The 72,089-nt window shown below is 32.8% G+C and overlaps 2 long non-coding RNA genes across 2 annotated transcripts; one reads left to right on the forward strand and one right to left on the reverse strand.

Moving 5' to 3' along the window:
• The first annotated feature begins 6,552 nt into the window (after positions 1 to 6,552).
• Positions 6,553 to 7,828, forward strand: LOC124532558. Its single transcript, XR_006966648.1, has 2 exons — positions 6,553 to 6,648; positions 7,548 to 7,828. It is a non-coding gene; the product is annotated as an uncharacterized LOC124532558 (long non-coding RNA).
• Positions 7,829 to 10,969: 3,141 nt separating this feature from the next.
• On the reverse strand, positions 10,970 to 11,673 carry LOC124532229. The gene is made up of 2 exons (XR_006966631.1): positions 11,533 to 11,673; positions 10,970 to 11,175 (listed from the first exon to the last, which is right to left on the reverse strand). It is a non-coding gene; the product is annotated as an uncharacterized LOC124532229 (long non-coding RNA).
• Between the last annotated feature and the right edge of the window lie 60,416 nt (positions 11,674 to 72,089).

Below are 72,089 nucleotides of genomic sequence, written 5' to 3' on the forward strand. Positions count from 1 at the left end.
TTATTTCAATAAATATATGTATGTATGATTCAAAGCAACTATTCCATGAGTCATTTAAACTACTATAATACGGTCACATGCAAATGTCGTCTAAAACTAAAGGCGCTATTTGAAGCTTAGTTAATTTTAATAGCAATTAGTTCAAGATTTGCAAATTATAATATGTACAGCTATATGGACCCTTCTTATCATACTGCAACAAATACCTTTGCTATGAAACACTCGTTCCAACTTATCTGTAGTCGCCAAGACGTCATATATATCGCAATAAACGTCTTAAAGATTGGTCGGAGTTACAGCGTTTGTATGAGCTTAGCGTTTTTATCTTATTTTAAATTTCGAATTTAATTAATATAATAATAATACTTATAATTGATGACTTAAGTTGACGAACACAAGTAGTGTGATCCAGGTCAGCTAGGTAGTGTAGTAGTGATCTAGGCCAAGTACATATAAAGATAAAACTTCAGTGACAAGAAATCATAATCGCACTGGAATTATATATACATATGTATAAAGATTTTTACAATTAGTATTTATATTAATGATAATAATACCATGTTAAAAATATATATACCAAATATCACCTTAAATCTTTTTGGTTTTGTTGTGTAGATAATTGGGTCCTGGTAACAAGTCAAAGACGAGAACGTCAATTTAGTATTAATTTTAAAAAGATATATTTACAAGGTAAAGGTAAAAATATGTATATAACAGTTACAAAACAGCTTATATCTCGACTTTATTAAGTATAGTATAGTATTCTTACGACGGCATTATTACCTTACACATAAATAAACATTCTCTATATTCGATAGACATGAGCAACGTAAGAAATATTAATCATTCCTTATATCACATACGCGCAATCACTGTATTAATAGCACACACACACTCACACACACGTAATCGAAACACACCATTATAAATTAATCAGTCAAATTACATTAATGTAAAAACGACATATCGCCATAAATTGTTTATATAATACTAGTAGTCGCTCGTGACTTCGCTTGCATTATAGGCTGTTGGTTGTCAAGAGTCAGGCAAAAAAGTGTCCTTTTTTGGAGTTCAAGTTTTTTTCAAACCAAATTTCATAAAATTATTTTTAACGGTTTAGTCGTGAAAGAGCATCAAACAGAGAGACAAACAGAGTGACTTTCACATTTATAATATAAATATTGATTTTTAAATATTGCTTCCACTGGGACAGGAGGGCTGCTTCGTTTTTTGCCCAGAGAATCGGAATAGCGTTTCAACGGGGAAATGCTGCTAGCATTCTTGCCACCATTCCACGCGGTCAAGATTTATACAGTAACTTGTTTTAGTTCATATTCGTATATATATATTTAAGCATTTAATGTTTTTAAATATTAATTAATTATATAGTAGCATGTGTCACTTACGCCACACCAAGTTCCAACTAAGATTCGACAGTACGCGGACGGGGTGAGGCAATGAAGCAAATGCTAAAGATTATTGTTTGGAGTTAGCGAGGTGTAATTTAATTCAAAGACGTCCTACCTCTCTCTTAACGATACTTGATTTAGTGACGCGCATCATTAAAAATGTATTATATCGATAAAAAATTATAAAAAAGTTTGAGAAATATTATTATTTCGTTCTTATGTTAAATAAAACAATAGCAATCTATGTATTTATTGCTACTTTCATATTTCGAAAGTTCCCTTCTAATGTATATATTTTGTTTCGTAGAACTTACACTCATAAATTTCCTTTTCAACATATTATCAGTAGTTTTATTTTTTCAATTAAATTTTCATTCATTTAAATGTGACAACCTTGTGAACTAAAACATGATGTCCCTTGTGCCTGTAAATAATTAGACTCAGTCACTCTTGAACCAGTACAGTAGAGTGGTAGTAGAGTAACCTACTAAGTATTGCTGTTTGGCGGTAAAATATGACGTGTTGTGTGGTTGGCCCATATCAAAATGTAAGCACAATTGATTAATAAAAAAATAAAAAGAAATAGTAATTCTACTTTTAAAAACGAAAATAAATAATATCGATATAATGTCCCGTCACTATAAAGGTGGTGTTTATTAACTGTATATGTTAAGATTTTAATTGCGGGCATCAAGTGGCTTTTGTGAATTGTGTATGAGCTGGGGTCTTTGTTTTATCTCGCGCCTCGAGGTAATGAGGTGAGGGTGTACCGGAATACGGGGACGCTGGTGTGTTTCCTATCAGAATAAGACTTCTATGATCTTGACTTAAAAAATAGTATTAGACTGCTTAAAACTGATGAAAAGAAATTCTTATAAGATCACTTTAATTTACGTATGTTATGTTTTCTTTATGTACATCTGTTGGACTAAAGTACATACTCGCTGTTATTCCCCTATGTGGTAAAATATGTAAGACACGTCGGTAGTTTTTATTTTGACAATTAATTAATAGTAATACTTCTTATATTGAGTTTTAAATTTATTTAAAGTTTTTATTTAGTTCATAATATAAAATATGCAATATTATTAATTTATTGTACACAATCAAAAACGAGCAAAAGCAGGACAAAGTTATGTTATAGAATGCAGGCATATATAAAAATCTTTTTCAGATAACTTTTAAGTACTGGATGATATAATAATAATAATTTTATAATAAAATATTAGGAACAAAAGGCAGCTAGACATAAAATAAATAAAGTATGTCGATGATGACAATTCGTTTTGTACTTTTATTATTCGTAAAAGTGTGCCAATGTATGTCTTAAAAGTATAAATAAGTCAGTCACAGAAGGTACTGTATTTTGTGTACGTGATTGTACACAAAATACAGTACCTATTAGTATTCGCTAATTTTTGGAGATTATTTGTAGCAATTGTGTTTTTTGAATCAAAACAATTTTGGTCTAAAAAAATTGTAGTTTATATGTATACTTTTCGAACGCTTCATAACATGGGTCCTTAAGAAAACAACTACGGTAAAAAAACTCAAGGAATATCTATCAAAACCAACGCCCTATATCCCATCACCACCCCATATCATTAATAATAGCGAAGCGCCATAAAGCCGTCACTTGTAATACACCTTGGTTATATACCTTTAAGATTGCCAGATAAAAAAATAAGATGATTTATGTCAAGTTTTTTCGATAAATAGTTGTCTTAGAGGTCGAAGGGCGGGTAACACTCATATTTCGAAGGTACGGTTTTGCTGATAAAGGAATGACGAATGAACCTCCCTTATTTTTAACCATGTAAATAGAGTATTATATGAAGTATTTTCCGTGATATATTTAAGTAGAAGTGCTTATTATATTTTTGTTATTAATGTCTATTTAAATAGTATATTTATATAAGTTTATAAAGCTGCAAATTAAAAGGAATTTTTTTATGGTATAGGTTGGCGGACGAGCATTTGGGCCATCTGATGGTAAGTGGTCAACATCACCCATAGATAATGACGCTGTAAGAAATATTAACTATTCCGAACATCGTCAATGTGCCACCAACCTTGGGAACTAAGATGTTATGTCCCTTGTTCCTGTAGTTACACTGGCTCACTCACCCTTCAAACCGGAACACAACAATATTGAGTACTGTTATTTGGCGGTAGAATAACTGATGGTACCTACCCAGATGGGCTTGTACAAAGCCCTACCACCAAGTAAAACATCGATTCAAGTCCCAGACTAACACAACCAAGCATTAAAACTTGAGCTTTTCAGTCAGTAAATGCTTAATATTTAGAATTGTTGTAATGTGGTTTGGAGGCTCAGTATAGAAGTTCAACTGCAGGCACAAGATATATCACATCCTAGATCCCTAGTTGGCTCATTGGTGTTGTATGGTATGGTTAATATATCTTACAACCACAATGGCCACAGAGTTGTGGTGAGTACTTAGGTACTAACCAGTGGTCTGTTGGTTTGCCCCAATTTATTAAAAAAAATAAAAGATATAACTAGCTTTTTAAATTGTTCATGTGTTAAATAATATATATGGGATAAATGATTGATTAATAAATATAATTACGGAAACTTAGAATAATTTAAATATATATATATATATAGAGGTCGTTAAAAAGTTATGTGGTTCGAGTTTCCTGACGCTTACACAATGGAGAGGTGAGAGGTTTCATATACATGGTGATCTGTTTAGTAATTATTATCATCAACTCATACAAGATCGTGTAAGAAGCACTTGAGCTATACAAATATTTGGTCAGATAGGAAATCAACGTCAACCGTTCCGGGTCAATTATCATCACATTTATAAAAATTCTGTACACTCACAAAGGTTCCTCTGTGCTTAATTATCGGCGGCCATTTAGGTATTTAGTCTAATTTGGATATTTCAAAAGAGTGTACTTGTGTTTTTGCACATATTTGTGTGTTATAAAATATCCTGCGTTGCTGGCTGGCTTATCCGGCGGCCAGCGAGCGGACATCATCAGCTATAACTATGAATATTTTAATATACTATATCTTCATTTCATTATCAGGTGTTTTTGTAATGTCTCATTATATTTGTTGTCGTAAAATAGTCGATTTTTTTTAATATGAATTATAATTACATCAATAATTGTCAATATGATACTCTACCTTTTAATAAGTTATGTTTAAATTTTATCATATTACCTTACCTTATACAACTGATAAATAAATATGTAAACACCCTGTATAAGAAAAAGGTAAGTTCCAGTAAGCTTGTTTTGTCTCGCGGCCAAATCGCGTTGATCTCATCCCCCTTGTCACGCGCTACATCAAATACTTCCGAAACTTGCCATTGTTAAATTTCACTTATAACGATGAAGTTAGCTTACGGATTACGCTTGAAGTTATTTAAGATTAAGTCATCATTTGTGTATGTTTTCATGTAGATATCGTTACGTTCTTATGTGGGTTTACATGAGCTATGATATACATATGCAGCTCAGGTTTAGTACAATCGTATTCATAATTAAAGACGGGAGATTCAATATCAATAGAATCATCATCCTCCTGCCCTTATCCCAATGTTATTTGGGGTCGGCGCAGCATGTCTTCTCCTCCCATACTTCTCTGTCAGACGTCATCTCACAAGTAACATTATTTCTAACCATATCCTCTTTCACAGAATCCATCGTTTCCGTAGTCGTCCTCTACCTCTATATCCGTCCACATCCATGCTCAAGAATAGTGACGAATAATATAATCATCATCATTATCATCATTACATAGTATAAAACAAAGTCGCTTTCCGCTGTCTGTCCCTATGTATGCTTACATCATTAAAATTACACAACGGATTTCGATGCGATGTTTTTCGATGTTTGAGATTGATTCAAGAGGAACGTTTTTGTATATAATACATGGATAATATAATAAAGAAACACTGATAGTTTTAGGAGTTTCAAATATGATGTCGTAAATAAACAAATTCTGTAAAATATTTAGTATCAGTATTGCACCCGTGCGAGTGCGAGCCGGGGCGAGTCGTTAGTATAGATATATAATTGTATGGTCAATTTGCAGTGCAGCTGTAGAATTAGAATTGTACCTTTCTTGAAAGAAATCTAATTTTAAAGAAGTGTGATATTTTAGATAATGATGCGTCCTAATTAAACTAAGTCTACAAATAGCTGATTTCTATAAAACATATTCTTAAGTGTTGTTTAATTTTTATAAGCGGAACTTTTTTAATAATTAAATGTAATATATAACTATAAATATGAGACAACATCACATACATTACTCTGATCACAATGTAAATAGCTAAAACACTTGTGTTATGGAAAATCAGAAGCAACGACGGTACCACAAATATCGAGACCCAAGACAACATAGAAACCTAATGATAATCTACATCGACTCGGCCGGGTATCGAGCCCGGGACCTCGGTGGTGCACCCATGAAAACCGGTGCAAACACCACTCGACCACGGAGGTCTTCAATATAATAAAATATGAACTTTGAACTGTAATAAAGCCAGCATGTGTAACACAAAATATTCGTTGATTATAGTAATAATGCTCTGATTATTTCACAATCGGTTTTAAAATGTAATACACTTATTTTTAATACAATTTGACACGCTTGCAGTTCTGAGACGTAATCTACATATACAAAGACACGTATAAACACATGTTCAAAATCATAAAATTAATTTTATACTTACTGTTTCGTAATTTTTTATCTTTTGCCAGCAATACTCATAATATTAATAAGCGGTTACTTTAATATGAACAGACACTTCAATTTTGTTATATGAATATAAATGCGAAACTAACTTTGTCTCTCTATTGCTTTCACTCAACCAAAATTATTGTAACTTACTAAGTAGGAAGCTTGAACTTCTAGAAAGGTCATCTTATGCCAAACACCTGTCCAAACCTTTAAAACACGAGCAAAGCCTCAGGCGTCAACTAGCCTATATCAAAAGTGAGTAATTTATTTTCATACTAATTGTATTTAAAATAAATAATTACTATTCACTGTATCTAATTGTGGAAATAATACATTTTTCACAATTAGCTATTCATACATTAATGTGTTTCGAATCTTAGTATAAATACTCCGCTTTCACAATTAAAAATAATTGGTTGCAATTAACGATAACGACGATGTATGCTGCGATTTGTTTACTTGTGTTTCTCTGTGCTAATGGCTTAGACGCATATCCTGGCTATGACGCTCAAGGTAAGACTGTTTACTTATTATTTGTGCCTCGTCTAGGTAGGTTATCTATCTACTGACAGCTGATATTCTCATATTCTACCGCGAAACACCAGTAGCTAGTATTGTTGTGTTCCGATATGAAGGAAATGAGCTCATTTGCTCTTACAACTACCAATATCATAAATAAATACTTCTTTTTATATATTAAACTGTTCGTCTGTGTGTAACTGAGTCTTTCTAATCAGATGAAAAAGAACAACTAGGGGTAGAATCTACTTTCTGAACCGGTGGTAGCTTCACTTAATAGTTTGTTAAATGACAATTCAAAAGTCCTTGTAAAAGCCTATTTGAATAAAGTATATTATGATTGATTGATTGAATTGGAATGATTTAGATCGTTTTAGTGGCTCTTTAAATCCAGATCCACGATTCAGAGAACGGAAGTGTTAGCCAGTAATTAAATTTATGTGTTATTTTAATTTAGATTTTCTCGAAATTCGTACAAATATAAATGTACACATGTCATGTGAATATTTTATAAAACTAATCTAACATTACAAATCATAATTATATTAACATTTCATTGTACGATGTAAGTTTATAAGAACATTTTTAGAAAAATGTGTTATATGTTCACCATCGCCCAAAGACAATGGCTGTGGAATTAAAAAGTTATTTCTCATGTGCCTGTAGTTACACTGGCTCATTGGCTCACTTAACACGACCACAACAACAATACAAGTACTGCTGTTTGACGGTAGAATATCTGAAGAGTGGTACCCACTCAGATGGGTTAACATAAAGCTATTCCACCAATATATAATATATCTGTTTAAATTAAACAGGGATCTTTAGTGGTGTAATTATATATGACCTGTACTCTTTTCGCGAGTTTCTCATTTAATCAAATAACATTTCAGATTATATATTTTGCAAGGATAATGCGGAATGCACTGTACTTTGTACGTGGATAAACCACGCGGAAACAACAGGAGAATGTATTAGAAATAATTGTATCTGTGAGAAGACGCCACCGCCAGCACTCATCAATAATCCTCCCCACCGGAGAATGAATTCGGAACCGAATTCAAGATGCGGGAAAACTTGGGAAGATTGAAAATGAGTGAAATTAAAAATAGAAATGTTACATTGTCAATGAAACGTATATCTTATTTGGTTAATTATAACAACTTATTTATTACCTACAGATTTTTATATTTGAATAGAATTATAAAATAAAATGTTCTTACTAGCTAAATTTGTGTGAGTGTGAATTGTCCTAAGAATATAACATATTATATAAAATTCATAAATAAAATGGAAACTCTAATGAGCATAATAACCAAAAAATAACTATTCTATATTATCTATGTGTAACTCTGTAGATTGTCAAATAACAATTTTAACGGGAAAAGTCACAGAGAGGCTGAAAAGAAAAAAAAATGGGTTACAGTATACAAGAAAAACTCAGTATATTATTATCAGGTAGGAAAATTATAGAAGATAAACGTTCCGCCATTATTGTGATGGCACGGCAGCCAAACTACGGTATTTCAGATGTTCTTTAATTAGATATACACTTATGTAAAAATGACAATCAGTAACAACCAAAGATTTAAATCGTTAGATGCGCCCCTGCCATAGTATAACCGCTATAAAATGTGTCAATCCTCAAATGAGTGAGCTTACTCATTCGCTACCAGTGTTCATTTATACGCAGTGACAGTCAGACGTCATCCATTGTAATTAATGCGCTAATTATAATCCAAAAAAAATCGCAAAATGCCGTCATGTGCCTTTCGAAAGTGCAATCACAACTCAAGAAATACTAATAAAGCCTAGGGTGAAACATTTCACTCATAACTATTTATATTTATTTTAATATTGAATTTATTTTATTCCGATGTCTGTAAAGACCACGAAATGAAAAAAATTGTGCGACAGAGAAAGTAGTATGGCATAATTTATGTAATTAACAGAGATGAAACTATTGTCTCAGTACCATTCTATTAACTAATATAACTAGATACACGGAAGTACTACGAATGTGGTTTGGAAAGGGATCATCTATAAATGGCCATTAACAGCGGCAATCCTGTGGTAGCGTCGGCATATTATGTTTTTTAAATATTATATTAAAAAAAATGTTTTAAATTGCATTGTAATATTTTTGTAATATTAGTCCGTCAAAGTATATTTTTGCTCTTAGAAATCTAATCTGGTGCTGGAATAAAATTTAAATAATTGAAAATACCTTTCTTAAATTACGTTTTTATTATTTAGATTTCCGCAAGACACACGTTGGAAAGAATAGTGGATAAAGGTAATACAGCGAGACCAGGGAGATGAGGCGTGGTTACCTACGAAATTTAGTCGAGTTTGTCCTGCCTAGAACAAACAACAACTTGGATCCATAAAATACAATTAAGTTCGTAATTAAATGCTACGCTGATGTACGCCTTCATCATATTCATAAACATGTTCAGAGAACAAACAGGCAAAAGTATAATAAATTGATTTTATTTCGTGGAGAATAAATATTATGTAATAACGTGTATGTAATAACAAAAAAAAATAATAATAATATTTTTTATAATACAATATTTTTTTTTGTTAAAATTAAAATTTATTATTAATAACGTGTATTTATTTTTGCAATTATAACAAATAATTAAAACAACCTAATTTCTTACATTTTACAATTTGATGAATTTGTTGACCGTATTTCGCATGCATCTGTGTGAGCGCGTAAGCGACTTGTCAACACACGCATTTTAAAAAATATTCCACAGTTTTTGAAGGTGAGGGCGCATCTAACGATTTAAATCTTTGGTTTTGGTAACAACCACAAAACGTAATACCTAGAATTAACAGCATACTCACACACATAAACAACGATACACACACACCGAAAAAGCACTTCCAAATTGTAAAATTAGTGATAGCAGTAGATATAACTTTTAATCATATACTTGGGTTAACCACTTATAAGAGGAATACAAATTGAATTTGATTAAGGAATAAATATGTTAACGTAACGTATGGATACAAGAATTGTACGATTCCAGACAGAAGAGGAAACTAGTACTTGGATCTTTTAACACCTTATTCGTTTAACCACACATCTAAATTTGTTTGTAATTTATACTTGATCTTTTCTGTTCTATTACTGTATGAATAAGATGGAATCCATTCTTGACATAAGTACTCCTGCATGATCCTAAAACGTTTGACACAGATGTATATTATTTTTTACTTTTATATGACAACTGAACACGTAATGTCAAAGATAAATGATATAATTTTTAACAACAAAGTTCTGTCTGAGCCTATTACTAATTAACGAATCTTATATTTTTGTGAGCAATTAATGACAATCGAGTTTCGAATACACGGCCCCGGCCACGGAGTAAAACATGAGAAATTATAATTATAATATGATTGTTAAATAAGAAATAAAAGGCATAGGTTATTCTTGTTTGATCATTAAGAACAGTGAAATAACTGATCACTGATATTTTTGTCGAAAAGAATATTAAAAATTTGGAGACTGTTTAGACAAATTCATTTACTAGTTACCTATGGACGCAATGTATTAAAATAATAATTAATGTCATAAATGAAAAATCTAACGTTACCGTTAGATATTCACTTTTGTACAAATTTAGAAAAAAAAAATACGAAATAACGCTTAAACAGCTTAGTCCATCGCCAAACGACAGTTTCTTCAGAATATTCATATATTGAAATCATTCATAGTATTTTTAATGAGAAAATCTAGACACGGTAGAGTCTCAACCAAGTTCAGATAACAGAACTTGCGAGCAGCACTGTGTGTAATATTACACGATCCATTTGGAGCCGAGATGGTCCAGTGGTTAGAACGCTTGCATCTTAACCGATTATCACGGTTTAAAAACCCAGGCAGGCAGGCAACCACTGAATATATGTGCTTAATTTGTGTTTATAATTAATCTCGTACTCGAATATGATTCATAGAAATTCTGCCACATTTGTATTCCAACAACCCGCATTGGAACAGCGTAGTGGAATATGTCACGTGAAGAGAAAGGAGGCCTTAACCCAGCAATGGGAAAGTTATATAATTTGTAGGCTGCTGTTGTTGGAGCCACTTTGACCCCTTCATAGCTCAAAAACTATCTGGCGAAATACGATATAATGAAATTTGGAGAACATAAGCTCAAAACTCCATAATATTATGCCATAATATTTGCGCTTGTTTCTTTCACCTCATGTCTTTTTTTAAAGATGAAAATTTCTTAATTGTTAAATAAAGCGGATTGAGTTTTCTCTTAATGCTACGGAGTATTTAAAAACAAAATTACTGCATAATTAAATTTATTCAAAAATTAATAGAATGTGACATTAATAGTGGTTATTTATGGAAATAATCGATCCGAATGTTTGATTGGGTTTTGTAACTTCAGGATAGAGCACAGTAACAACTCTTCATATAGCACATCGGCGATGTTTTCACTATACAGCCATTGTTGCAAGGCGCTATGCAATCGTCGTTGAAATCGCATTCTGTAAAAATAGACAAGATGATAAATTAATATATTGATATGTCACGCGAATAATACTGGCCCGTTCGTCGTCGTTCGTTCACAATAGAGTTGAGATGAGCAACGCACTAAAATCAAGATATACTTTATTCAAAATTTATACAAGCACTTTTAAATCTTCATTTAACAAACTCTTAAATGAATCTACCACCAGTTCGGAACATACCATTTGGAATGGCAACGGGTGTGTTACATAAAATCAATTCCCCAGCCTCTCCGATCTTCAAAGGCCATCACAATTATTTAAAAAAAAAATGAAAAAGATAATTAAAAATGAAAAGAATATTTTTTGTGAACAAAAAAAAAAGTTGTTTCTTACGGTTACTTTGACCCCAGACGCTCACGGCGAAGCTTGCAATAACAACAAAAAGTACAGCCAGTATGAACTTCATTTTGAGTAAAGGTGGTACTAGAATTGTATATCTCAGTACGTATCTCCGAATATATATGTTTTATTTCCACCGTGGAAAATTCACTAATTCTATGAAACGCCGACTACATGATTGAATTAAATGCATTATTAAAGTACAATAATATAATATTAATCATTTTAACAATCACTCAATTATTGTTTTAATATAGAAATAATTAAAATTACTTGTTATACTATTACTTCAATTTGTTACAACGATAAAAAATCTTATGGTTTTAATTTTAAATATTATATTTAATAAAATGTCCACACATGTATATTTCTATATATCTATAAAGCAGACATCCAATATCTTCATAATTAAATGCGGTCAAAAAGGCTATTTCAAATAATTGTTATTAATAGATTTTTGTAATTTTGTAGTATCCTTAAAAAATAATCAATTGAAAATACTTTTTACTGCACATCAATAAACACATACATATGTATCTATATCACATTATGATACATGCAAGAGGCGGCCTTATCGTTAAATCATCTATCTCTTCCAGGCAACCTGGATAGACACAGAGGTAAAGTCAAAAAGGCTTATGAAGTAATATCAAATTTATAATTGTAGCATATTAAATATGTATTTAGATTTTATTCGTTAAATGCACTTATCATGATAATTTTTGTGACTGAAAAGAGAAAAAATAATTATAAGCATTTAAGGACATTCAATATCTCATTGTTGCTCATGAGGATCTGAATGTAAAAATAAAATAATAAAAACAGCCTGTAAATTTCCCACTGTTGGACTAAGGCCTCCTCTCCCTTTCAGGAGAAGGTTCTTTACATATTCATGTTGTCAAATGTTCCAATGCCGGTTGGTAGAATACACTTGTGTCAGAATTTTATGAAACTAGACATGCAGGGAAACCTACATGTCTAATTTCATCACGATGTTTCCCTTCACCGCCGAGCACTACATGAATTATAAACACAAATTAAGCATATGAACAATCAACGGCGTTTGTTTGGGTTTGAACCCGTAATCATCGGTTAAGATGAGCGCGTTCTAACCACTGGGTCATCTCGACTAAATTTTAAGTACTTACCTTGATTACTCATGATTTCGAATAGATTATTCTTAAATGAAAGTAGATGCCAAACTCGCGCTTTGCATAAAAAACAAATAAATCAATAATTCTAAATGGGTGTTAATGCACGAAGCGTGTAAATGATATTTTGTAATTCGTTGTTAATTTGAAATAATGAAATACTATAAATACTAGGTTTTTCCTTTCTGTGGAGGCAAGTTACCTGAAGGCTGCTACAGAAATGAAGCTAACGTTGAATCTGTCAACTTTGGTCGTAATCATGGCCGCCGTTTTTTCGGTTTGTGTCAACACTGCATCTGGTGAGTTCATATAATATCATATTGAAATAGCTGTGTACCTGATAGGATATCCCATTAAAAGAGATTTTTCATGTTTCCGGGACACATTCATGAAAAAATATTAATACTAATACTCAATTCCTTTGCAATTTTTGTCCTTACGATTTAGGCTGTACGTCGTGCCAGTGGATCATATATATATAATGTTATTGTATTTTAATCTGTAATCTTATTATATATTTTTAATACCCATCCATTATCAAATTAATGTTCTGTCTTGGGAGCAAAAAATACACATTGTTTTCGTTTTTACAATAGATTAGGAAATTGGCAAATAGGTCATCTGAGAGTAACTAACCACTTACTCTCATGCGCATTGTAACCACCATCAGTCATATACATAGACATCTGCATTGTAAGAAATATTAAACATTCCTTAAGCCACCAATCTACGAACGACTTAGGGAACTATGGTCCCTTATTAGGCCGTAGTTAAAATGTGTATTAAGAAAACAATTGTTTCGTAGAATATGTAGTGAAGAATGGGCGTTATGAACCCAGTCCGGCTTGCACACGGTGCTACCACCTAGTTAAATATTTTATTATATTGTATTTATTAATATTCACTTTTGTTTATTTATTAGCTGGATATTGCTACACCAAGTACGATTGCCTGGCATCGTGTTTAAGCATTTGTCCTGCCTATGTAGATGCGATGTGCTACAACAATCAATGTTGCTGTCAAATAAAATCCCGACAAGCACCAGAACGATTACCTCAAAGATGTTATTGATGATTTATATGTCTACTGTTTAATTAAAACTGTTTTCTTCCATACTTTTTTGGTTGTATAATTTTATGATATTATTTTATATTATACAAATTTGGGTGTTTAATTTGAACTTCATTGAAGAAAATCACTGCATGCTCTTAAATATATAATTAATTATGTAATTTTGAAAATCTATACAATAAAGTAAATTGCAATATTATTCGATTTTTTATACCTTCACCTGAAATACTATACTGAACTATTTACACTAAATAATAGAGATTATATTTTGGCATATTTTCAGATATTTGTTTAGTTTTTAAACCAATAACCCAATTCCCTTGGCTAGAATATTTCTTTAGCAGGTAATACATTGTCCACCTTAGAATTTTCCTAATACTTGCAAAAAAATGCAGATATTTTTGTCTGATCAAATTCATTGTATAAAATTTGCTTGAAGTTTAACTGTATTTGAAAACTATTGTGAATAAATGATTGATTGACAAGTGACATGATTTAGCTTTGAGAATTTTCATGACCTTTTCATTGCTACGTACTCTATTAGTGATAGTGACAATTTGTTAAAATCAGGCAAAACCTTAGCAGGTACCTGAAAAAACGCGCATAGTGTATTTTCTGTCACTTGTTTATCCATCAACATGCAATGGAGTAGCGTCGTGGAATATGCTCCAAATTTTTCCCTCAAAGTTAGGCTTTGGTCCAACAGGTAAATTTACAAGATATCTTGTAAATATATGATATAATTGTCATTAGGACATAATACAATCAAGAAAGGTTAGAGCAAGAACTGATCCCTAGGAGATCTCACTTTCAAGAGTCTCTCGAGAATTCTCAGGTAAATCATTAAGTATCTTGTGACTCCTCTGAGATCTCAATAATATTTTCAAGTGTCGATCAGCCTAAAAATATAGTTCCTTTGATAGAGATCTATAGTTCCATTGTTCTTAAGTACAGATAAAAAAAAATAGATGTAGGTATAACATTAATTATTCAATTTTAATTAAGGCTTCAAAACATTCACTCACACTTGACAAAAAAATAATAAGCTAATTTTCACACCTTGAGCGTAAAAATCAATTTTTCCTATCACTCGTAATTACAAACTATTGAATAATATAAATATCAGAAACTCTGTGAATGGATATTGCTAGCGTAATGAAGTGTACGGTTAATTTGTCAACATGGAATGTAATTATGGTCGCCGTCTTATCGCTGTGCGGCAGCATTCTTGCAGGTGAGAACAGGCTATTTATTGACTCAGATAGAGTAGTATCTAAGTGGATCTGATTGTGAAACCTCATATCGTCAAGCGCTACTGAACTTTAGAACTAAGATGTTATATCCGTTGCGCTTGGATGGAGTTCGGGCTCACTCATCCTTTAATCCGGAGCACCACATTGTTGATACCAACCCATCTTTTTTTTCACTGGAAAAACGCTTTACGCGCTTCCCCCACCTGATGAAAAGTGGGGGGGGGGGCTGGTACTCCCCGGATGCCGAGTGCGTCCAGGACCACCGGGTTTACCGACTAAAAGGCCAGCGGTACCCTCACCGTCTCTCGGTGGGCGCCACTATATTTGAAGTCCCAACCAAGCCAGATCACTTTATTCATAATCGATTGACAAACAACTAAACCAGAAGATTGAGATGGTACTTTTTAAAATTAGGCTTAAAGTTTACTTCTACTTTACTATCTTACCACTGACTTTTATGTTTCGTTCTTTATTTTTTGTAACTTTAATTAATTCTAATATTTTTCCGCAGAGTTTTGTGTTGTGGCTGAAAACTGTATTGAGGCTTGCAGAAGAATGTGCCCATCCTCTGCGTATACGATGTGCTACAACTCACAATGCTACTGCCAAGCTGTGTCAGGATTAGGATAGTACAAGCAATGCCCAACAATTTTACTTTTTTTCATTTAATTGAGTGTTTTACATATATTACACGATGTGTTAATATAAATAATTTGTATGTATCAATTTAACTTGTTCAATTTTTATTATTTTATTTGTTAATATGTTAATCAGACTGAATATTCTTACACACTAACTGTGTAATGATTCCAATCATCATTGACATGATAAATTAAAAGCCATAGTATATGCCATAGCCATAGCCATTGGCCTAGTATCTCCTCTTCTTGGAAAAGGTCCTTCCACAATTCGGATTGGTAAAGGCACTTTATAGTATTATTCAGCGCCGACCATAAAATTAGACTCTTCGAAGGACCCGCAATCTTTCATTACAATTCATTGTCCAACCACTGTGACCCAATCACAGCTCTAAAATTAGCGTTTTAATAAGAAATAAAATTAATGAAAACTTTGCTACACATAATATTTATAAGGATTACAAAGTGTGCAGAATAATAGTATTATTTTGCATTTAGTTATGTAATAACATAAGGGTAAAATTAAATAGCAAATTATAATTCAGAAATATTATTCCAATGTTGAAATTATTAATTCCATGTTAAATTTCACTGCGTGAAATATTTTGTATGCATCGTGAAGCGTTCATATTTAATGCTGTTGTTTTTTTTTCTTTTATAGCAGTGTTTGGCTAAATACTGTCATAATTATCAGGCCACTATTCTAATATTTAAAAAAAAAAAATAAAACAGTTCCAAATTCAAATTCGAGCCGTATTAAAAGTAAACTATCATTTCATTAACCTCTATCCACATTTCGAACGGGCTCCGCATTCATTGCACTTTTCCGATGGCCCTCCAAAGCGGCAGTGATCAAATCAAGCGTTTATTTGTACGGAACCACTCGGCCGTGCGGATTCGCGGATCATCCGCGTATATTTGCGGGCTTCGATTTAATCAGAGCATGGAAAAAGCAGGCTATTAAAATGAGCAAAGGCTTCAACGATAGGCCGCTTTGTGGTCAAGTTTTTGGCTTTGGAAATTGGATCCGGACATTGACTATTTGGTCATCCTTTGTATATATAAAGGTTTAACACTTTAGCAATAAAACAATCGTTTTCTTTTATTATATTCGTTTTAAATTTAACTACTTTTAAAATTAGCATTGTGCACATAAGTTTACTATCATGAACTTTCTTTCTAGCAAATTGTTTGAATCGGCCATTTTAATTTAACTTTATTATCCTATACATATCTTCTGTAAGTTTATTAAATTGAATTTGAGATCATCCATTGTAACTTAAGACCGCTTAATGTAAATAAAATGCCATCTGCAATTGCAAATAATTCAAATAAATAGCAGCGGATTATTTACTTTTATATTTGTCATAAATTTTCATGATATACGTTTGAAATGAATGCAGCCATATATGATATAATTAATTAGAATGTATTCGCTGTTAGAGAGTCGATACGTTGACAGTTCCCTGACGAATCATTTTCGCATTTACGCACGTGCTAATTATTCGATATTTCAGAATCGATATTATTCGATATCGTTGTAAAGTCCTGTATCAATTAACAGAGTGCATCATGGCGGTATTGACAAAGCGGTGTGTTTGCCCGCAATGAGCTCGGTAATTAGCGCCGAATGGAAGTGAGCCCACTGACAATCTGTTTGATCGAAATTGTGACACAGCTTAAATATATCAGTTAGATGTTACGCTCTATGATACAGTTAAAAAATGTATTAGTGATAATTATTTATATTTATTGTTCAATTTTAGTCATTATTATTACACTTGACGATTTAAAAAAAATATTGGTGATAACTATTTACATTTTTTATTCAATTTTAGTGTATCTTCAATATTACAACTTGATGATACTTAGTGGTGTGTAACATATATGTTTTTATACTATCAAACTTTCTGTGAATTTTGTCTTACTGGATTAACTATGAAAAATATAAAAATAATATAATTACAAGAAAAAAACAAGCTTTACAGTATGCGCATATAATGTGTAATATCGTACCTTTACAGATCATCTTACCTTTAGTCAGTTACTTGTGACCATTTGACATCCAACACTGGCTCAAATATTATTTTAACATATTTGTCGATGTTTCTATAAATTAATATTATCATTGTAAAAGCTGCTTTTATATACTCTGTGGCCGCAGTCAGCTTGTTAAATCGCTTCACAAACAAATTGGTAGCTCATGTATTTCGTATCAACGTGATAGTGTTAACGCGATCTCATTTACGCGATAGGTGACAATTTGTTTCAGGAATTATGTAAAATAAGTATTAACCATAATTCCCATTTAAAATATAATAAAACTGTTTAAAGTTTGGGAAATATCACTGTTACTGTTCTAGAATAGCTTTAGTCCCTAATTCGAGTACTGTTATTCGTTCGTTGAAAAATACTACTGAGTTTCTTGTCGGTTCTTCTCGGTAGTATTTACTTTCCGAACCGGTTTTAGCTTCATTTAATATAATGAAAGTTGTTTGATAACGTTTCAAAAGTGCTTGTAAAAACCTACTTGAATAAAGTATATTTTGATTTTGATTTGATTTCGAAGCATTGCCAGTTCAAATCTGAGTGATGAAAATCGAGTACTCAGCGTCGAAGGAAAATATCGTGAGAATATCTGCATGTGTTGGATGTAATTCTGTTACGTGTGTCCCACCAACACGCAGTAGAGCGTCGGAGTGGATTAAGCTCCAAATCTTTGCTTGAGGTGGAGAGGAGGCCAACATTAATGCATTTTTTAACTTTTCATTTTTAATATAAATATTTATTTTAATATCAAAAACTAAATAATTAATTAATCTCATATTATAGGTCTCTATTGAGTGTATATAAAGCTGAAGGCAAAATTATCGAAAAGAGCCAGGTATCCAGAAATATGACCAAAATACTGCTCTCTAAATATAACCAAAATCCATAACAGTAATTTTTATCTTCTGTAGAAAACATTAAGATATAAAATAATGAACAATTATTTCTCACTCTGAACATCATAAAAGTATATAATATACTTTAAATGCATTATACAATATTCACCGCCCGCGAATAAAAATTTACTCATAATATCAAACTTCAAATATAACAAATATGTTCGAAACATTCAAGGTGAGGTAAATTTATAAAACTCTAAATCACTATAAAAGAAAAACGTTAATTTTATTGCATCCGGAAACCAGATATAAACATTAAATATTAGCCCGTGTATAATACAGCGAAATTCATTATTTTCGCGTTCATTAGGAAATGAATGATGTACGCGTGGGTGGGACATAAAATCGAGACTTATGTCAGATTAAAATACACAGAGACTACAGTTTGACTAAAACGCTAACATTGTATAGTAAGACACAACTTGGACGTAGCATCGGCAAAATTCGTAAAACCGATCACTTCCGAATTAAGTACGCTATCCCAAATTATCAATGTTTACTTCTTATGTGAATATGATCTTTACACAAACATAATAACTTGTAATATTACATGCTTTCTTGGGTTGAACAGACGCGAGAATCTATAGCGTCGAATAGCGTCAATGTCGCGATAGGGAGCTATTGCTATTGGTTGAATAAATTGGCAGTAATCGGTTTTATTGAAAATGTCAATACTACATCTAAGTTTTGTCGTACTATATGATAAGAAAGTCAAAGTCAAAAATCTTTATCAAAATAGAAGTGATTACACTTTCTTATTGATAGTCAAAAAATCTACCACAGGTTCGAAATATAACACCTCAGACCTGAGAAGAACCGGCGAAGGAAACTCAGCGGGATCCATTTTTTTTAAGAGTCAATATATCAATAATATTGCTATGTTCCGGTTTGAAGGGTGAGCTGAATATAACTACAGGCATAAAAGGCAAAACATCTCAGTTCCCAAGGTGAATTAGCAATATAGGGTATGGTTAATATTTCTTACAGCGAATAATCCGCAGGGCTATTACGGTTACAGCATGGCCACTATTGTTATTAAATATTTGTTGCAAATTGGCAAATTTTGCAGTTGATAAATTAATCAGATTAATAATAATAATAAATAAATTCTTTATTCACGATTAAGAAAGATGCACTAGAAGCGGCCTTAAATAAACAGATATATTAAGTGGTAGGGGTGTACATAACAGATATAAACATAATACATACAGTGAAATATTAATATATTTAAAATTAAAATAAAATAATGTACAGAACTTGATATCTAAAATGCATACACATATGTATGTGGTTTGAACCCGCAATCATTGGTTAAGATGCACGCGTTCTAACCACTGCGCCATCTCGATTCAGACATATGTATTTATTTAATTAGATATATGTGATATATAAAATTAAATTCTCGAGAAAAAAAAGTAGTATAATAAATGCTAAGTCCATAATACTAATTTATATATTTTTTTTTATTTGATTTGGCATCAATCCGAAACAAATATTTAATAGCAGCAGTTGCTATGCTATAAAGGTAAGATAAAACAATGTATTTATTATGAAAAACAATAACTAAAAAAGTATTTTATCTGAGGTAAAGGACAGATTATAAAAATATATTAGTGTATCACGACATTGACAACGATGTTTGCGGTCTTTAATTAAAAAAAATAATAAGTTTGAAAATGGAATACATTCCACCAAAACCAAACAGATATGTTATTAACGCGCAAAAAGTGAAGACTAGAAAACGTCCTAATTGGGACGTTTGCCTTTAGTAATAATACATCATAATTACGTAGTAATCCGTTTTGCGTAATTAAAACATCTAGTTATACCTGTTACTAATTGTTTTTATCAAGCTATCCTTTTTAATTTGAACGATATGTAAAAGAAACTAAAATAAACGGTCCCCGGCGCGGCATATTCTTTTCTGTTGTTTAGTATGGATATAACATATCTGTTTATTAGAATATCATTGATCAAAAGCATCAGACGTAGTAGTATCCATTTATTTTGTTTCTAATTCAGAGAGCGATTAACGATAACGCGAACCGTTTTATAGAAGGTTTTATAGGATAATGGGTGGCACAGAGTGGTTTCGCGTGTAACCTCGGCGGGGAACTAAGCCCCTTCCTTTAGTTTTTTACGCCGACTTCTAGGTGAGTACATTGTATTGCTTCCATTGTTCAGCTCAAATCCGACAGTCGGGGCTCTTATATAACTCTCTTTATTTCTATATGGATGATTATTTTAAGATGTTTTGTATAGCGGCTGCTGTATCTGTGCTAAAAGTTCAAAATAAAATTTTATAAAGATTATTATTGTAACCTTATAATGTAAATTATAACACGAATATATCGCATAAATCTTAACACGAATTAACTGAAATTGTTACTATATTTTTTCTTTAAAATTAAAAGGAAGCATACGAGAAGTATACTTCTCTAAACATAAAAATTCATAAATAACGGAGCTTTGTTAACTTCCTTTTGTAAAGTCGGTTAAGAATTAGCATAGATAAACGACAATAACGTGTAATCCTTTGCGATATATTCCAATGTGTGTGTGTTTGTATACTATAAGACATGATTGAAGCAGATTATATTGATTTTAATAAAAACTCAAAAAATTATAATTGTGTGGGAATATCACATTCTTTTTTTTAATAGATTTTTCGTCTTGTATAATTTTTCCGCAAGTAATAGTAATAATTCTAATTTTTTTTTTATAAAAAAATTAATATTGGATAGAAAAAATCACATGTCGTTTAGGATAGAGCTAGAACAGGTAACTAAGGAGATTTTTTTTATTTCCTTGTTCTTGAGAGAAATTTAATATACATATTATACATTAATATATATGTGATACGATAAAGCAACAACTGACCTTGTATCTAATTATGACGTTTAAGATGAAAGCGACAAAAAAACTTTACGAATTAACGTGACGAATTATCGTCGTAAAGGAATCAGGTCAGGAAATAATGTGGCTTTTACTATTTTAGTGGGAGCATTGTTTATATATCATTCTATTTTCAAATTTAATTTTTAATCTGTAACGAACTGAAGAAAATATGAATCGATATAATTAGTAACATTTAAAAAACACATCGCGCAAAATATATTTACTAGCAATGTGAGAGTATACTTTTTTTGGTCGTTTAACATAAATTTTCAAGAACAAAATGGTGAACTATAAATTAATGTCTTAAGCGGTTCGACGCTGCAAGGGACTGCATTATGGTGTACTTTGATAATTTATATGAATATTTCATAGATTTACGACTCTACTGGAGATTGGGTAAAGGTTTTAAGAAATATTGTAAACGTTGTGTTGTGTGTTATGTATGAATATTGAATGGCTTGAACTTGATTAACTTTTAAAAATTTGAATTGATAAAAAAGTTACCATGACAAAAATTTGAATATTGTGCGTCATTATAAAAGTTTTTAATGTTATCTAAATTTTGTAAGTTCTATTGTTGGTAGGTGTACATTATTAAAAATAGTCATTTTTATAATATTTATATTATTATGTACGAGCTGACTAACTTAGCCGTGAAATTAGTTTAATATGAAAAACTAGAGAGAAATGTAAAACGTAGAATGAAAACATTATTAATAAAAAATAATTCAGTCCACCTTCTATATCACATATAATATATAATGAAAAAAAAAGAATGAGATTTACAGCCTAGCACTCAGTCATGTTCATTCTGGCTCGAATTTTGGAATGGAATCCATAGACGATATTATTTTTTATGCAATTATCATTGCACAATAGCTTTATTTCAATTGTCTTATTTCGATTTAAATAGAAAACCAATTTTAAAAATGGAATATCGAAAATGGTGACTATTTTATGAGACTAAAAAGTTAAAAGAATTAATGAACTGGTATAAACAATCAACCGGACGACTTATTCCATAGTTGGCGCATAGACGATAAGAGGGGACTTTATTTAGACGAAGGTGATTTACATAGTGCCTAATTGCTTAACAACCTATCAAAAATAAAAATAATAATAGATCATGACTTTTTTACTATAAATAAGGCAAAGGTTAAAAATAGTTTTCTCAGACAGTTAATAAAAATTGGATCAAAAGCGAGTGACTGTCGGAGCTCTTTAAAATATTTATTGCCGACGATTCTTCAAACTTTATAACATCGTTAGTCGTTAATAATGGCTGGGATTTCTTGATATATAATTTATTTTGACTTAAATAATGGATTATTTTATTTAGAGAATCGAGCGAATACATTATTATTCGAATATTGGACTATTCGTTTTTATTCACATCATAAACTAACTCTAATTGGAGTAATAACAATTACACTTACTATTTTCTTCTGAATTAAAAAATAAAATACAGTAAAGCAACGACATTAACAATGACATCAAATTAAAATTTTTAAGGAAATATTTAAGACTTATGACGGGGTTTCCCAAATATTGTATCGTTGTATACAAGTTACTTTAAAGAAGCCACCCAGACAGGTTTGCGAAATAAATAAATAAATAAATATTGGACAACATCAGCTAAAGCACTTGCGTTATGGAAAATCAGGAAGAACGACGGTACCACAAACACCCAGATCCCAGACAACATAGAAAACTAATGAACATTTTCTACATAGCGATTCAACTCCGTACCCATGAAAACCGGTGAACACACTATTCAAGATCGAGGAGGTTGTCATCCGAAAATCTAACCATTAAAAATAATGTAACATATTTTTACACAAATTGCACAGTAAATTAATATGTTAAAGGCTACGGATGCGGCTGGTCGCTCTCTATTGTCGTTTAGTTAATTTTATTTCGTTTTAAATTGCACAAACATCTATAATACATTTTGGACGTTAACAGCGTTTCCATATATTCCTAGCCACATATAGAAAAAAAAAAACATTCTAATTTTGAATTTAGAACAAAAATCACTATAAACGTATACGATAATGTCGTGAACACACTCGTCTCGGCCGAGTTACTCAATTAGACGGCGCATTAGCAGCGTGGCCCTTAATGAACTTCCTAGGTGCAAACGCTAAATTTAATAATTGCTCGGACGTATGTCCTACTCTTAGCACGTATAGCATGGAAACGGCTATTTTATATCTTGATTTAAAATTTAAATAAATCAATTGAAGTAGCCCTTTAAAGCAATGTTCATATATATGTTATAATTAATTTAAAAAAGGGGTTGCTTTGATTGCTGTATATGCCTATCTTGTGCCCTCAAATTTTCTATTCGTATATTTATATAGTTCTGCATTATAAATTGTTATTTCTTGAACAAACACAAACGATGACTATTAAGCGTTTCAAATAAGCTTTAAGTATAATAAAAATAAGTATCATAGATAATTAATCCATAGTTTTTGAACGATGTATGAAATTTATTGTATAAACTGGAGTCGAGTTGCGAATTTGGCGCCAGTTTCAACAGGAAGATGGCATTGTACGCACACATTTGTATCGTCCGCCCGTCACGTGCTCCAACATTTATTTGCGTCTTTTCCACAACACACAAGCATATTAAGTCAGGATGGTCCAGTGAATACAAGACTGTCTTATCTTCAAAACTGGGCAAACGGATTTTTTTTTCATTAGTAAATAGTTGTATTCTCTGTGATGAAAGAAAATACGTAGCTTTCGATGCCTAAGGTCTACTATTGAGACATTTTTATAAACCTATATAAATACTATGCATTATTTCCTACTGCTGGGTTAAGGCCTCCTCACCCTTTGATGAGAAGGTGACAGACACGTGGCAGAATTTCCTTGAAATTAGACACATACAGGTTTCCTCACGATGTTTTCCTTAGCCGCTGAGCTCGAGATGAGTTATAAATACAAATTAAGTGCATGAATATTCAGTAGTGCTAGCCTGGGTTTGAACCCGCAATCATCGCTTAAGATGCACGCGTTCTAACCACTGGGCTATATTGTGTAACGATTCTTAGTACAATATTCGTTATAGCTTAATACCTTTTTAAAGCGTGAAAATAGTAAATAAAGTCGCGGGAAATATGAAGTTAATATTTAGATCATTATTAAAATGTAATATGTTTCCCGTTACCTTTGCGCGGCCCATTCGGTACATTCGCACGTTATGACCTCGCATTAAACGCAATACGCACCGCTTCGAAATGTGCTTATGTAATGGATTTATTTATATACATATGTATATAATATAATTGTCTGTAATTTATTATTTTAGTGTTGAATTATTTTTTATGATTATTAATAAGTTGTTAGTTGTTTTTCGTCATATTAGATCAATTATTCAGCATATGTGAATACTCATTCGTGCTTATCCAGATTTTAAGCAACAATCATCGTCAAGAGGACCTAGGTCTAATTTGTGACATGATTGGTTATCATTATGCCCAGAAGATTCGTATGCGATACAACGAGGCAATGCTGCTAGCATTCTTCAATCCACGCAGTTATGATTAGTATTATTAATTTATTTTAAATTTTATTTACGTATAATTAAGGCTAAGAGTCGAGATGGCCCAGTGGTTTGAACGCGTGCATCTTAACCGATGATTGCGGGTTCAAACCCAGGCAAGCACCGCTGTTTCATGTGCTTAATTTGTCTTTATAATTCATCTCGTGCTCAGCGGTGAAGGAAAACATCGTGAGGAAACCTGCATGTGACAGATTTCATAGAAATTCTGCCACATGTGTATACCACCAACCCGCATTGGAACAGCATGGTGGAGTGTGTTCCAAACCTTCTCCTCAAAGGGAGAGGAGGCCTTTAGCCCAGCAGTGGGAATGTACAGGCTGTGGTTGTAAGGCATTAATGTAAATAAATCTAATGTGCATATTTCTTCTAAAATTTTGAACGCACCTTCAACCTTAGGAACTGCCATGTTACGTCCCTTGTGAGTGTGAGTACGCTGTCGCCCTTCAAATAGTAACAAATAATACGAAGTATTAGGTACTGTTTGGCGGTAGAATAAAATAGAAGTGGGTGTAACTACCCAAACGAGCTTGCACTAAACCCTACCACCAAGTATTAGTACTTGTAACAAATAAGGAGGGTTATTTTCACATTTTATAAATAGCTAAATGTACCAGACTTGGATACCGTAATAGAATAATATTATTATCACGGAAATTCCATTTTAAAATAAGACACAGACGACACTGTGCACAAATCGTCACATCTAACCATATACATTAGCACCTGTTTAGCAGATCAGTTGGAAAACGATGTAGATCTCGTACGTTATTTGTATACTGACAAGCTAAGCCGAGGACAACACTATTAGTAACTATTAGTGAGGAGCCGCTCTAATCTCGTGTAATGAAGACTAAGTGAGAATTAATTCAACAGGTTAAAGGATCGATATTTTAATTATAGTGCCTAAGTTTATATTCATCTTGTGTGTAAGTTACAGCACTCACGTTTGTTATGGAAATTGTTTTCTATTTCAATATGAAATGAGTCATATGTTAGTGTAAATTTTATGTCTTTTATTGTAAGTATTTAGTCTAACATAAATGTTCGTATTAGGTGGTGGATCTAATAACAATTTATGAATTTATGAACGGTAAAGGTTTAAAGGTCTAAGTGATATTTTTTGTCATCGAGTGTTACTAAGTAAAAAAAAAGAGAAATCCTTTATATAACTTAGATTGCGTTATTTGTATCACCGGTAATACACTTGTGAAACAAATTAAGCGATGGAAATCATGCAAACAAAATAATAGCAAGAGTGATACTCAATAGTAATTCGTTTAAAAGAAATTAGCAATACTTTTAAAAATTCTCCCTTATTTCTAACTACTCGTCCACTTTAAAAAATACTTCCCTTATTTCTATCTACTCGTCCACTTTTCAAAATATGCTCAGATCCTGTTTTCTACGTATTTTACTGTATCTTTGATCTAGAATCTAGACATAAGGCCGCAGATTCTGAGGTCTTGGGTTCAAATCATCTGCGGGCCGGTAAAGAGCTCCTAAGTTTTAGTGTCAAAATTTTCCAGCTCGATTCTGGAAGATGGAGCGTGTATACTACTGTTCTTCTGAAATCTACATCTTATATATCAGATTCAGTTTTATCTTATCACTATGAATAATTAAACAAAATTATATTATTCATACTGACACAAATTTGTGTCAAATTCTCTTCGTTTTTATCACTGTTCTTTCTGCTAAAGTTTCATTCATTTTGGCAATCTACGAAAATCTAATGACATTGCTTTTCAAATAATATACTTCCCACTTTATCCTCACGTTCTACACCCTTAAGGGAAATTACAAAGATATCTCAACAGAAATAATAAACCGCGTCTTGTCACCTTAAGATAAAAGGGATTAACTGAGTCGTGAAACAGGTTGACTTCAAACAACACACAATAATACTATTCCCACTCTTATGTTGTTAGGAATAAGAGTTATAATCATTTATAAGAAAGATAACGAGCATTTGAAGAAAATTAACAGTATGTTATTGCAAGTGTGGAGGTGGATTGTTGTATAATTTCATTTGTGACAACCCTAATGCTTTAGTGACGTACGATTTATCGATATATTATCACCGTGTTTTAAAAATAATTTAGTATGACCTGTTGAATTTATTCTTTATTAGTGTTAACAACAAGGATTTTATTCACATCTTAGAAATAATAATATATAATAAGGGAATAGTATTAAGGGTAATTTTTTAGATTAAACAGGACTTAATTACAAGTAATTGTCAGCCATCATTATCCAGGTGGGCAGTTGCGTCAACGCTGCCTAACATATAGGCAATGTTAATGCAATACATACAATACAATAAAAACAGCAATCCTAAGGGTATTTTTTAAAATATTATTAAAATATTGTCATTTTGTTCAATTTCGACAATTAGTCGTGAGCTGATGGTTTAAAATATATGTAGTTTTTGCCGCCTCAGTGTCTATAGGCAGTGATTTACTTAGCTAACCAATTTGCCAGTCCGTCAATCTATTAGACATAAAAAACCTAGAGAACATCGAATAAAATAATTTGTAAAATTGAAATATAACAACATTTAACCGGTTATTGCACAATTTTACGATAAATATATTTCAATGAAATTGTATTTAAAAGGTATATCGATAAATTTGACATCCCCAGAGTGATTCCCGTTCTTTAGAGGTTTTAACTACGTATTTAAGTGGCTCAAGCTTGTTTTGACTGTAGGCAGGTGGAATTCTGCAACATTAAATTTATAAAAGATTATATCTTTGATGGTGTGGTATAGAAAACATGTAAGTTGCTTTGTGTCGCGAAAATTCGCTATTCAAATTTAAAATAAATAAATATTCACAAGTTTTGGAAACGTAAAATTTATGAAAATTGACGCCAGTTTGTGTTAAAATTTTATAGTAGGTATACTATATAGGAATTTATTGTGCTCGTAGTGATTTGTGTCTTCCTGTCTGGTTGGACATTCTTAACTAATTCTACCGACAAACATATAAATTGAATTGAAAGCAGGACAGAAATATTTAGCCGATTCGTAAGGAGCCAGAGGTCCGACATGGCCCAGTGATTGGAAAGCGTTCACCTTAACCGATGATTGCGCGTTCAAACCCTCACAAAATTTTCATGAGCCTAATTTGTGTTTATAATTTGGTACAGGAAAATATATTGAGGAATAAGTTTCCTGACGTGTAAATTTATAGTTCGGCCACTCATTGGTGCAGATGGAATATGCTCCAAACCTTCTCCTCAAAGGCAGAGGAAGTGTAAGTCCAGTAGTGGGAAATTTACAGACCATTACTGTGTGTATTAGAAGTAAACAAGTCGATTGAAAAATAATAATCGTTTCGTTTGAAGAGCGTCTGGTATATTATTTCTTTAATAATTTAATTGATTACATATCTTGTAGATGAGATGGTTGTCTTCAGGATATTTCAAACGATAATATATTTCCTATATTATTGTATGTAAGGTATAATAGTAATATCAAATAATGTCATAAAAAACCCGCTGAGTTTATTTTGCCAGTTATTTCCAAATCGAAAGTTTTCATTTCCGAAGGTAGATTTTAACAATCAATAAGCAAGTGCTAGATTTTTGACTTTAATAATGTTACTAGGATAAGAATTAAGAATAATAAATGCAATGAGTAGTTTATACTGCTTGTTTTATTATACTAAGACAACGTTTGCTGGTCTTATAAATAAATAATAACACCTAATGTCAGGAACATATTTGTACACAGAAGCGTTTCTGGTTCCATCACGGTCTAGTAAATATACATGTAATAAGAAACTTGGACTCTCATATCAAACGAGCTAAAATAATCAATACTAAAATACTTAATCGTTTACGAAAGCGATTCGAATAAAATTTTAAAACGTTGGCAATACCAATGAAATAATCCAAACAGTATAAGCGTTAAATGTTTTAGAAATAGCCGCATAAAAATACCTTCGCAGGTAATGGTAATAGTGATCGCCGCTGAATCGCGGCGCGCGCGCACCGAAACGAAACACATGGCCCGATGTTTACACGAATACCGCGGTCGAAACGTTTTGATCGAATTCTCGATAAAAATATTAATGAGCAAATTTATCTTCATTGTAAACGATGAAATAAAATAAAGAATTATGTTCAAACAATTTCATTTAAAGAAGCAATCGTTCTCCAGCTTTTCGGAATGTTGAATTTTTATAATGAATGTTCTTTTAAGTAAATATTGGTTATATTTAGTCATACAAGATTTTATTACACGTGAAGTTGAAAACATATTGCACTACAATAAACTATGTGTTACACTCACTTTCCTAGGGTAAAACCAGGGCCGTATTTAGGGGAGGGTAACCGGGGCAACTGCCCTGGGGCCTCCACATGAGGGGGCCACGTCAGTTTTCAGCGAGTTAACAAATACCGAGATATACTTAGTAAAATTATAATAATGTTGCTACTTAACATTTTATACAAGTAAATAAATCATAGCTCACTGATTGAAATAAAAAAAAAAACGTATTAATTCATAATAATATAATTATTAGGGTGTTCACGCTTCTGTTTGTCTAGGGCCCTCACTGCTTTGTCGCTCCGGGGCCTCCAGACCTTTAAATCCGACCGTAAAGCACTCTTGACTGGTGACATTGGTTGGGCTAATGAGTTGAATGTAGAATAGAGAGATGATATAAAATAAACATAACATTTCTCTTGACCAAAACTATTCAAAGTGTAAGTGTTAACTGCTACTAAAAAAGCTAAACTGTATAATAGCCTTAAATATTGCTAAACATACTTAATAAAGCAATGTGTCTTCTTATTTATTCGTCATAATATAGATGTCTAGGTATCTTGCTTGGGCTAGGGGTCCCCTTTTTGCTTACGGTGGAAAAACGAATGCGCTTGTTCTTCCCCCACGTGGAAATGGGGGTTATGTGGGACTCGACGTTCGACGATCGTTACAAAACACCGGAATACCCACTAAAAACCAGCATTACCAGAGGGTAAGACGATGAGATGGAGAGCCGTCTCATCGGCGGGTGCCACGGGATCGTTTTGGCATCTACCATGACGGAGCTAGGGATCCCTGGAAAAGCCACAAATTGGGAATAAAAAAATATACCATAATTGATACAAAAATGCAATATGAAGTCAAAGTAAAGTGGAATGTGGAAAGTAGGATGTTTCATCCGGTACTTGAAAATAGCCACTAAGAACGCTTATAATTAAGGCCGTAAGTATCAAAACTTTTTCACGCGCAACACCTGTCGATCAAGCGCAAACGCATCAAACGTTTCAGTAAAACCAACAGGTAATTTACAGCTGAACGGAGCCCGGACGTTATGCCGTTATGTTTATTTTGGTTCCGTATATATTTATTTTACTATCCGGCGGGAATTGGGCCGCTGATTACATTTTATTATTTCACTACGATGAGTTTTTTTATTTATGCCCGAGAGTACACCTGTGTTTAAAACTGTTTGGACGTCGAAGTGCTGATAAAATAAATTATTTTGTCAGTTTGTATTTCGTCGCTTACAACGTTTGGAAAATGAGAAATGTTTGAATTACGTTTGACGGATCAAGGTTCGATTTTTAAAAAGTTTTGCTTTAATTTGGACGAAATGGAAGTTAGCGTATGTTCAATGTGCACTTTTTCTTAGTTTAAAAGGCAAGTGAAAGACGTGTAGATGGATCACTAGATGGTAAGTGGTGATTTCAACTGTTCATTTCATCACCGTTGCCAATGCAAGTAGCGTTCTGCTTAGTGCTTTCGTGAGCGGAATTGACGTACATGAACATTAGTGATTTTAGACTAGGTTTTCCTTATGTTCTAAATTTAAATAAAATATAATTTTTTTTTTGCTTATTCTTCATTCTCTCATAATTCTCATAATTTTATAAATCCATAATTTTATATTGTGTAATTACCCTTTTTTTAATTCTATCCGTCGCTTCTTAATTCAATGGCGCGTTTGATATTCACTAGGAAGTTTAATTTAAAATACCGTTTGTATCCCAATGTATTTCATATTTGTTTATCTATGCTTGTTTGCATTTATAGAATATTTTATATGATAATTCTGATATTTCCTAGCTTGTCATTACACATTTAGGCCCTAATACCATTTATGTATAATATATTATTGACCACTTCCTTAATATAGAGAATAGAGAATATAATGCCAAAAATCGCGATATTCTCGTTTCAAGCAGTTCAGACCGATTAAAATTTATTAGGTATTTTCGTCGAATTCTCATCAACAACTCGGTTTCTAGAATTCAAAAGTAAAAGTATGCCAAGCACGCAAGAAGATGCAACTGTGCCTGAACTCTTTCTGCTGGTTTTTTTTTTGGTATGGAAAGGCCCATTGGATTATAAGAGAAATTTACTTATAATAATAAACTGGGAGTGTAACTATTTTTAAGGTCACACTTGTGTCCTATGTGTCCTGCATAGTTGGGTCGTCTTTCTTGAGATTGGCCGTTGTGGCCGAAACCAGGATGTCACCATCATCACTATAATTCATTATGGATTTGCCAAATGTTTTTGGCCAAAATGTTTTCCTGAGCATTTTAATACAAGTGGAAAAGCGATCTGAGTTAAAAATATGAAAATGACCATACTTACTATAATATAAAATTAGTTTTATGATAAACTGGAAATGTTCAGGAGTTACAAAAATGACTCTAGTTTTGTCAATTCTTGCAATTTTAAAAAAAGAACGTACTTTTTCGAGTCATGTATAGTACGACACAAATTAGATGTATCATCGAAAAATGCAATGGAATGAAAATAAAACCGATTGCTGCCGATTCACACGACCAATAGAAATAGATACCTATCGCGCCATTCGACGCTATTCGTCGCTATAGATTTTGGCTTCAGAGAAGTTCATGTAAATCGACGTGTTAAATTGACGAATATATTAAGTCGTATGATATTACGTTTGTACAGTACAGATCATATTCGCATGAGAAATAAATATTGATAATTTGGGATAGCGTACTCAATTCGGATGTGATCGATTTAACGAATTTTGCCGATACGACATCTTTGTTGTGTCGTACTATAAGTAGGTATCTAGGTTTTGAAAATTGTGACAATAGGTACTTCAGCATACTTGGGTCAATCTCTACAATAGATGTTTGAATAGCACATGTAATAAATAACCATCTACCTACAACTGTACTTCGAGTAGTCACTTTTCTCAATGAATAACAATCTAATTCAGGGATCACCTTTTCAGAGGTAATGCGTGTCGATAAATCGTTGGCGCATCGCTGTCGCTGAGGCATGCGCCCGTTGCGTTACCGCCACGTTCCCGTCACGTTCCCGGTGCGTTCCCGCTGCGTTCCCGCCGCGTTCCCGTCGCTCGATCGTATCAGGCGCCGTGATCTGCGTTCTCCGCGCGTCTCAGCGTGGTATAATTGCATTCTATCGTATTTAAATGAGGTGTCAATGATAGCTGTCTAATTACGTTTTACTGCGGACAAATGGCATTGCTTTTTTGTATATAGATATTCGATTTGACAATAAGAGTTTATTCATCTATATAATTGTGTAATTTAGTGGTCAAAGGTATGCTTTGGGTAGTACAGATATGGTCAATGACCTTATTTTTGACGTGATGGAAAGTTGAGGGGTGTGTTGGACACCCCGGAGCCCTGGATGCCTATTGCGTCCAAGTACGCCGGGTTTACCCACTGAAAAACCAGCGGTACCCTCTCCGTCTTTCAGTGGACGCCACGGGATCGCTTACTCATGCTACCGTGACGCTATGGTCAATGACCTGCATGGGTCGAAGAAAATTATATTATGTATCACTTATAAACGGGTGCATTATATTCAATAAGCTACAAAGGTTCTCTTAAAAAAGTCCTTGTAGATGAACATTCTGCTTCATAAGAAAATATCAATTTAGTCTCATTTGGAAATTAACGATTGCAGTTATATTTACATAGTAACTTGAATATTTATTTAATGTATGGACTATATGGATGTATTGTATGTTTGTAAATATATATACTAAAACCTTCTCGACGTGCCTGGTCTGTATTAGATTAATGGCTTTTTCAGTTAGGTTTTAGAAAAGAAATACCTAAAATTAGTGTAGGTTAATAAAGAATATACTAAATTGTGTACTTCGCTTAAAATGTGTTAAATTTTGGCTTTCTAAAGTCATTTGTGTATTCACACCTTACGGAATAAATAATCTTGATATTATACCTATTTAGCGTTATTCGCGGTAACGATACAGCCATGAACAGCTGTACGACATTATTTTAAAATAATTGTGTTTTCGTTGCGTTCAACGCACCGGGGATGTTTTTATACTGTTTATATCTGTTAGGCGTAATTTAACGTTACATATTGGAAATGTCCCACTTCTGCATAGCTTTCCTATTACATTGATAAACTCTCTCTTTTTTTTTCCTTTTATCTCGGACTAGCGACCCGCCCCGGCTTCGCACTTTCGTCCAATGATGGTACTAAATATACTACAGAATGTCTTACAACGTTCACAGTTTTTCAGTCATTCTCTACAACATTGTATATGTAAGCAAATATAGACTACCTGATGGTGAGTGGTCGCCACTACACATAGACATCAGCGCTGTAATATTACTCATTCCTTACATCACCAATACACTACCAATCAGGTAAGATTTCATGTTCCTAGTGTCCGTTGCTACACTAACTCTTCCATTAAGAATGTCTCAACCGTATGTGGTGCATAAAAACTGACAATATAGTTCTTTTCGATGTTTTTCTCACGAAGCAAGATCATTAAAAAATTTTTTGGTAACTACTAATTAATCCATTGATTCTACTAGATCACTATCACATAAGTTTAGTTAAATAACTATACCTAGAATATACATATAAAGTATTTGGTGAAAAGAATATCCTTTCAAGGTAAATAAAGATAAACGTAATCAAATTTTTCACTAATTCCACCTCCTCCCTAAAAGTAAAGTAACTTAGATAATTACAATTCCGTACCGCAGTAAGTACTCCGATGTAATTACGTTCTTATCTCAAAAGGCTCGCCTTTAACCGCACCTAACTTCACGTTTATCAGGTAAAACTTTAGTCGGAGCAAATTGAAAATTTTACGAGAAATTCTGTTGCGAATTAATTGTGTTATCAAATATTAATTCGCTATCTTTGCGCTGTTTAATCTTGTGTTTCGGTAACTTCTTATAGCTCAAGGCTGTAGTCGCGTCTACTTTTGCTGAATTGGTTTACAATTTTATAAATATAATAATAAATAATAATAAACATGAGACAACATCACATACATTACTCTGATCTCAATGTAAGTAGCTAAAGCACTTGTGTTATGGAAAATCAGAAGTAACGACGGTACCACAAACACCCAGACCCAAGACAACATAGAAAAGTAATGAATTTGCTACATCGACTCTTCCGGGGAACGCCCATGGACATCTGCAACACCAGGGGGCTTGCAGGTGCGTTGCTGGCCTTTAAGAAAGGAGTACGCTCTGAATTTGTTTGCAATTCATTAATTAATAATTTTAATTTTCCATATGGCCAATAGTTTCTGGAAGTGCAAGATGTTTAAACGACTTTATACCAATGCGTTAACTATGAGATCAACTGCCTCCCTATACTCCTTGTGACTTTATTACATTTTCTCACTTAACCGATTTTAATGAAACTTACTTCACTAAGTTGAAGTGTACCTAACATAGATTAAAAATGATCATCTCAACACGACTTTTAGTTTTTGAGAAATTCGTGGACACACATAAACATACACTTACGAAATTAAGCAAATGTGCTCGGGAGCCTCATAGTCAAAAATAATTAAATTCAAACAATGTTACATAGGTAATTACACGTTAAACTGATAACTTATTTTTCTAGAAGTCGGTAAACATAGAAAACTGAAAAAAGCATTAATCCTTGTGATGTATAATGAATAGCCAAACAAGTTGAATAAATTATTCGTGTTGCATTTTCGATAACCCTTTAGTCAGTCTCAACGCTTCTAAGCTTAGTTTATATAAAACAACCAACTGTGATGTTACTATTTTCGTTTTAAACGGAAAGCCAGGTGGTACCGGAATACTGAGAACGCATTCAAATCCGATACTCTAAAACAATATTAATGGCGAATACAGAAATACGTGCCATTTTAAAATTACCTTCCAATTAGGGTGGGGCAACATAAAAACATGGTACAGTCAGAAACACAAATAAAGATGTTAAATTTAGAGGCGTGCGGTCGGCGCACCTGGCGACCGAGGCACGTGGCAGTTTTGTTATCGTCTGTACTAAATATTAAAATAACCACAAAGAGCTGATAGTCATATAAATATCGAAAACATATATTTTTTATTGAGCTATATAATACGACTTTATTATCCGACTGTGATGATATCTGTGAATAAAATTGATATTTAATGGAGTGGGAATCTGAAAATATACTGTAGCAAATTTTTTCTGTCACTTTAACATCCCGTGTGTAAAAGCTACCTCTTCCTTATTTATTTTTTTGCAAATAATATTAAGTTTTAGTTTGGTGGTAGGACTTTGAGACGACCTACCTAAAGAAACGTAAAATAGTAAATATTAATAAATAATTTGTTCTGCTTTACATATTTAAAGTCCCGAGTGTAGTTGTCACGCACATAAAGATAATAAAACTGGTAGGCAACTAAAGTAGTGAAATAATGTGACTAGATATGTTTTATGGTTATTATTATAAGATAACTTTCAAACATATTATTCGTAAACAAAATTAAATTAAAATCAGAGCGGTAATAATTTAATACTATTCACACTGGCATCAAATAATAATATTAAATAAATCTCTAAAATAAATCTGACCTTTTAGAGAAAGCTTACTCTAACACGCAGCTCCAATGCGGTTAATATGAACTGCAGATATCATCCGGCACAAACACGTTTTACTCATCGGACAGCACTGGGCAACATTCGTCATGTTTTTAAATCTTATCTGGCATAAGGTAGTGTGAACCTCCTGGCAGGACGTCACGGTAGCATACGTAAGCGATCCCGTGGCCCCCGCCGAAAGAGGTAGAGGTTGTTTGGTCAACCGCTGGTTTTTAGTGGGTAAACCCAGTGAATCTTTTTGAAAAAGGCAAGTCAAAATAACGTTCAAAATACAATATTTAAAATATAAAGGCGGTTTAAACAGCTCCATTAATATAATCGGTGCTTATGGCTCTTAAATATTAACTTGTATTTATTCCGGTACTTTTACCGAGAACTTAGCTCGCTCACTTCTTTCAAAGTACCAAGCAGATGCAGTCTCACCGGCGTCAAAAACTGGACTCTGAAGACTTTTGCATTTTATTCTTAGAATTGAATATTTTTTTTTCAAAAATAATTCTATAATTTTCCTTAAAATTAAATTATCCGCTCATTATTAAACCTAAAAATATTTAACAATCTAGAAGAATAGTCCTGTTCTCTTTGTTATGTCAAGTAATATGTTCTCCTGACTGATTCTTGAAAAACCTTGTTTGAACCCAGGACCTCAAAATCCGATGCCCGCCAGACTAACGTGACAGTGTCAAGAATACAAATGACATAATGCTAAATAACCTAATAGACTAATAAAATAACTAATATATTCTATAATTCATTCTATATACATATATGTTCATTGTCAATTCTATAATTTTATGTTTTAGTTCAAGTTGAGAGAGAAACAGAGAGAGAGAGAGAGATGTCGTTATACTCTTTTTTATTCCATCGTTCTATTTTGTTATTATATTATACCTTAAGTGCTACATATAGTCATTATTGTAAGGCCTTTATGACCTTTTATACATTAGTGATATGCTAGATTGAAAGTTTCAAATCAATTTAAAAACGGTTAGTGTCCGCCTTAAATAAGTAGGATCAAAAAGTATTAATTTCTTTACATTATATGACATTTATATTCGTCAGTATAATGCAATGTCTAATACTTTAGACCTACCTAGGGTTTTAAAATATTACATGATTCATGTACGGAATATTTCAAGCCGATATTTTATCAAACTTATTATAGTCGGTACTCAGTTTTAGTGGCGTCGTAAAATGAAAATTATATTTTCGGTAATTAGGCGACTAATCTAAAATTATACTACTTATAAAATATACGGATGCCTATAATTCATGTATTAATTTAATTAATCGACTATATATATTGATTTATTTGTTCAATGATAATAAGAATTTCTATTAAATAAATCATGGTAATAATATGAATTATGGATTAGACTCATTAGTGTTGTTCTAGAACTATCCATAAATATCGCTTGTATTAATTACCCTCGACTCTGGACTATTTATCGTCGATTTGCAATTTTTTATAACATAGGGAACACCTGGGCCACCTGATGGTAAGTGGTCACAACTATGCAAAGACATTGACGCAGTAGGAAATATTTCTGATTATTACTAAGATGATCCTTATGTCTATGGGTGCATTGACACAGTCACTCTTCAAACTGGTACACTATAATACTAAGTATTGAGTTTGGTGGTAGAATATGTGGTAAGTTAACCCGTACTTAGCTCTCTTTCCAAATAACTAGGCATTTACTGGATGATACTATTTTATTACTTATATAGCTAGTTTTAATAATCCGAAGGTCAAGTGAAATCGGTCAGACATCCCCAATGGCTCCACATATACATATATTTAAGTTTTCTGGAATCCATTATCCACAGGCCTGTATCCACAACAATAGATAATTTAGTAGTTATAGCAATATCTAGTTTTATTGGCCTTGGCGCTCTGCCAGAGAAACAGGTATGATAATGCGTTTACATTCGATATCATAACATGGGATGTAGGTGTTACGCTACGGTTATACTCGTTAAAATTTATAGACTATTTAATATTTTTAATAAAAGTCCATGATAAAAATATCGTTTAAAGAGTGTTTTATTTGTATTATATCGTATATTGCTGAAGCAGAATGTTGACTTAGTGTTCGGCTCTGTGTAAGACCGTTTGCGTGGGTACCACCCAGTTATTAGACATCTTACCATCACAGAGCATAATGGAGTATTGTTGTGTTCTAATACGAAGGATTTGTGAGCCAGTATTTTTTATGGTATAGCTTGGCGAACGAGCATATGGGCCACCTGATGGTATGTGGTCACCATCACCCATAGACAATGACGCTGTAAGAAATATTAACTACTTCTTACATCGTCAATATGCCACCAATCGTGGGAACTAAGATGTTATGTCCCTTGTGCCTGTAGTTACACTGGCTCACTCACCACTACAACTGGAACACAACAATACTGAGTATTATTATTTGGCGGTAGAATAACTGATGAGTGGGTGGTACCTACCCAGACGGGCTTGCACAATGCCCTACCACCAAGTAAATAAAATGGTAAGTAGATTATGTCATGGTAATTGGTTTTAAGTCTTTTACAGCGTCAATGTCGAGGGACGGTGGTGACCACTTACTATCAGATCGCCCACTTCTTTCTTATCCAAATCAGGAAATAAAAAATGTTTCAAGCAATTGATTTACATTAAACGTATAATAAAAACACATGTAAGTACAAGCTACACAATCGTCTGTATTTGAAATATGTTTAAACGATAGGAAATGATGTTAGAATCTACGGACATTTATATAAAGTTCGAATGGAGGCGCTTATCAACTCCTCTCATAAAAAAAAAAAACACTTAAAAGTGGCTCAGAACCATATTCGGTGGTTATGAGTACTGCTAAAGGGTTCCAGGATTATTTCACCAAGAAAAAACTTATCTCTCAAGTAAAAAATCAAAATCAAAATAAACTTTATTCAAGTGTTCTTATACAAGCACTTTTGAATCATCATCATCATCATCAACAGCCTATTTTTGTCCACTGTTGGACATAGGCCTCTCCAAGTGCACGCCACTGTGGTCTTTCTCCGGCTACTCGCATCCAGCTCCTGCCTGCCGCCTTGCGTATATCGTCACTCCACCGTGCCTGAGGACGTCCTACACTACGTTTGCCGAGACGCGGTCTCCACTCTAGAACACGTTTTCCCCAACGGTTGTCGGTTCTACGACAAATATTTATACTTTTATTTATACTTTTGAATCGTCACTTTACAATAAAGTGAACCTACCACCGGTTCGGAGAGTATATTCTACCGAGAAGAACCGGCAAGAAACTCAGTAGTTACTCTTTTTCATCATTTAAAAAATACAAAGTCAAGATAGTTAAATACAATTATTTAAATTAATATATCCTGCTTGTAATTCAACAGCTATTAACTCCACGATTTTTATCATCTATAAAATATTGTATTTAACATTGCGATGTCAATATTTCGATCGATTTTTAGATGTTTAATAACTAAAAAGGAAGAAAATGTAAATTTAAATGTATCTTACATTTATATTTTAGATCTAATTCCCGTGTATATTTTTAGCGGCGTACCTACGAACGAGCGGTGATAAAACACAAGTATTTATGCGTTCAGACCATTGTTTCACCTCCCCACGTGTGCAGTGCGCTTTATAATTATTACGGTCCAGCAAACAAAGCCGGGAGGAAATCGAGTCAATAGGATTTTGTGATTGTGTTGAGAATTGCGTTATGCTTTATATATTGGATTATGTTTACGGTACTTTATTTAGTATGGCATACCTTTAGAATACGTTTGACTAATAAGATATGTAGCCGCCTGTAAAAGTTCAATTAAACTACCTTTTTATTTGATATGATAGTATTTATTTACTTTGTGGTTTAGTGCGAACTCGTCTGGGTACCACTTATCACATACTTTTAGCTCTACATACCAATATCTTGTATTGTTGTGTGTCCGCAGATATATGGGTTATGACATTTTAGTTCTCAGGGTTGAAAATATTTTGGTTATGTAAAGTACGATTAATATTTCTTAAAGTACTTAAGCAAAATATTGGTATACAGATAATAGTAACCACATATCATCAGGCATGCCATTTGCTAGTTTTCTTACCTGATTTATTAAATTTAGTTTATAAGAGCACGCGGCGCAATGTTGGTACTGTACTTAAATGCATAGTAAAATATATTACTCGCTACATCCGCAAATTACTATATTATATTTGCACATAGCAGGCTATTAAGATTTATCCGCATACAAAAATTTAATACAATTATGTATGTATGGTGTTTGTATTGAGCATTGAAATAAAAATTCAACCAAATGCCGAATATGCCTCAAAAAACTTTCATTACAAAAAAAATATATCTACATGTATAAGTACAGTGAGCAAAAGAGGTAGAGAAACGTAAAAAACAATTGAGTTGATAAAATAGATCTGAGGACGTCTCAATCAATACTCACATAAGCTTTTCATTTTAACGTGGAGTTGAACACATGTGTAATTTTCTCTAATATATTCGTATAGTGTGAATCCAATCAACATAAATTGAGCGTCGGACAAACCGACAGATGCCGTGTAATCGCTCCTGCGACGGTTTTTCTCCCGCCCTAATGTACGGTGATCGAATCTGATTAAAATAAGCTAATATTGTATGGATATAGCTTCACCTTGTATGCTCGGTGGGAGTGGTGGAGCTGGTGTTTGGTGGTATACTCATCATATATATGGTAACCACCAATATTTGGTAAGGCCATGATCTGGTTTGATGACGAGTAGAATAACTACAGGCTCAAGGGACATAACACCTTAGTACCATACAGGTCAGTGTAGCATCGGCGATGTGAGGTATCCCTGATGAGGTATGTCCATCCAATCCAATGTTGATAGGAAGCGGTGACTACTTAATCTAAGGCATTTAAAATCGTAGATAATTCAGACCGAATGTAATTAAAAAAATATATATATATTTCAATTTTTTTTGTAAAGGCTGGGTGATTCAAAATAGCGTGTAGTCTTAGCTGAAAATAGAACGATTAGCGAATATTTTTGGATATGTTTTTAAGTGAAGCTTTGATTTAGTTTCCATAAATATAGTCTATTAAATAAAATAACTTCAAATACGTGTTAAAGAAATATATTGTTAACCATATATAAATAACAGTAGATATAAATTTGATTTAAATAATGGGTAAAATATAATTATAGTTTTAATAAAGCCTGTTCCACACTCAGCAACCCTCGCCCTCGTGCACTCGGAGGGGTGCAGTATGCTCAGGTGTCGGATCGCGATTCTGCGAGGTATGCACCGGCCCTTCTACTCTTCATACGGACAATATAATAGCGATTTAAATATCTTTAATGGACGTATACGACATAAACGACTTTTTTATACCTTTACATCTACCACCCAAATGAATGAAGATTTTAAAATTTGTACTAACGACATAAAAATTCATTGGCATATTTGAATATCTTTATATTTTCACCTCCCAATTATTATTATTTAAAACTTTACACAAACGCATTCAAAATCAAACAGATCAGAACGAAAAGATTCACTATCAATATTTCATAACAGCATTTTTAACATTATGTAAAAAATGCGTTCATTCTACCTTAAGTCTACATGGAAATACAAGTGAATGACAAATAACTTAAAAGAAATACAACACAGGGGGTGAAATTAAACACATAAATACTGCAGAATCATTTGTGTATTAGAAAAGTTTTACTTGTGTTACACTAGAACTTTATAAAACGTTGAAAGTAACGAATTAAATATAACATTTTTAATTCGCTTAAATACGGTGCACTGTATTTTGTCGTACGTTAATCGTCATTACCCCGGGTCTGACCAGGGAGGGGACGCTTCCCCAACTCTTTGATGTGGTGACCGTGAACGCGGAGTCCTACGCGACGCAATTAACGCATTTGTAATTACATTGCCATTTGTTTTCTGTATTCTTTCATTTGAAATGGAAAAAATCCCAATAATAAATAGACTACAACATCTCAATTTATGTTCTTATTTTCCAATCGTATTTGGTGTTTTTATTTAGGTGGTGGATGATTTCATAATTATAGTAAATGGTCAATAGAACCTACACTTGTAATTGACTTTGTTGTGTAGATAATATTATGTCCATTTCGCCTGTTATGACGTTTTAATAGGGAAAACAAAAGGATTGACGTATTGCTTCAGTAAAATATCTGTAAATACTACATTTTTCACAGTTCAAGCCAGAAACAGAACTTAAATGAGGTCTACTAGGATTACCAGTCAATATTTAATAGAAGGCTAGGCCTACTAGGTCTGCTAGGCTATCTTGAATGACAGTATGTGTATTGTCTAAGGCAAGTAGTGAGCGATTACCATAAACTTACCATTCCACTTGATAAAGAACATTAAAAAAAGTTGAACCAATATGGTTAGGTTTGGCCATACATGTGGCAGAATTTCAGTAATTAAATTAAGTTATATTAATTGATAACATTCAAATATTTATATTTTAGTATTAGTATATTTAACTAGGTAGAAAATTAATTTAAAAACACCGACATAATAACATAATTTTCCCATCACAGTTATTGGTCCACGAACTTACCCCCATAGTACGAATATTGCACTGATAAAGACGATTACAACCCCCAATGCATAAATCATATATATGTGTATTGAGATTTTATCAAACGAAAATCGTTTTCGGCAAATATTTCGTTTTTATAACACATTAACTAATTTATCTCTTCATCTATTGTAAATATTTAACATACAACTAAAATCGTCGCCTTTATAGCTACGTAAATAAAGTCGAAAATCGTTTGTTAATATTGTAACTTACTTCGTGGATGTATAAATGTAGATTTGTTTTTGTGCGTAATTGTCTAATACCCGTAGAGTCTGTTAGTGGTCGTTGCATTAACATTTTAATTTTATTATTTTTGTGATCGCGACGAGAATGTATTTCCCAGTCTAGACGACACGGTGACCGCTTTGCCTGTGCAGTTAAGGTAAGGGGTAATTACTTTAGCTCGATTAATAACTTACCTTGTTTTTTTTTATGAAGTTCCATTATTTACATATTAGCGGCCCGTCCCAACTTCGCAAACTGCTACATATTACGACATCACTTTAGGAATTAAAATTATATGTGATTCTCAACTACATTGTGCTTGCATTATACATATAAATTTCCTCTTGAATCACGCTATCTATTAAAAAAACAGCATCAAAATTAGTTGTAAATTTTTGAGATCTAAGCATGCATGGACAGACAGCGGTAAACGACTTTGTTTTATACTACGTAATGAAGATAATAATAAAATTGGAGTGTCTGTTTGTAATAGTAAAATAACCGCTTTTTAATAAATGCATATGTACACGGTACATATACTAACATAATATTTTTTACAATTTTTGGCTCTCTGCTAGTTTGTTCCGGCTAATCTCTGCAACGGCTGTACCGATTTTGACGAGACTTTTACTGACATGTCATAAGATGTAACGTAGGCTACAATAATGACTTTTGTTAAATTTAAACGCGCATAAAATCACGGCCACACCTAGTCGTTAAATATATTTACACTGATTTATTGCGATCACATTTATAATAAAACACATAATATTTGTTGTGTGTACTATTTTTTTGTAATTTTATTTAAGTTTGCATAATGTGTGTCTTTTTGCATTTTTGTTGTTGTACTATATAAAATTTTGTATGCAATTTGGCGTTTAGTGAAATAATACCTTTTGACATTTAGTCATTTATTCACTTGAGAATCGCAGACGACATCGTGATCGTGGCAGAAACGCTGCAGGACCTACAACAAATGCTGAACGAGCTGCTGATTCTTCTATGCGTATCAGCCTACGGATGAACTTGGATAAAATCAACGTCATGTTCAATGAACATGTTCTACCGGAACCGACTACGATACACGGTACCGTCCTCGAAGTTGTTCAAAAATATGTCTACCTCGGGCAGACTCTGCGATTAGGTAGAAACAACCTTGAGGACGAGATGAGTAGAAGAATTCAGCTGGGTTGGGCAGCGTTTGGGAAGTTACGTCGAATCTTAAAATCGTCGATCCCACAGTGCCTTAAGACGAAAGTCTTTAATCAGTGCGTCCTACCCGTCATGACATACGGAGCCGAAACGTGAACACTCACGACAAGGCTGGTCCACCAGCTTAAAGTCGCTCAGCGTGCTATGGAATGGGCTATGCTCGGCGTTTCTTTGAGGGATCGCATCAGAAATGAGGTGATCCGTCAAAGAACTAAAGTCATCGACATAGCCCATCGGATTAGTAAGCTGTAGTGGCAGTGGGCTGGTCATATTTGTCGTAGAACCGACAACCGTTGGGGAAAACGTGTTCTAGAGTGTAGACCGCGTTTCGGCAAACGTAGTGTAGGACGTCCTCAGGCACGGTGGAATGACGATATACGCAAGGCGGCAGGCAGGAGCTGGATGCGAGTAGCCGAAGAAAGACCACAGTGGCGTGCACTGGGAGAGGCCTATGTCTAGCAGTGGACAAAAATAGGCTGATGATGATGATGATGACATTTAGTCAGCTTTTGCACAAAATAATATACCTTAAAGTTATAAATATGCGTAAAAAACGTACTAATTAAGTCAAATGAAAAATTGGTATTTTAAAATAAAAAAATTAATAAATTTGGTTCATTTGAAAGGTCTTCAGTCAAAATACTTCTCTGTAAACAATTTCAAAATCTACATTCGTACTTATCTTTATTAACATTCCATAACCATATTGTGTAAGGAAAAATATTTACAAATTATTCTATATATTTTATAAACGGCCATGTAGCTTTGCTTATTATAAATATCATTTAAAGACATGTAAAATTCAGTCTACCATTTCGTTACCAACGTAAATATCTCATACATTCGCTTGTCCAAAATAAACCTGTATACATCATGAAGACATTATCCTATGTATATATAATGCTCATGGTCTTCCATTGAATTTTGCATTTGAATGTTAACACGTCACGCTGTATAATGTAAGTTGTATCAAAAATAACTCTTCCTAGAAGGCATGCCTGCGTATTGTGCTGCGACGCAATTAATTGTACCCACTTACCCGCAGTCTAATTAGCTGTTAGAATTCATTTTACAGGCTATCACGATCTGTCTTGGCCACATTAATTTTATCTCCTATTGTCTACTTGAAGCTTCAAAAGAAAGTTATTTAGTGTTAGCCGTCTCGGCCTAGTGGTTAAACCGTGACAATATTAACCGATGATTTATAATTTGAAAAAACTGAGACAAAACTTTTTTACTCGGTGGTACGGCTTTGTGCAAGCCCGCCTGGGTAAGTACCACCCACTCATCAGATATTCTACCGCTAAATAACAGTACGCAGTATTGTTGTGTTCCGGTTTGAAGGGTGAGGAAGCCAGTGTAACTACAGGCACAAGGTACATGACATCTTAGTTCCCAAGGTTGATGGCGCATTGACGATGTAAGGAATAGTAAATATTTCTTACAGCGTTATTGTCTATGGGTGATGGTGACCACTTACTATCAGGTGGCTCATATGCTCGTCCGCCAACCTATTCCATAAAAAAAAAACGCCATTGAGATTGTCTAGTAAGGTTTAAGACACTTGTGTCAAAACATGTGTGTCTGTGTGGAAACAAATGAACACAAAGTAGGTGTTAATTGACTGTTCTTATAGAAAATAAGGAATAACCCAATGGGATACTAATATGGAATATCGCGGATTTTATATCAGACAATCATCATCAATTTTTTAGATGCTTTTTTCTTTTTCCTCTGAGAATTGTTCATTTTTAAAGCAATTTCACTTTGCTATAGTATTTTTTTATTATTGCAATTAATATGTCATTGTATTATTTATTTATTTAATAAAATATATTACAGACTTGAATAATGGTAAAGTAAAGTTTTGTCGTGGTAAAGTTGTTTATCCAAATCAAAAACCAAAATAGCTTATTCTCAATGTCATGCAATGGTGGCAAGAATGCTAGATATATTCCTTCGTATTGGAAATCCGTTTCTCTGGACATTTTCGATTTCAACGTCTATCAATCCATCTTTAAATTCTGATGACGTCATACATCATGTAACGCTCAAGAATGTTACTAAATAAAATACTACCTCACAACTCAAAAGTTTCCAGTCTATCATTTACTTAAATTGGAACATTTAATTTGTCAGTATAATAATTATACTGGGTTTGTACTCTTGTATATGCTTGTAAGAACGTATATATTTCTTCACGCATTGCTTTGTATCATACATTACAACATCGCATTCCTCTAGGCTCATTAGCGCCACTTGCGCTTGATTAATGCGACTATAATTACTGTCACTGGACATGTAAGAACACGACGACATTGCCGGAGTTATCACAGAATTAAAGTTAATATATTCTAAGATAAGCCAATAATAAAAATATAAATGTATCTATAATTGGACTTATTCATATACAAGATTTAGCTGTAACTTAATGGCCGAATAGACTCCTCGAAGAGATTCTTGCCAATTCTTATTACATACATATTATGTATACATTGCAAACCGTCTGTGGATTTTGTATAATATCTTCTAAAATGACGATTCAGAAGTAGTTTTTTACGTTTTCGAATAAAGTATACTTTGTTTTTGATTGATTTTTGTTGTTATATGTTAAGTTACCATTCGTTCGAAAGGTATAATTAAAAATTGTCGAAAAAAGACTTAATATAGTTTTTCATCAATTATATTAATAAAGATGTTATGGCAATAGCCTATACCAGATATGTCGTTAATAATTGGCATCAATTATACGTTACCAAACACACAAATTTGTCCTAGACCGAATAAGTTTATCCAAAGAATGTCAGGATATACCAATTTAGCTCGCAACATACCGGTTTGGCCTGGGATACTATCTTGGCCTGAAATTCTGTTTATCCGGTTACATATATAGAAACTGTTTTCGTCTTGCAAAGAAGAGCTGTCCATTTATTAGTTATTTATAATATTGGAAGACATAGTTGTTTGGCAATTTGTGTACCACAATGTTATGCATAGTATGTTATGTATAGGTGTCATTAAAAAAACAGGGCCAATCATTTTATAAACACGAGCAGGAAAAGCATAATAATGTCAGCTTCTGAGTCGCATAGTTCGTACCTAGGTCCATTCTCGGATGTATTCGTTTCTGTTAAAGGATCTATACTTAGTTTTAACTTTGTTGGCCTATTGTAAATTTTTTTATTAAAAAAAATGTATTGACAGAAAGTCATATTATTCGATACAAGATTGTATTCAATATAAACTAGCATGGTATTAGTTGTTATATATTTGTAGCCAGGATATGTCTAGATTTAATTGTACTTTACTGACGTATTCTATGATTAAAATGCTGATAACTGACGGCAACTACTGACTTTTTTATGTCAGTTTTACGTACTACGTAAGTTCTTTCTTGGCTTTCCGAACCGGTGTACATTTAACTCAAAACTAACATGACGGTACAAAAGCGCTCGTACTTAAATAAAGCACATTATAATTTCGAATTTGGTTTTCAAATAAGTAAATATTAAAATAAATGATTAATATCGCCAAGAATAAATTGTCAAGAACAAATATTTCTGTCATATATCTGATTTCTAATAAAAACTTTCTAATCTTCTGCTTCTAGTAATTACAATTAAATATTTAAAATTAAATTTTATCTTCATACTTTGGCTATGAAGGTCTAAAGTTAAAATTATTTGCAAAACTTAAGAAATACCATCGCACCGGGGCGGCGATCTCATCAATCAATGTGGACTTTGATGGAGGCGGTATAATCGAGTTTGTCGACTGTCTGTCCGTGCAAACACCTACTAATTCGAGATCAGGTGGTCTGTCGAGTAATTGTTGCCAAAGTTTTGGGTGAGGTATCCTCCATTTCTGATTATTTTGTAGAAACTCTTAACACAATATAAGTTTAATTTGAATACGATTACGCAAAGATACGGCGGGTTGAATGGTTTATTGGTGACAAATTTGGGAAAGAAAAAACTAATAAGGCCGACCAGGGATTTGAAACCATGACCCCACAAAAAACTTACCAGCGAAGCAATTTTCAATTAGATATAATTTCGATAAAGTTTTTATAACATCATAGTTAGACGTCGATGATATCGACGTCAAAAATTAAAAGCGTCATGCCCCAAGCAAGACTTTTTTAAGTCCTAGGACCATTGATAATCTTTTTACTTAAATCACTTTTTATTTCATACTTCATTTATAAACTAAACATCAAATCGGCAGACGCGTTATATGTGACGTACGACGTTATATAGGAAAATAAATTGTCATGTCATTATTTGAAAAGTACGCAAGTTAGTGTATCACCATCTGGTAGCGTTTTTGACAATATAAATAGTACAATTAAAAATATATTTTTGTTTTGTTTTCACGAAGAAGTCGTTTGTGTAAATTTGCTGAAATATGATTATTGATATTGTAAGGAAAAAATATGCCAACCAACAGAGATTATTATTATGATAGAAACGTTGTATGTATACCTTCATTCTAGATGGACATATACTGGCATTGGGTGTACAATAATAATATAAATAAAATTAATCAGTAAAACTTATACCATATGCAATAATAATGACCTCACCTAATTTTTTCACCGTTACATCGATTAAAAACTCAAGTGCCCAAATAATTTTCAATTTTTAAACAAAAACTATTTGAACGAGTACTTCGTACATCTGTCGGTCAAACAGGCCCCGGGCAGATTCTAAACCATTTACCCCTCAGCCCAGGGCAATCATATCGAGTGCCATTGTTGGAGATAAAAAGGTAAAAACATGAAGCAAGTAGCTATATTAGTCATATCTATTGGATATGGTACTTAGTATTGTAATAAAAATAGTTTCCATAAGTTTTCATAAATTATTCTTTTAATTATGTTAAAGCTAATAATTATAATGTAACATTTACAAAAACTAGTTAAGACTTTGAAGTAGATATCTAAATAAATTGGATTTGTTACCGATCATCAAATACAATTTAAAATATGTGGAAGATTCCAGATGAAATTAAAGTAAAATGAATTTGATAACATTTTCATTTTCTCTGATACCATGCTGTTTATTACAAATGGTTATGTCACCATCATTGATATGCAAATAAAAAAATATATTGAATATATTTTTTTTATTCTATTAAATTATGTTCTTAATAATATTCTTTCGTTATTTTTAAACGTTTAATCACTTTTGTGCTGTTGTAAAAATCTTCGAGAATATAATGTATGTGGAAAGGCATTTAGAAACATCAGCGTTACGCTGTGGGATCTTCGTATTTCGCGTATGAAATGTTGATAACTGACTTATTAAGCGCTATAATAATTATAGTTAAAATCATCTGTCGTTTTCTGAAATTTGACGTTTGTGTTCTAGTGTCAGTTTTTAATCTTTTGTTTACAGAATACTTTTATGTTCATTATTGTATGTAAATGTGAAGAATTCAAATTAATTCTTTATTATGCAGTTTTAATAGGTTAGTGCTATATTTCGATATCGACTTATTAAAAGTTAGGAATGCCTCATCCAAACAGCGGATACATCCTCACATTATTCCACCAGTATTACACGCCGCACCTCCCCCAATTTTTAGTACGAGAGCCATGTTTCAAGTGGCGAGGTGTGCTGAGATCGATACCACCATTATAATAGATCTTTTATGATTTAAGAGTAAACGCCAGCAAAAATATTTAGTGCCCATATTAAAGTATGGGACGGGAAATTTAAATAACAATTCCTTTGATATATTTGCCTCCTAAATTTTTCATTATGTTAATGTTTATCCAAATATAGCCTTTATTAAGACTAGATACATAGTTAATATTTTTCCTTGAATATTCCTAGCAATTGTCAAAAATTTCAATAAATATAATTATGAGACAACATCACATACATTACTCTGATCCCAATGTAAGTAGCTAAAGCAATTGTGTTATGGAAAATCAGAAGCAACGGCAGTACCACAAACACCCAGACAACATAGAAAACTAATGATAATGTACATTGACTCCGCCAGGAATCGAACCCGGGACCTCGGGCGTACCCATGAAAACCGGTGTGCACACCACTAAACCACGGAGGTCGTCAAACGTAAAACTCCCAGCACTAGGCAAATATTTCCATATTACTTTAAAACGTATTCTATAACAAAGTCAAACCTTTAGTCAAAAATGAAGCGTGTTGATTGTCAAAAACCTACGACCGTTTCTGAAAGAAAGTTGCAAAACTTCAAGCACTTTTTTCACTGCGAAAAGTAAGGTAATCTATTACACGACTCTGAACACTAAAATAGTTATTTGAACTGAACGCGCACTCTTGACTTAAGATTCGCATGCTCTATCGACTCGAAACTTACCTAGTAAAAAACTAACAAACCTTATACTTTATTGTACACCACATGTATATGTATTTATATAGTATATATAAATAATATACGTAGTAAATGTATTTTGTGTATTATATTTTTATTTATGTAAGTATTTATACTTTCATATTTATCTATATATTTTCTATACTACAGTCTGCACTATTTTGCCCGCTACATCACCCTGTCACTCACCTCCATAGGTTGACTTTAAGAAATCTCTTTTAGAGATAAGTCCACCTTTGCCTGTACATATATTACTGTACCATCATTGTCACATATTTTAGCGCAATAAAGAATATAATAGAAAAATAAATAAATACGACATAGATTTGGCCTTAATGTAACAGGCGTACAATTTTGGCGACCTTATAGATACCGCTACTTATAGATTGCCTATCACTACGAGACTAACTATACCTTAATATTTTATTTTCGATTAAATTTGCGACAAAACATTTAAAAACCCATTCAAAGGACGTTATTTTGGAGCAAGGGTCCAAATCTAATTACCTACCAATCAGATCGGTTTTTAATTTCAATTCGGCCAATAAGACCAGTGGAATTTTAAAATTACGAGTAACTCCGCGACCTTTATTCGCTTGCCAAACTTTTTCGCATTTAGCGAAATGGAAAATTCACAATTGATTCGTGTAAAGATCGGCTTACCAAACGGCGGTTATCGAGCGATAAATTTAATTAAAAATTTGTAAATTTAATAGATTTAAAAGGTCTTTTTGAGGTCTTCGCTGAGCTGGTAACGAGGGTCGACGTATTTAGTTTCATTCTTATCTATTGTACTAAATGTTTAATACCTAATTTATAAAGTAATTAAACCGACTTCAAAATTAGAAACAAATAGTGAACTAAAAAATAATTAAACTACTACACCGATTATATTAAAACTTACACTTGTGTATTTAACTTAAATTAAAAATGATCATATTAATACGACTTTTAGTTTCCGAGAAATTCGTGAACAACCATACAAACATACACTAACGAAATTAAGCACACGTTCTTGTAAGCCTATATGGACCATTAGGTAGATTCACATATATACTTAATACAATTCTACCTCTAGGTCTCTCGTATTAAACATCAGAACATATTTATTGAATCGATTTCGCATTTTAATCTAGCTAACGACTACATAAGAAGCTATAGGGGTAACATTGATTTTACAGTGACAGCTTTGTGTAAGCCAGTCTGGATAGGCAATACCCTTTCATCGCTATGTAGACTACCGCCTTCTGTTTCAATATTAACTACTTCTGACGTCGTCAATGCGTGACGCATTGGAACTAAGATGTCATCTCCCTTATGCGTTTAATTACTCTAATTAACTCACCCTTTAAACAGAACACCCTGTATAACTGATGAGCTAGTGATTCTTACAAAGGTCGAAGTAAAGAACTGTAATTTTGTGTACTTATAAAACAGACAGTAATTATTACATGTATGTTAATATTTCATTCAAATTTTCGGTTTCGTACAAGTTATATTAACGATAATTCATACTAAAGTACGAGAACCCTTCCAGCTTGAAAGTCTGAACGCTGAATTAATCGCCAAACATCCTCGTACCTTATCTTCTCGCGACAAACGGCCGAGTGCATTTAAATTTGAAGCTAGTCCCACCTTGGCACTAAGTTTTCAAGTAATTTACGGGCGAGCATTAAGCATCACCTACCAGGGGAACAGAACACGCCAGGGGTGGAGTTTTGTGTGTTTTACTAATTGCCAAAAGATGGTAATCAGGTAGCGGAGATATCGACCTTTCTCTTTTTAACTTCGTCAATATTTTATCTTCGGTCTCTTTCTAAAGGTCCTAAGATATAACTCAAACGCCGAAGTAAAAACCATGACAAGGAATTAATTAAAGCTCAAGGTAAATAATGAAGATTGTCGCTTCTTCTAATGAGTTTTCAACGTAAGTCTTCGTTTGGTAAAATAATTATGTCGCAGGTAATTAAGGTTGGGTACGCATCGTAATATAATTGAATTAATTATTAACAGACGTGATTCAAAACTATTAACTAAAACTGAAAACAAATCTAACACTTTCTTAGTCATGTTACAAATTTAGCAATTATTTATTACAAATTGTGCAAATCCGTGAATAGACTATATATCTTTGTTGAACATTATACATTGGGCTTAAAAACACAGACAAATTAAAACAAATACTTGTGTGACTTAACTTACTTACCTATAATTCTGTAAGTTACTTTATAATTACTATACAAAATTAAAGGCTTAACTCATATTTATACAAATAATTATTTAGCATTATATAAATGATATAAGAAATTGGAGTTAATATGATGCTCTTTACTTAATACATATATTCATAGTTGTGTTTGATTATTAGGTGATTTGATTGGTGAAAGAAAGTAACTAGAGTTCCTTGTAAGTTTTTCGGTACGATATGTATACCTACCTGATGGATTTACATTAAGTTTTTTAAATGACGATTCAAAAGTGCTTATCGAATAGCCTTGGCTTAAATAAAGTATATATTGGTTTTTGATTTTAATTGTGTAGATTGAAGAAACCAAACATATATAAAGACTACATAATATATTTTTATGTTTAATTCAAAAGTGCCCCTTAAATGGCATGTCATATATTTTGAAGGATGATTATGACGAATACGAATAACTTAATTTACGTCAACTGTTGTTGTATTTTTTTTTAGTTTTCGTTATAAAGTAAAAGCCTGAAAATTTCCCACTGCTTGGCTAAGACCTCGTCTCCCATTAAGGAACATATTCCACCACTCTGTTCCAGTGCGGGTTGGTGGAATGCATATGTGGCAGAATTTCGATTAAATTAGACACATGCAGGTTATCTCACGGTGTTTTTCTACACCGCCCAGCACGAGATGAATTATAAACACAAATTAAGCGTATATATAATGGTGCTTGCCTGGGTTTGAACCCGAAATCATCGGTTAAGATGCACGCGTTCTAACCTCTAGGCCATCTCTGCTCTCGTATATTTTATAGTTTTCGTTATATTTACTCGTAAATCAAAAATGAAATATAAGTTAAACAATATCGATTAATGTATAAAGTCAATTTTGATTTTGTATGTGAAACGTTCTAATTATAAAAAGCAAGATTCAAAAAGACATGCACACCCCACCTGCGTGCAGGCTTTTAATAAATGTGTCCTTTGACTGCGTTATTATGAGAGTCGGTAGCCCTTGTTTATAAAAAACAAATTAGAAGTTGAAATGTTTGAATAAGTGTGTGATTGCGGCGGGACATGAGAAAATAAAACGATCTGCTTTCATTTGTGAAGGTACGGAGTTGTGATTGAAATAAAATCAAGAATCTCTCTGAATGGAATCCGCTGAATGTCGTTGCGGCTGCGAACATCAAAAGGTATCGCTAAATATATGAATTATGTGATTTTATTTAGAGAATTACGTGGATATACACACACCATAGATAAACATATAATAGGGGTGATACATATAGCTAGGTACATATAAGTATATGGAATAGAGAAACAATAAATACGATATATTATTATATATAGCTTGATGAATAAATAATACGTATTATGTAATTATATGTATTTTATTATAATAAAGAAAGTTTTTTATATCGATACTCGTGACCTATATATATTTGGAAATATTTGTTAGTGTGACCTCTATTTATTGAGTTACGAGTTTATTCTTGATTATTTCTATTGCTGTTACGAATTATTTAGCATCAATTAGTCGCTACTTTTTCGAATTATCGTTGTCATGTATGTAACATATTAATACATTTCCAAAATCAAAGTATATTAGTATTAGTATTGTTCTTCTTCAATATGCTGGAAGAAATATCTTAAAAACATAAGCCTCAAAAAATCTTTCCTCTTGTGACATTTTTGGTTACTGTTTTATTTTTGGTAAATATCTGTAATAAAGTGTGAAATGAACAATCAAAGCATTCTTAACCTAAAGACTGTAACGGCCAATCAATGACTCGTATCGTTTAAGCTCTACGACGATTTTGACAGCAAACTGTGTGGTATACATTTATAATAGAAAATGAAGCGTTGATAATTGATGAATTTGTTTTTATGTAACAAACATATTAGACGTCTTAACACTTGTATTTGTGTGGTCTGATATTTATAAGCTATAATTCGTTTACATTTTTAAAAATTAATGACATCACTGGGTAGACAAATGAAAGAGGTCACATCAGCCATAGACATTGGCGCTGTAAATTTACATTTTTTTACACTGTCAATGCACTATCAGCATTGATAATTAGGATTTTATTTGTGCTCGTTGTTAAGTAAACTTACCCTAAACACTGAAATACAACAATACCTAGTATTGCTATTTGTCGGGAAAATATATAAGGAGGTTGCGGTTTCTATCAACTAAAGTTGACATTAAGTATTCAAAGTTCACTCCTAGTGAGTGAATGTTTGGGAACTTATTTATTGATTTAATATTCTATTTATATGAACCCGTATGTTTTCTTGCAGTATCATCCGACAATTATATCATAATTTTATTTCTAACTTCAGCTTTATATTTATGTTTATTTTTTATTTATCTTGATCACGATATTTACAAAAAACATAGTTCTAAATTCGAATGTATATTTTGACCGTGTTCCACAAGCTGAACTACATACGAGCGTCAATTCAAAACATTACACTGGCTCGTAAAGAAACTTGCCCAACATTTTTCATTTCAACTACCTTATTCCGAACAAACAGGCCTTGCGTTATGACGCGTGTCGCCAGGGTAGTTTGTCTCCTCTGACCGTTTCCTGGCTCGTCCCTCGTTTGGACAGCGAATGCGTGGAGCCGCGACATAAAGAAATCATGGAGATTTTAACACAATTTTTTTTAAATATAAATTTAGTTTTTGATTATATTTTTAATTCTTGGTTTGTGCATAAGAATATTTTTATGTAAGGATTAAATAAGCTAGTTAAAATTGAGAAGTGAGAATAATAATGGTGTCGTTATCATAAAAACAGTTAGAATTTATTAAATTCGTTAAAGATAATGTTAAAGATAATGTCGAAATATCGAGCTCCACCATCTAAAAATAAAAAAACATGGTAAATGAAAGTTACTTATAATTTTGTATATCGTTAATTTTGTATGGTTTGAGGCCAGTTATAACAAAGAACAGAAACGATTCTATTACTTTAACATCACCATCCGGAGACTGTATCTAGCCACTGAGGCTTGTAATATCATCGATATAATTTAGCTTCCAATAAATAAGAAACGCCGCATATCAAAATATTATTAAAATTTTTCGTTCCAAATAAAATCTTTACTCGTATGTTATCAAAAGGATGAAATCTTACAAAAATGCAAACATCCAGCTAAATTTATCTTGTCAGCATAACTTATTTTTATAGAGATGCGAGTTGAAACATGTTTAGCCCTGTCCGGCGCCCCCGGGGGAATATTTCAAGAATATTATTATGTAAGAACATGGACCGGTCCTTTATGATCACCTCGCCTTTCACGGTGGCCGCTTTGTCGAAGATACTGTAGGGCTGCCGCTATCGAGCTATCAAACGGTAATTAGCGAATCATCGTTTAATACGATTACAAAATAATTTGGCTCGATGCCATAACATTTTATTTGGAGGCGAAAAGTTTGTTTAATAATATCTTTTCATTTAGTGTATATCCTACGAAATACTTTTAAAATTTGTGTGTTTGAAACTTTTTAAATTCTTCAAAGAATCATCAAAAAGTAAATGATACTGATTAAATATCCGTTAATTACAGAAAATTTTGACACTAGTGTGCATTGTGACGTTATGGGGTATGCAACAGTTCGGAGGAGACGCAAATTCATACAAATACAACGCGTCCAGCGTTAATTGTCTTTTAAAAGGCGTTTTGTTTTTCACGCGGTTATTTTCATTTTCATAACATTTCATTGATCATCCATGTTCTACGATGAATCAACTTTAACGTTTACCGTTAGTGAAGAGAAGGGCAAGTATCAAATATTAATATTAATATCAAATATTAATGTTTCTAATGACACATTATTGAATTTAAACACGTTTTTTTTTAGTTTGTCAGCCCTATTTCCACGGAAGTCAGTCTGCGGACTCTTTATATTCACCTTGTCGCGGCCCGGCAGATTTATTTACTTCTTTAGAACGTGCGCACTGACCGTCACCCTCGGGGACCACCTTGTGTTACGCACTTACTTTTAAACGCTGCAATCTTTTTGAAGAGATTTTTTTTTTATAGTATAGGTTGGCGGACGAGCATATGAGCCACCTGATGGTAAGTGGTCACCATCGCCCATAGACAATGACGCTGTAAGAAATATTAACTATCCCTTACATCGTCAATGTGCCACACCCACCCTTCAAACCGGAACACAACAATACCGCGTACTGTTGTTTGGCGGTAGAATAACTGATGAGTGGGTGGTACCTACCACCGTACCAAACGGGCTTGCACAAAGCCCTACCACAAGAGTGATCTCCTTTAAACATATATACTTAAAATGACATCGATTATCATTAATTGAAGACCTAAATAATCATGTCAATCATAATAAATAAATCATCTAACCTGGTACGGTCCTAGGTTTAACTTTGAATCGAAGCTTATTTAAGAAGTCATTTAAACATTGTACATATCGCTTACGGATGAGAAGAGGTAGGCTAATAAGCTACCCGGCGTAGTAGTTTACGACCTAACCGCTGAACCGAATTTCATGAAATATGGTATGAAGCACACTTGAACTCCAATGAAGGACATAGGCTACTTTATTGCTTGGCACATGACAACCAACACGCTTAAACGTGAGCGAAACCGCGTCCGACTACTGTATCATATTAAACGCAAAGTTTTTCCCGGGTAGTGCGTACACCGTTGCTTGTCGTCTATGATATGTGTTGCGGAAAATTTTGTTTTTCAAGCCGATCCCCGCTGACAAATGCTGCTAGTTTAATACGAACGCTGCGAGGATATAGAATAGCCCTTTATTTGTAAACTATTTCGAGTCGAGATCGCCCGGCGGTTGGAACTCGTTTAACTAAGCTGAAATCGACTTTTAAAATTATGTTAAAAACCATACATTACTTTTATTGTTATCTTTTATCACACGTAATCTTAATATCGTATTTATGTTAATACAAAAAACAAAATCTCTATTAAAAATAAAGGACTATGATTGTTTATAAGTAATTAATAGTAATTAATTTCTTGTCCAATTAAGCCTAAAGTTTTCTTCAGAGGCGATGACAAAAGAACGAGGTTTAGGTAAGGTTTTTGAATGTGCAACTTTAACATCACTAGGAATTCTAAATCTTATTGAGATATCAAGTTAGAAGTACCTATGTTGTTCTAAGAAATAATGGAACACAGTGCTTAAATTTCACTATTAAAACAGGAACAACCGTCACAATTATTATATTATACTATATGACAACAACTCCCCCATACCCTATATTACATTACAAAGAAAATTTAGGTAAATGTTATCGATTTTTTAAAATTTTCGTTTCCGAAAAATTTTCGTATTTAAGAAAATGTTTAATGATAAACCCATGTAAGAACTTACAATCGGATTCCTTCTATCATTTACATTGCTTGTTCAATCAAGAACATTTTACAACACTATCAAAAGAATATTAAACTCAGAATAACCAGCTTACGGCCCGTACCATCATAATTTGCACGTATTATTTCATTGTAAGTAATAATGTACCAAACATCAACAAATCAAAGAAACAGTGGATATTTCGGGACATATATGTTAATGATTTAGGTGAATAAAATAAAACCGCGCCATAGACCCGTTGCCTTCGCTTGTAGTGATGTTCTTAATTGACACAATTAATACGATATAGGTACGTATTTTATGATTTAAAATACATGTCACAATGGTGAAGAAAGCTCCTTGAAAGTATATGAAGTTGATTAAGCCGAGCAAATCCAATTTTTGAGGGTTTTTTAATAAATTAAAATGTGATGAGATTTTTTTATACTAATATGTTTAGTTTTATAACGACGACTGGTGACACGAATGTTTTTAAAACCAATCAAATTTCATGTATAATTTAAGACTTTGATTACATACTTTGCTATGTCGCAGGTACATATGTATCGATATAAATATACATATCGTATATATAGTTTAACTAAAAATGTCATATTGATTTAATATTTTATATAGGTATAGGTCCTTAGACCCAAACAGATTCTCATTCTATGTTGGATTAATAATAAGGTCTTTTTGTCAAAACGAAAAACGTCAGTTATGCTGTTTAACTATTATTTGGTTAATGTCTATAGTGCTGACAAAACCAGGATATCTTCTATGTTAGATCAGTTTATCGATAACAATATAACTTATTACGATGCAGGCCATCACTATTTGAGATGCATTATAGCCACAAGTCACGGAGCATTGGTGACGTAGACCGCGCGGCACGTATTAGTTACTTTGACAAGTACCGCGAGGTGTAAAGCTATTTCTGTTTCGTTACAAATGCATTGTTTCACGTTTCTAAACAATTATTAAACATTTTTGGATAATATTACAACAACACAAGAATATTTAATACATGTTTCATCAACGTCTGAACTTCTCCAAAACGCGAAGAATATTCTGGTATTATTTTAGTATATCTGTAGTAGGTTTCTAACTAATAACTTCTCTTCTTTGTTACAATAGAAGATTATACATACTTTTGTCATAGTATATTCTAATTATCTGATTAAGCACTCAATAATAATGTGTTTATTTAATATAGATGCAGTATACACTTTACTTTGTCTATCAATAAAAACATGTACTTATTTATTGATAGTCAAGGTAGAGAGAGACATATGTATATTTTAAAACCTTGACAAAATTGTGTTGTGAATATTTTACGAGTCTGAAAACTGCATCTCCAAACAGCGTCAAAGCTCATCGGCGAATAATTCCAAGTTCACCCCTCACGCCCGCGGCTAGGGGTAGGGGCACACTATTGCACTTCAACTTTTAATTTCAACCCAAGGTGGGTTATTTATATATCGGCTCCACAAATAAATGCCATTGAATTAACGGGCCGCCGCGGGCGAAACGGTCATTCGATGCATTATGAGCTTTTTATTTCCTATTGCGGATTAGGGCTATAAAGGTATGGGGAGACGTGTACTAGTTGATGTTTTAGCTGACAGCGCTTTAATAAAAGAATGTAAATACAGCTCGAATCAACAGTATTATAAATTTGGTCGAAATTCTGCATATTGAAGAGCATTTTAATCAAATCAATCAGCGATCTAATAGCATATTTGAGGCTGCCATAGTCACTGTTTTATTTTGATGTATGTAAATAATGGTCTAAAATGATTATATTTTCTATAAAGAGTGAGTAGAATAGGGCCAGTTAAAACACAGGTAATTTCCAATTTCTCTTGTAATTGGCCATATAATATATTACTTACCATATGTACCCATGTATACATATCATATCTACATATATATTTACTACGTTTTACATTATGTATGTTTTTGTTATACACAATTATCTTTCTATAAAACTATAGCCGAAATTATCTAGAACATACAGAGTTATGAGACATTAAACTGTTGTGAGTGCATCTAATTTAACTTACTTTACCATTTCTGGCTTTAAATATTCATAAACATCAACCAAGATACGAACCTTTCAGTTGTCGCTACTCGCCGCTACGCGCGCTAATATCGCCCACCCACGCGCCCTAAATCTCAATGAACGTAAGTTGGCGCGCGTCCATCAATTCGATCGCCGCTCAACTAGTACAGATTTCCTCTGTTATAGCTTTTCGTGTGTAACGTATTTTATACGAAGTATATCTATGCTGAGCCGAGATAGTCCAGTGGTTAGAACGCGTGCAACTTAACCGATGATTACGGATTCAAACCCAGGCAAGCACCACTAGATATTCATGTGTTTAATTTGTGTTTATAATTTATCTCCTACTGCGGTGAGGGAAAACATCGTAAGAAAACCTGGATGTATCTAATTTCATAGAAATTCTGCCACATGTGTATTTCAACAACCTACATTCGAACAGCATGGTGGAATATGTTCCAAACCTTCTCCACAAAGGGAGAGGAGTCCTTAAATCAGCACTGGGAAATTTACAGTCTGTTGTTCTTGGATATCTATGTACATAGGTTATATTCCACATGACTCCACTGTACCACATAAACTATTAACATTTTAGCGAAGGTCACCAAAAAGAAATTTTGTATATTCGAGATGATATTCAAATTGTAACTTGTTCACAAAGCTGATAACCATAACTATAGTCATATCATAATATGAAATCAAAATTCAAATATAGATCTATTCACTGTTCATGTTATATTAATTATTTTGTTAATAAAATTAATTTAACATATAGGCATAAACATTTTTTTGTTGTCGTTCTTATAGTGTTTTCACGCACACTAAGACATCTTGTAAGCACAGCCGTCACTCACACTAATGCATTTCGATAATCGTTTACCCTGGAAGGGCGCGCCTTTGTGAGTGAATAGGTCTGTACTACATACACATTTATAGGTGTGTACTATTTCAGATTATTTTTAAATATAATATGCTGACGGTACATGTAGAGTATACAACTTTTTGCATTAGTTTTAATTATCTATAAATCCCAAGAGATCTTAATATCATCTAGAATCTTACCTCAATTTGATACAATGAAATTTACTCCCTATTAATTAAACTATATGAATTAAAATCCCATACATAATTTTAATTTCAAGAGATTACAAAGTTGTCTATCATATACAACAGTCGACAACATTGTAGCAATAACACGTAAAATGTATCAAGCACTACGCCGCCTTATGGCTAATAACATAAGGTATAAAATCGTTTGCCCATATAATAGGCACGTGTGCAAAATTTTGTCACCGAGTAGGTTGACACAAATAATCAATTAATACAGGCGGTCGCGGTAATTAGTAGCAGTCTCACCTCGCTGGTTATGATTAAGATGGATTTACTTTGAAAGAGGATGGTTTTATGCAAAATTATCATTTGACAGTGTAATATCTTATTCCTTAAATTTAACTGACGGTTGCTTTTATATCACAAAACTGTACAGAATAGAGGTACTCAGTTTGTCAGTCTGGTCTGGTATTGTGCTATTTATTTTACTTGACACACGCTGTAGCGTGTCTAATGTTTAGCGCTAGCTTTTTTAGCTTTTCAATAATAATAGATGTATATTTAATAAATTTGACAAAAAAGGATCTGCTGAGTTTCTTTCGCCGGTTCTTCTCAGGTCAGGGTGTATTCTTTTCCGAACCGGTGGTAGTATTTATTTTGATTATCAAAGCAAGCATTACACTTACATATTGATTAAAGAAATATTAGTTTGAGTTTATATACTATTTGATAGTGTGTGTCTATCTGACTCCTTGAGGGAAGGGAAGTCGTAGCCCATTGTATCAAATCGAGCAACGATAACATTGTACTTGATCAACGGCGATATTTCATAAGATTTTTCGTACCTCTGTAGAGTATTGCTATAAACCGACTTACCTTGCCTTTACTTACTTTACTTCTCTTGATGATTGTATTCTTTTAATGTTAAAATACTAATTATCTCATCTCTTAGATATTTCACTAGTGAGTTTCGACTTTTCTCTATTAGATTTTTTACAGATCGCATCACTAAGTATTATTTAGTACATGAAAAATTGTGTTTATGGAGTTTCCAAACTGCTAAGCTAACCATCAATGAATACAAAATCTTATAACTAAATATAGGTATTAAGTAAACGTCTTTGTACTATTTACAGGAACACACATATACATTGTGTTATTTATACAAGTTTCGTGTATGTGTGTGTAGTTCCGTATTATAATACTTTCATTGTTATCTTTGGTATGACGCAGTCAGATGGGGAATGAAGTGAAACTTTACAAAGGGTGCTTGTATACCTCTAATTAATACACGTAGGTAAGACAAGAAAGTCATGGAGCCGATGTATAATTTTTTTTTATCTACATTATTAATTCTTGATTCGTATACTTACTAATTGGTTAAAGTTGTAATATTTCTCGTACCTAGAATGTTCTTTTAATTAATTTTATTTCGATATTAATTAAAGGTTTTAATCTGATTTTGAATACAATATACAAATCGTCGCGATGTTAATAATGTACAATGACAATATGTAAATGCCCGTAAATTTCAATACTGGGCTAAGGGCTCCTCTCCCTTTGAGTATTTCACCACGTTTTTCCAATGCGGGTTGGTGGAATACACATGTATCAGAATTTCAATGAAATTATATACAGGTTTCCTAACGATGTTTTCCTTCACCGCCGAGCTCGTAATGAATTATAAACACTAATTAAGCACATAATTATTCAGCGGTGCTTGCCTGGGTTTGAACCCGCAATCATCGGTTAAAATGCACGCGTTCTAACCACTGAGCCATCTCAGTTTCCAAGGTCGGTACCATGTTGGCGAAGTAAGGAATGGTTAATATTTGTTACGGCGCCAAATTTTTTTACGCTGTTTTGAATACTCATCAGAGTCCCCATTAACCAGTATCTACCTCTTACATAAAAAAGAAAAGAATTCTTAAGACCTGTATACAACAACAACAACAACAGCCTGTAAATTCCCACTACTGGGCTAAAGGCCTCCTTTCACATGTGGCAGAATTTCTATGAAATTTATCACATGCAGGTTTCTTCACGATGTTTTTCTTCACCGCTGAGCACAAGATAAATTATAAAGACAAATTAAGCACATGAAACAGCGGTGCTTGCCTGAGTTTGAACCGGCAATCATCGGTTAAGATGCACGCGTTCTAACCACTGGGCCATCTCGACCTGTATATTATGTCTTAAATAATTGACATCCAATTATTTATCTTAATTATATCTTGATCTTCTAAACTGTATTTGACTTACCTTTATCTTAAAACGAGTAAATGAATAATGAATTTTATAATAGCAAACTCAATTTATTTTATTCTAAGAAAACTAAAGTATTTCAAATGTCAACTCCATAGATTTCACAGGCAATGTGACGTAGAGAATGACATCATGCCATTAGCGGTAGAGTCACCGTTCTACGAAATTATCTTTATTATAACAGATATATTAACAGAAAGAACTTATACCTACCTAACGAACACCATATTTATCAATATATAGAATATTTTAATACATACATATATTTGTATATATTTATATAGGAAATTTAAAAGATATATGATTAGTTATTTAAAAGGTTATTTCAACATCACGAGGAAACCTGTACGTGTCAAATATTCCTCTCATGTGTGTAGTAAGTGATATACAAACTCGCATTAAACGTAACTGAAGTTAGGTCCCAGATTGTTCCTTAAAAGTAGAACAGGCATTTGTTCAATAATGGGTTATTTCTGGACAGTTATTGACTACAGCATGGTACTATAAAGTGCCATTATTTATTAAAAAAAAATATTACAAACCAAACATCTGATAGCTAATGTTCATTCTATACCAGTGATTGGGTTTTCTGTGGGTCTTGGTACCGCACTCTCATTAATTATTCTACCAAAGACCGATTCTTTGCATCGCTGTGATTCAGTGAGAAGGGTGCACGAATTAGTATTCATTACACGAGGGACATAACATCTTAGATACGACGAGGAAATGCATGCTTGTAAGAAGTGATTCTTGCAGCATCAGTCTTTGGGTTATTAGTAGTGTTAACATTAACGCTTGAAAGTTTGCCTTTCTAAAACAAAAGACGAGCGCTGATTATCTTTTCAATTAACATGTATAATAATTATAAGACATATTAGTGTGTACAAAGACCCCATTGCCGTTGTTGCCCCTGTAAAAATTAAAGTAACATTAATTATTTAAAGAAACTTTATTATTATCGAATATCCCGTCTATTTTAAGGGTCTCCGTCGCTTAATCAACCCTCAAGTAATAAGGGTTCTAAAGGGCGAAATCAATTAATGAATATTTTACCCCGACTTTACTTCCACTTGGATCTTTATAAACGTTTCTTGTCTGGATTTTTGGGGGATCGTCGGGATTTAAGGAGTGATTTATTATATAGTGGCGTGATTGATTCGAAATTTGATTAAAGATAATTATATTACTAGAATTTTTAAGTACATTGGATGTGTTGAACAGCAGTACATTAATGTATTCAGTAATCCATATGCAGATAAATACGAACTCATTTTTATTTGGATGTTTTAGTTTCCAAGTTTTGTTGCGTTGACTGTACTTAAGACAAAGTATACCACACGCTGAGTTTTTCTTTACGATTGTTATTTAAAATGAATAGAAAAGTATTGATGTCAAGATTACCGTGATTAAGATTACAGATCGACTTGTCTAAAGCTCTATTACTAAATGTAAATAGTGCTTACATATATCATGAAAAGGAGTTAGATACCAACATGATGATTGATGACACTTATAATGTTGTCTTAAATTTTCGCGATTATTACACATTTAAATAAAACTAATTATAACGGATGAATCGCGTATAAAAACATTCAATTTACTATGGAATTAGAGGCAAACAATTCTTTAGCTTTCCTTGACATCCTTATTATCAAGAATCCTGACAATACATTAAGTCACACAGTTTATAGGAAACCCACACACACCAACAAATACCTCAATGGTGACTCGCACCACCACCCTAGCCAGTTAGCTACCATTGGTAAATCTTTGTTTCAGAGAGCCCACCATCTCTGCGATGCTGAACACCTAGAGGACGAGCTACGTCAGGTCAAGCTTGCACTCCACCAGAACAAGCTGCCCGTGCCTCGCCAGCATCGCAGAAGCCGTATCAAGCCACCCACAGTTGAGCGACAACCTGCATTTCTACCATATGTGAAGGGAGTTACAGACAGGATTGGCAACATCTTGAAGCGAGCTTCGATTAAAACCGTTTACAAGCCTCATAAGAAAGTGAGCCAGTTCTTGAGACCTATCAAGAGTAATATTCCTTTACAAACTGCAGGAGTATATAAACTCGAATGTGAGTGTGGTTTATCTTACATAGGCCAAACAAAGAGAAGTATCGGTACCAGGGTCAAGGAACATATAGGAGATGTCAAAAATAGGCGTTCTTCTAAGTCTGCAGTCTGTGAACATGCTCTGGATAAACCTAACCATTTTATCCGATTTGATAAACCACAGATCCTCGCTAGAGAACACAGATTCATTCCTAGAATGATACGCGAGGCTATTGAAATTCAAAAACATCCGAACTTCAATAGAGAAGATGGTTGGAGACTTTCTAACACCTGGGATCCACTTATTAAAAATTTAAAATCCCAAATCCAACAGACTGCAAGACCTAAAGATACAGTTAGTGCCTTCTGCGTGCAACCGGAACGTTACTCAAGATATCAATTGAGAAATCGTTGGCGGTAGTTGTTAATAATATTTCCTTTGTTCTTCAAATAGACAAATGTCATCTTAGTCTACCCGTGACCACGAACACTGCAAAGTGCTCGAAACGTCGGGATGTTTAAAAAATAATTAATATACGCGATTCATCCGTTATAATTAGTTTTATTTAAATGATGACACTTATTTTCATATTTATGCAACTTCGAACATTTCATTTCGAAGTTTGTTTGGTTCAACTAGGGTTCGTAATTCTTTTAATAGCAAAAAAATTATATTTAATTAAGATATTCTTTATTATCTGTCCAAACCATATACGGTAGGTATACAGTTGTTAAAACGAATCTTCTGAATTACCTCTTGGAAATTCCAGTTTCAGTGAAATTTCCGTGTGCTTTTCATCTAACTCTCAGTGGTGAAGGAAAATATCGCGAGATAACCTGCATGTGTCTTATTTTATTGAAATTCATCTAGTTTTGATTGGTGGATACCAATCCGCGTTGGAGGAACGTGGTAGAGCTAATTCCAGGTCCAAATATTCTCCTCATAGGGGAGGCCTTATCCTAGCAGTGGAACGTTTTCAGGCTGGTACTTTATTATATGTTATATATATTACATATTATTTTGAAAAAATTTAAAAAATGCGTTAACTTTTAACTCAAAAATGGTTCACTTTTGGATTATGCATATGGGGGTTAAAATTATTGCAAATCGTCACCCCTATCACCTCCTAACAGATATACGTCGAATTACCAATAACCCTGTATATGGTAGATATAGGTAGAGAAGTATCGTGACGAAACTTTCGAAAAAAAAAAAACAAAACAAAAAACAACCGTGATCTTATTGACATAATGACGTTAGTTGTTAAAAATAATATATCTTAACCTATTTTTATTTCCTTTCGGTTTTAATGACAATGTTTCGATTCGAATAGCTTTACGTTCACATCAAAAGCGTTTTTCTATGTAAAATGTTTTTGACACATACGTTCTTAACTATTTCTTTTTTCATAAAAATTGATCATTAACACAGCTATAACATTTTTTCCTTGTATTTTAAATAGCGACACCGTTGAATACGACTACTTTGAATTTTCAATTTGTATTTTGCACCTTATTACGTGCGTGATAAAGTTCATGAATATTTCATGTTAGGAAAATGGCACTGGTTATTTATATTCAAGTTGTAAATTTGCACGTTGGACGCAAGTCACCTGAGCGCTTTATTTTTTACGATGCTCTTGTTAAACGGATAACGAGTGTTGATTTGATGAGATGTAAAATATGTTCGGAGATAAAAATGAGATTAAAAGGTCATTCGTTAATGACTTGGATTTCATATAGAATATTATTTCTGGATGTTTTCTATTTTATTTAACAGCCTGACTAGTTCGTGTGTTTAGTATAATTTTATGACAGAAATTTTCGTGTTCGATATTCAAATCGTGATACAAAGATAATCTTTGCATATGAAGATTTTTTTTTAATTTAAAACAATTAATGATAAGCATTGTATTGAATTTCATTTGAAAAACATGTTTTTGTAAATGCCAGGTTCTTAGATTAGCGTGCAAAGTAGAATTATAAGGATTATTGTGAGTTACAGCACCCGTAACGTGATGTAGACTTTCTCTTTCCCTCTGTCTGTTGTTTCGTTGATTTAAACATTTAAACTTTGATAAGCTCATGGCTGTTAAATTGAGCGGTTTTTATTTTAAGATATTATTATGGAATTGAATACACATTGTTCTTATTTTTTGCGCCAACAAAAATTTGACTTAATTTTGTACAAATAACTCATTATATAATTTATTAGATATTTAATTACTTGATGTACCGAATTAAATTTCACAAGAGCTGGGCGTGACGCTATAGCATTATCTACCAGCTGACCTCAAGACGTTCACGATTCAGGTCATAAGGTTTATTATAATGTACTATGATAAATATATTTAAAAAAAAATACTAATTTTAAGGGTAGAATTTGACTTTGTATTTTGTGTTCTATCTACTTCCACCTACCGTCTACCTTTCTACAAAGTCGATTTTGCCAAAATATTTTTATTTAAGGACACAGCTATTAAAATTTTCCTTTATACCTTAGAAACGTTAGCGCCGATTCTAACACAAATAAAGTTATATTTTAAAGAAATGAACTTAAAAGTTAAAGCTCTCTTAATGAACAATCTACACGGAGCGGTTTGACGGTAATCTTAACAAATTGCTTTCATTTTCGAGCTTCGAGCTTAAAGCTCCTCGCTGAGGCGAATTGGACCGGTTTCCATGTTTCCGGTACAATTGTAAATTTTTAATTGCGGGTAACATAAATCACGTATTTTTCTACTTACTTACTATCAGTGTGCTTAAACTTACTTTAGTTTTTACTTATTTACTAAAGTTACATTCTTAATATTATATCTTTATTATTCTTATCTTATATTATTCTTAATATAATTTAATGTATATTAATTAATTTTATATATAATATTATATATTAGCAAGCCGCTCCAGCTTCGCACGTGATATGTGTCTTTATATTATGACTAAATTACACAAAATCATCATAAATTGTGTAATGTTATTTTGATGTATAACCTATATGACATTTTATCCAAATCTGTTCGGTAGTTTTTCGTGAAAGAGTAACAAACATACATACATCTCTCACAAACTTTCGCATTTATAATATTAGAAATAAGGACTTAGTAAATAAAAAAGTTGAAAATATCCAATTATATTAAATATTGTTTTTCCTTAACAAGCAAATATATCTGTGCCCACAAGTGGGATGATATGAATGGAACCCTTTCCTTGTATTGACAATACAAACAACGCTTTATCGACAAGTATTCAAACAGTCGAAATCATTAAAGCCCTTTATAGTTTTTTTTTTGTTTATGTAGAAGCACTATTCGGCTTTTTACTTCGCTATAATTTAAACCACCACCACCGAATCCCTGTGGTGCCTCAGACCACTCCGACCACCCGCCGTGATCACCCGTGGTCAGATAATGACCATTACGTTAAACAAAAGGTAGGTTTTCGAAGTATTATAGAAATGCTTTATTGAATTTAAATTTGATTAGGTTTCATTGATTTGAATGTACAAGAACCCTTGCTAAAATCCTTTCATTTATACTCATAGTAATTGTTTTGTTTGATAATTAATTCATAAGTAAATAATTCATTAAATCAACCACATCAAGTATGCACATACACAAACATTGACATTTATTTGAAAATGGAACATAATATTTTGGAGCTATTTGATTGTTTTGCATGAAAAGAAATTGTGAACAGAATGCAGAATTAAATCGAACTGTGATTGGCTACATGATGATGAAAATATTATGTTCTTAATTTTAAAATAATAGTAAAATTAATTCTAAGTTGTTTTATATTAAAGAGTTATTTACTAGCGTCACGGTTGTTAATGTCATTGAATAAATCAGTTTAGTTCCCTATTCATGACATTTATTTAAGTGCCTTAGATATTTTGTTTCATGTGTTATATTAGCAGATTGTAATCCTTACTAATTTCTCTATAATTTTATTAGTTCCATATTTAAAAGAATTTCGTAAAATATATAACAAGTAAGGTATATTGAAATAATATTACAAAACAAATATCTGGCAACTTACCTATGCCGGCAATAATAAATATTGAATATGGTTACTCTAAACAAAAACCCAAACTGCGGACCGCGTAATGTTTCAGACAAAAATGGCCCTTGTAGCGCAAATCTTAAGTAATAAAATAGCCTGCACCCTCGTGTCCGGTGTGCTAGGTCATTTCATGAATCGGTAGTATTTCTATTTTGATAGGTTTTATATATCTGACCGCAGGGGTCGTAAAGCGGGGGTTGGCTAGCTTCCCTGTACGGATTTTATTAAATGTCTAAGATTTTGTGCTGTTTTATTAAATTTTTCCTGAATGAAATTATTTTTACCGCTTACTGTTTATATTTTGAGAATCGAGATAATTTTTTCTTAATACATATAATGTTATTACGGCAAATTAGCTAATGGAGCTAAAATATTATTTTTTTACTGGACTTATTAGTTATAATTAAAATTCAAGTCTAGGGAAATTGTGATCTCTTGTTTTCTTCTCTTAGAAGTGGTGTATTTTTTCAATTTTAAGCGGGACCAAAACCTCATCCATGTCAAAAAAAATATAAACATATGTTTCGTCCTCTTCCTCCGACTTATTTTAAGTCGGTTAAAACATAACAAATCATAATGCAAAAAAAAAACATTTAATATTGAAAACTTTGAAAAACCTTAAACACATTTTATGCTCTTTAAGACTCGTTCAGTCATTCAATTTATTTATTTTATTTATTCGACGCTCACGATCGTGACATAAGAGCCAATTGCAGCAATCTACATCAGCTAGTCACCAAAAATTAATTTATTGTTGTAACATAAGTTGCTCATTACTACGTCAGCTATCTGACAGTAAAATTCTTATCAAAATCTGTCCAGTCGTTCTAGAGTCTAGTCGGAACAATTTATTTTGGCATATGGACCGGGATATACATGTGAATTTAGTAAAAATCGGTTATTTTAATATTACAAACGCACACTCCAATTTCATAATATATATAAATAATAAATATGAATAAAACTTTCATATAGATAATTGTGTCATGTTGACGTACGTTATTATCATTCAAATTACACACCAAGGTGATAAAAGATTATGTTAACGACATAACTATTGCGTGGGTTACATTGAAAGTAGGTGCATTTATAAAAAAAACTTCAAACTACGTAGACGCGAATAGCGACCCGCCCCGGCTTCAATGCTGCAATGCTGATACTAATGATTTTTTCTTGTTTCTTTAATATATTGTCCATGTGTTATATACAAAAACCTTCCTCTCGAATGACTCTATTCTTTTTAATCTAAAAAAAAATAACTTTTTTGCATACGCGAAGATGCCGCCCTGATTGTGGATTAGATTGTGGATATTATAATGATACAAAAATAATTTATATTAAACATAAAATTATCTTAATTAACTACAGGTCTTTCATTTAATTTTTACAACATTTTGGCGAGTATTGACTTTTAATTACAATTAAGCCTAGTTTTAATTGATTCATTCTGAGCACATTCCATCAATACGGAATCACTCTATCTATTAAAAAAAAACACATCAATTAATAAAATTAATTTTAAAGATCAAAGCATACATAGGGACAGACGGCGGTAAGCGACTTTGTTTTATACTATGTAATGATTATGATGATGTCTTTAGGTGAGAGGTGCTTGGTTATAGTGCTCGTATTAAGTATCTAGTGCTTAGTTCTATTCATACAAGGTACATACATAACAGCCGAATAATGAGCTGAGATGGCCCAGTGGTTAAAACGCGTGCATCTTAACCGATGATTTCGGGTTCAAACCCAGGCAAGCACCACTATATATATGTGCTTAATTTGTGTTTATAATTCAGCTCGTGCTCGGTGGTGAAGGAAAACACTGTGAGGAAATCTGCATGTGTCTAATTTGATCAAAATTCTGCCACATGTGCATTCCACCAACCAATATGTTCCAAACCTTCTCCCCAAAGGGAGAAGAGGCCTTATCTCAGCATTGGGAAATTTACAGGCTGTTACTTTACTTACTTTACATACATAATAGTTGGTTTAAAGATAATCAACTGATATTTTATAATCAAAACGAGCAAACCATAATACGGCTCTTATTTATCTTAAACGATAAACTACTGAGCATCTGATGGTAATGTTGGTATGTGAATAATTCCGTTTCACAAGAATCATAAAACCTTATCGAAGAACAAATGGCTCGTTCCACTATCAAAACACGTGGATTCTGTACTCGGTTAAGCTTCGTCTGAATTTATTAAAAATAACAATTTTGTGGTTAGTTAAAAAAAAGCCTTTTTATACGTGCGTTACGATTTTTTATCGTTGAGTCACACTAATCATTCTAAATTATAATTTTTTTTAAATAGTGCTTATAGACATTGTCGTCAGTAATTCATATAATTAGGTGTATGTTTTCTATAAATCGTTGCCAAGTATGTAATTGAACTGGAAAAATACTAAATTTGAAATAGTACATATAGATATTGTCGTCAGCAATTTATATAATTATAATTTTTCTTTACTTCTGGCTGCTTATAATCTAACCTAACCTAACCTAACCTAACCTAACCTTAATGAAGGTATTCCTACTACTCAGTCAGAAGACCTAATCTTTAGACCTACTCTATTCTTATTACTCAAAAATATTCTAATCTAATGACCCCGTTTCATATTATAGAAACAGCGTTGAGCTGGGTTTTAAAAATATTTAGT

The sequence above is a fragment of the Vanessa cardui genome, chromosome 9, assembly GCF_905220365.1.
Source record: "Vanessa cardui chromosome 9, ilVanCard2.1, whole genome shotgun sequence".
Taxonomy (NCBI): Eukaryota; Metazoa; Arthropoda; class Insecta; order Lepidoptera; family Nymphalidae; genus Vanessa; species Vanessa cardui.